Below are 72,089 nucleotides of genomic sequence, written 5' to 3'. Positions count from 1 at the left end.
ATCCCTCGCGCAGCATTGAATCCGCGAGCGCGCACAGAGTTGGGCTCATCCAGCCGCGGGTGCGCTGATGCGGTTATTTTACTGATTTAAAATACATCAAACAAACACATCGAATTCATAGTTCAGTCTTTTGAAATTGTAGGTTTTGCTTCTCAAGTACTTTACTACAGAGCAAACAGGAAAGCTGCCCATCTCGCTCATTAGGCCTAACAGCAAGTGGCGTAGCGTCTGGGCATGCAAGGTATGCACGTGCATATGGGCCCGGGCGGATTGGGGGCCCGCTATTACGGGCTTAACCCCAAAGTATACTTCAGGCGTCCGCGCACTGTCCGCATCATGGACATTCATCATCCTTCGGGTTTGCGGACGTCCGCACTCCCCGTCCGCGTGCAGCCCAATTTTCGTGATGGCATGGACAGTGTGTGTACTGTACAACAGCCCATGCGAGAGTGAATTGAGTGCTTAAAAACAAAAGTCCACTAGGTAGTGCGCAGTGCACACGCCGAACGCGTCTTTCTGTAGCCAAATACTTTCAAAGGCTCGCACGCACGTCTGTGCGCGAGACAGAATCCGTGTACATGTTCAGAAAAATGAAGTATATTATTAATGTTGTCAATAACTTGCTATAGCCTATCTATTTTAAATGTACTGAAAATAATTAAGAATCTGAATAAATGGACCATAAAATAGTCCATGCCAGTGGCGGCTGGTGCAAAAAATATTTGGGGGGGCGCAAAAAAAAAAAAAAAAAAAAAAAAATGTAGAAATGCAGGAATGAATAGGCTAATTGTTAAATATCCATTTAACAAGTGATATAATAATGTATCTATCTAAAACATGGAAAATTCAGTATTTAAAGCATGCCATAGGGCTGAGATCTAAAAAAAAAAAATCTGTATTTAATTAAAAAAAATAATAATTATTTAAGATCCTGCCCAATATTGTCCTAGAAACAATGTTCATATTGAAGGCTATAAAAACAAACATGAATGTAACTATATGCTATAAATTATGTGCAAAAAAGGGGTCAAATCACATTAGGCCTAGGCTACATTCTAAAATTGTACCTTTGCAATCTAAAAACAAAATGTTTTTTGAAGCAGAAATTAAATACACTAAGCTAAAAATGAAAATAAATAAAAACAAAAGAACAGACTAATAATAATTATTATTTTGATTACCCTAGAATAGTCACTTTACACAGTTACTGCTATTGTACAAATACACTTAGTTGTAGGTTCGAAAATCTACATATGACATAATTATGTTCGCCAACAAAATCAATTTTTCAACAAATATTTTGAGCAAAATGTAGGCTATTTTACTCAGATTGAACTCTGTTCGGCGCGCGGTGGCGCTCGTTCACGGAAGTTTGTGCTTGCTGAAGGCTCGTCCACGCCTGACTGCAAAATGGAAATATTCTCGACTTTCTAACTTTTACAGATGGAGAATATGTCTGTGAAATGTAAATTATGCACTGAGGAAATTATTAAATGTCACTTCAGCTTAAAAAAAAAATATTAAGAGGTATGTTTGTTTCCACCCATCGCTGCACAAGTTAAGGTTACGTATGATGACGAAAGCACGTTAGTGCGAGCCCTCCCGGAACTCATAGAGATTGCATTGCAGTGCCTGCAGTTTGAAAAAAAAGTTATTTGAATGGAAGTCTATGGGAGCAGTCAGGGCAAATCTCCTCCAGACTGAAATGCCCAAAAAGAGGCGGTACTCCACAGAGCGTGACTCGACGCTGATTGGACTATATCCAGAGGCAGAACAAACAGCCTAGCAGTGACAGCTAGCGTAACTCTGTGGTTGAATGTGATTGAAAAATCCATCCCTTTCTCACTTTGGTGGTGAGTCGCCCTATTGCCCTAATGAAGAAACCGCCCCTGGTCCATGCCATGTCTTAGCGATGATATTTGACCGGTATTCTTTTCTGCCGTTTTTCAAGTGGGTTTCTGAAACGTATGCATGCAGTAATGTAAGTAGCACAGAATTTTAAATGAGTCATAATGGTTTTCTGAAAAAAAAAAAAAAAAAAAAAAAAAAAACGACTACATCTGCACATTTCAAGATGTGAATAAAAGTAACTCGTACTCGTTGGGGTGGATACTCTTTATTCAACGAAATAAAATGCACATAAAACGTGGCGGAAACATATTTAGAGAATAAACTTTTAGTAAATTTATTAGGAAAACGTGCATTAAAAAAGTCTGTGACAGAATAATTAATTCATAACTTAATAACATAAATCGTAGGACTGATCGCATCTGAAATGATGATCATTCTTAAATTCCAAAGCCAGAGTCGAATCGGTCAAATTCAAATTTAGACTGTGTTGAAAAGCCGTTTTTTGACATTTTTTAAATGCAAAGTCAAAATGATGGAGGACAGCATATATTAGTGTCATTCCTAGAATTTTTTTTTTTTTTTCTTAAAACAAGTTTTGTCTGCATGTTAGTGATAATATCTTATTCATATTAAAGTCCTGGGACTCATTCACATAAGACACACATCCCCTCCACCCTCCGCGAAACCGAGGGGGGCCCGTGAAATTTTTTTGCATACGGGCCGAGGGCTAACTTGCTACGCCACTGCTAACAGCAAACTGATTCTTCCATTCTTCTTACCTTTACTGCTGATGCTGCGACTCTTCTTGTTTGCATGTGTTCCTTCATTTTATCTTCCACATTTAGTTTTTCTCCTTTAATAACAAATTTGACCATTTTGAGGCTTAAATTTACTAAATTAATGGCTACTGTTTGAATTCTTCCTAAGCGCGCACTTGTGTTTCGTTAACTGAGTGATTGCGTCATTAGCCTACATTGCCTGATGTCTGAAAATAATAAATGCTCACCAAAATTATTTTATATGACAAATAAAGCATTATAGCTCATTTATATATATATATTTTTTAATTCACTTTAAATTAAATTTTAAAACAAAAATAAATTGTATGCTTTTTATTATTATTATTATTATTATTGTGGTCGGCATATCGCGGGCCGCATTTACATTTGTGCCGGGCCGCAGGTTGAACCACTGCTCCACACCCATTCAAACGCTTACTGCTCGTGAAGTGTTGCGTCGCACCACTCGCACCCAATTACATCAAAATATATGCTCACTGGATGTCATGGCAACTGAATCATGGAGGAAAACTTTAAATATCTCGCCTTCGCTTTAATTTCGGACCATCTCCAAAAAGACATAAAATACTAAGCAAATGATTTTGACATGCATTTATCAAAGTAGGAAATCCAGATTTTTAATCCCTTACACACAATTACTGCTGTTGAAATACGAAATGGAGGCGGGTCCGGATTGAATTCCCTCCGGGTCCGGATCCGGACCGGAGTCCGGACTTTGAAAAGTGCTGGTCTATTGTTTTGTAGGCTCAGTAGCTGAATGTCGGCAGATCAAAACTTCAGAAAGACCATCAGGAGCATGTACCGGTTCCTGAAGGCGCTTCACCATGCACAGGTGCTTCAGGTCGCAGACAGTCAAAATCGGCAGCCAGCTTGACTAGTGCAAATGGCAAACCAGATAGCGATGGGAGTCCAGCCAGCACTCCCTAGCTTTAATACGGAGCAGCTGATCTTTGGAAATGCCAGAAATTGGCTGCATACAGGGGTGGACATCTTAAAGGATCATTATGAGGAAGCCTTGCAGAAGGCCAGGGCGGAATTATTGGAGACTTCACGGGTCCGTTGGGAAGAGGCGTGGCAGGTGGCAATTAGATGGGCCCGCCACAACTTAAAGACCGTTCGGGAGGCCACAATCGAGTGGGCCACAGCCGCAGTTACGAGGATGATGACTGGGGAGGGTCCAAGCAGGGAAGCAGGGAATTAGACAAAAGGAGGGGGCACAGGACATAGGGGATGCTCCAGATTCCCCCGAGCCGCCATGGTGCATCGAAAAACTCCAAGCCAACAGGGGACCCCGGGGCCTACAGAGGGCCAAGCAGAGCCCAAGACTCGGGATGCAAGCTTTCCATGGTCTCAGGGACCTGAGGGGGACCTGCTCTTGTTGGGAGCGGAAGAGTTGGTGGAGCAAGCTGGTCCTAGTTCAGCCACAGTACTTGAAAATCCTTTAATGACCCCAAAACAGGTCCCTAAAGCCTCAGTGGTGCAGACTTCTCCCACAGCCCCAAGGGAGCCCGTCACTGGCCTCCAGAAAGAGGTGCAGACGGTGGCCCAAAGTCTACAAAGGAGGCATGAGCACAGGGGTGATAAATATAAGAACTGGGACCTGATACCAATTAGGCCAATTTCGGTCTAGGGAAGTTCCAATTTGAGTCGAGTACTGAGCATTGCCAATGATAGGGTCGAGGTAGACTCTTATCCGGGTGCGAATTTGGCCCAGGCTTATCATATCATCAAACACAAAACACCGGTGTCGCCGGGGACCCAGCATGTGATCCTATCATTCAGCCTTAATAACAGGGAACAGGGGAAACCCCACTGTCTTGGGAAAGAGTGTGGAACGATTACAGGGGGCAGCGTGCCAGACTTTTCCCAATGCGATTATTCATTTCCCCTTGATTAACTATGATAAGACCCTGTCAGGTAAAGTAGTGGAGAATATCAAAACACTCAATAACATCTTTGAAAAGACTGCCCGCAGTATTATTGGGTAATTTCCACAAAAGAATGAAAAGGGCAGTTTTCTTTGGGCCTACATCAGATTCGTCTCAAGTCCATCCATTTTGTGCAAGGTCGGATTGGGTTCCCCCTCCCCAAGCCTTGCCAGGAGAAGTCTTTGATTTTTTCAATCTGAATTTTGAGAGTGTTCATGAGGTTGTCAAACGGGCACAGGATCCACTTCTTAATTTGTCAGCAAATGAGATTAAGGCCTTAGGCGAATTATCGCACAGGCGGGATATTGTTATCAAGCCGGCTGACAAGGGCAGCGCGGTAGTAATTATGGACAGACTGGAGTACGTACTGGAGGGCTTAAGGCAGTTAGGGGATGTTAATTTTTATTCAAAGCTACAAGCCCCTATTTTTAAAGATACAATTACCCAGATACAGCGGATAGTGCTGGATTTAGTTCAAGAAGGTTTTATTTGCCAGCGACAGACCAGGTATATGGTGGGGGAATTCAATCTTAGGCCAAGAAGATTTTATTTGCTGCCTAAAGTCCATAAGCCCCGGGACAAATGGCCGACCCAGTTTATGCCCCCAGGCCGCACCATAGTCTCCGATTGTGGGAGCGAAAGCTATCGGGTAGCAGAGTTTATTGATTTTTATTTAACCCCCTTGTCCACTAGTATGGCACCATGGCCTGCGGAATTTCCAGGTCTTCCTGCAGGTGCTGAATTCGCATCACGCCTCCATAAAAGTTAAATCAGTCATTGACAAACAAACCATCGATTTTTTTTTTTTGGACACTACAGTTTACAAAGGACCCAATTTTCACAATACAGGACAGTTTGATTTCAAGGTTTTTTTTCAAGGAAACGGATACGCACCTTTTGAGGAATTGTCCTGGCACAACTGGTCAGGTTCAGGAGGATTTGCTCGCAAGGAGGACAGTTTAAGAGGCGAAGTGAGTCCTGTTCAGGGCTCTTCGACAAAGAGACTATTCTAGGTCACTGTTGAGGGCTATTTATAAGGAGCACTGTGAGTCTAGTGTGAATATAGTGGCCCAGTCCTCCCAGTCTGAAACTGTTCAAGTCCCTGTAATATTCACATTTTGAATATTGGCCTGGCAGGATGGATCAGGGGCAATTTCACGCAGACTCTGGCAAACACCATGGCAGGGGGTGATTTTTCACTTTTGGCCGCATATAAGCGCAACACCAACTTGAGGGACTTGCTAGTCCATAGCCAGCTCCCTGGAGCCAGGGAAACTTGTCGGCGGGTCAGTAAGCCTTGTTGTTATCAAGGCTTTTGGAGGGCGGGAGGCCTTTTTTCTGCCCAGCATCTCCTTAAATACTGAGAATTGCATTTATATCATCAGATGCATTAAATGTGGCAGACAATATGTGGGCGAGAAAAAAAATAAATTATGACATGTCTCCACCAGCATCTGTCCCTGATCCAGTCTGTGCAATCATCATGCAAAGGACGGCCCCCGGTGGGACATTTCAGAAGGCATGGAGTTCAGTGCCTGTGAATCTATGGTCTGGAACATGATCTTAAATGGATGAAGGGACAGAGACTTTTTAGGGAGCATCTATGGATTAAGAAATTAAATACCAGTTTTCCAAACGGTTTGAATGAACGAGTAGATCTTTGTAGGGGGTAGAGTTTTTTTGTTATTTGATGGATGGTTAAGAATTATTCAGAGAATTATGTTGTGTTCAATAACATGTGTTAAAAAAATAAAAGATGTACATTAAGCAGTAAAAGATGAAACAATAAAAAAAAATAAAAAAATGATAAAATCAAAAATGAAAAATAAAAAAACAAAATAATAAAAAAATAGCAAATAATGGGGTGATGATGAATGTATATCCATAACTCATTCCCCATTCTGAATGCTCCTTTAGAGGAAAAAGTTATTTCTAAACAAGGAAAGGTTTCAATAAGCTGGAAACGGGCAAGTTCTGAACAATAGATAATAAATAATAATCAATTCCTCACAAATTAGGTAGATGGAAATAGGTCAAATTAGGTAAATGGAAATAGCTGTTGTAATTTTTCAACTCCTAACCCTAACCCTAACTCTAACCCAGTAGAGCATTACAGTAATCTAGCCTCGAGGTCATGAACGCATAAACTAACTGTGGCAGGGGGGCGTGGTTCAGCGAAGTCTGCAACAGGAGAGAGCATCGGGAGACGCATGGTGAGTGAGTGGGTTAAATGCAAATCACAAACACCTGTTTCTCATTCCAGTAATTGGCGCGGAGACAGGATAAAACGCCAGGAGAAGCAGGAGTGTGTGAGAGAGAGAGGGACTACTGACTGAGAACCTTTTTGACTGATCTGGAGATCGTTACTGGAGTGAAGCCCTTCTACAGATGTGGATTATTTGTTGTGTGTTGCACAGACTTTTTGTTGGAGACTTGTTATATGAAATAAAAGCTCAGTCAGTAGTCAAAGACCCTGACCCCGACGCTGTCCTCTTCCTTCCTTACGAACTGGAACTGAATCTTATTACACTGGTGCCGAAACCCGGGAAGGAAGACGGGCTGCTGCCACCATGCAATCATCGTCCTCCACGCCGTTTGCGGATGTCATCGCCTCCCTCGCGGTCCTGCATCAGGAACAACATCACGCCCTGCTGGATTTAAGAACCGACCAAGAGCGTCGGTTCCAAGCTATCATCCAGACCCAGCAGGAGGACCGCGAGAGGTTCCGGAGCTGGATTGACCGGGAGGTTCGCACGGAGTCCATCGCGCAGCCGGCTGTGCCCACTCACCTGCCCTTAAATAAAATGGGTCCGCAGGACGACCCCGAAGCCTTCCTGGACCTGTTCATCAAATCGGCCGAGGCGTACGGATGGCCTCGGGACCAATGGTCCATGAGGTTGGTCCCGCTGCTTTCGGGGGAGTCGCAGGTGGCGGCACAGCAGCTGCCAGTGCAGAACCTCCTGGTGTTTGACGACCTTCGGCAGGCCATCATCCAGCGGGTCGGTTGGACCCCATAGCAACATCGCCAGCGTTTCCGCTCCCTGGAGTTCGGCGAGTCCGGCCGGCCCTTCGTGATGGCCCAACAGCTCCGGGACTCGTGCCGCAAATGGCTATTGGCTGAGGGAAGCGACGTGGACCAGGTCGTCGATCGTGTGGTGCTGGAGCAGTTCATCACTCGGCTCCCGAAAAGAATGGCCGAGTGGGTCCAGTGCCACTGCCCCACGTCGCTGGACTCAGCCATCCATCTGGTGGAGGACCACATGGTGGCGTGCCAAGGGGTCAGCAAACCCCTACCATCTATCTCTCTCTCCCTCTCTTCCCCTCTCTCTCTCTAGACCTGTCCCTCTCCCCAGGTCTTGTCCGCCCGGCCCGCCTCGTGTTCCGCCCGGGGGCAGGGCGGAACTGAACAGGGACAGTTTGCCGGACCTAGAGCCCCGGCCAGGGGGGGCGGGACTGACTGCTGCCAGGCCGGACCCCACTCCTGTTTCTCCCCTCTCTCCGCACCAACCATTTAACCCACTCTCTGCCACGAGAGCGGCGGGCAGGTCTGGGCCGGCCTGTTGGCGTTGCGGGGACCTGGAGCATTTTGTGGACAGGTGTCCTGTCATGGAGGTGGGGATGATGATCCGGGTCCTGGATGACCCGCAGGCTGCCCCTGGTCAAGCTGGCTGGTACCAAATACCTGTGAGTATCAAGGGGGGTACCTATCAGGCTTTGGTGGACTCAGGATGTAACCAAACCTCTGTTCATCAAAGTCTGATTTCATCTGGGGCATTGGATACAAGCCGCATGGTTAGGGTGCGGTGTGTGCACGGGGATGTGGTGAAATATCCTATAGTGCCAGTCGTTATTCAATTTAGGGGTCAAAAGCATAGTGTTGAGGTGGCAGTTAATCCACACCTCTGGCATCTGATAATTCGGGGAACGAATTGGCCAGCATTTAACAAATTATTAGGTTGTTTGTGCTCGGATGCCTCTTGGGGGGAAAAGACACTGGATAAGGATGTGCGAGTGCAGGTGGGAGAGACTGACTGGGGACCAGTGAGTACAGCTTCAGAGGAACAGAGCGAAATCGGAAGACTTATTCTTCTGGACCGCAATGATTTTCCTCTGGAGCAGTCTCAGGACGACATGCTAAAACATGCCTTTGAAAAGGTCAGTACCATCGACGGTCAGCCTCTCCAGCCTGGACGTCCGCTTTCTTATCCATATTTGGAATCATAAAAGATAGGTTGTATCGAGTGACCCAAGACACTCAGACAAAGGAAGATACAACCCAGTTGTTAGTTCCAAAGAGCTGCAGGGAAATGCTTTTCCAAGCGGCTCATTCTAATCCAATGGCTGGGCATTTAGGACAAACAGCAACACTAAATCGCCTCATTGCCCGGCCAAAAGAATCGGGTCTTCACGAGAACGTGCGCAGGTGGTGCGCGTCTTGTCGTGAATGTCAGTTGGTAAATCCACCGGCCACTCCAAAAGCGCCCTCTCCCATTAATGCAGGTCCCCTTCGAAAGAATTGATATGGACCTCATCGGGCCATTAGAGCGATCAGCGAGAGGGCATTGCTTTGCATTAGTCATTGTGGATTATGCAACGCAATACCCCGAAGCAGTGGCTCTCCGCAACATTTCTGCTAAGAGTGTTGCGGACGCACTGTTTAGTCTAATCTCCTGAGTGGGGATTCCGAAAGAAATCCTCACTGATCAAGGCACGGCGTTTATGTCACGCACGTTACGTGAACTTTACGAGTTATTGGGCGTTAAATCGATTCCCTGTTATTCGCTGTGCGAGAGGTCCCGAGAGCCTCCACAGGGTTTTCCCCCTTCGAGCTTCTCTTCAGACGCCACCCCTGCGGGGTGCTGGACGTCCTAAGAGAGACTTAGGAGGACGGACCATCTCAGGCCAAAAATGAAATTCAGTTTGTGCTGGATTTGAGAACAAAACTCCACACTTTGGGGCGGCTATCCATGGAGAATTTGTTACAAGCCCAGCACAAACAGAGCCAGCTGTATGACAGGGGGACTAATTTGCGCAAATTTTCACCAGGAGATAAAGTTCTTGTATTGCTCCCCACTTCAAGTTCAAAATTACTTGCAAAGTGGCAAGGACCATTTGAGGTTACACAGCAAATTGGCGAGCTCGATTATGAGGTGAAGGAGGATATTATAGAAGGTTTGTACCTAATTATTCTGACCTCACCAGCCCGTTGACTGATCTAATTAAAAAGGAGGCACCAGATACGGTCCAGTGGATGGTGCTGTGCCAGTAGGCCTTTACCCAGGTGAAGGCTAGTCTATATGGCGGGCCATTGCTTCACTCTCCTGATTTTTCTCTCCCTTTCAGACTGACGCGTCGGACAAGGGGCTGGGTGCTGTCCTGTCCCAGGAGATAGAGGGGAAGGAACGGCCGGTGCTGTACATTAGCCGTAAGCTCTCTAAGAGAGAATCTAAGTACAGCACCGTGGAGAAAGAGTGTCTTGCCATCAGGTGGGCCATCCTCGCCCTCCGCTATTATCTCCTGGGACGGGAATTCAACCTCTGTTCGGACCACGCTCCCCTGCAGTGGCTCCACCGCATGAAGGATACCAACGCGCGGATCACTCGTTGGTATCTGGCTTTACAGCCTTTTAAGTTCAAGGTGGTCCACAGGCCAGGTGTTCAGATGGCTGTGGCCGATTTCCTCTCCAGAAATGGGGGGGGGGGGCTGCAGGCCGGATGGCTCCCCGGCCTGAGTCGGGGGGTGGGGGTATGTGGCGAGGGGGGCTTGGTTCAGCGAAGTCTGCAACAGGAGAGAGCGTTGGGAGACGCACGGTGAGTGAGTGGGTTAAATGCAAATCACAAACACCTGTTTCTCATTCCAGTAATTGGCGCGGAGACAGGATAAAACGCCAGAAGAAGCAGGAGTGTGTGAGAGAGAGAGGGACTACTGACTGAGAACCTTTTGGACTGATCTGGAGATCGTTACTGGAGTGAAGCCCTTCTACGGATGTGTATTATTTGTTGTGCGTTGCACAGACTTTTTGTTGGAGACTTGTTATATGAAATAAAAGCTCAGTCAGTAGTCAAAGCCGACCCTGTCCTCTTCCTTCCCTATGAACTGGAACTGAACCTTAATACACTAACTGTTCTGCATTTTTCATTGAGAGCATATGTCGTAGTTTAGATATATTTTTAAGATGGAAGAATGCGGTTTTACAGATGCTAGTAACATGGCCTTCAAATGAAAGATTGGTATCAAAGAGCACACCCAGGTTCCTAACTGACGACGAAGACTCTACAGAGCAGCCATCAAGTGTTAGTATTCTAGGTTATTATGTGAAGAAGTTTTTGGTCCAAAAATTAGAATCTCTGTTTTTTCTGAATTTAGTAGTAGGAAATTACTGGTCTTCCAATTTTTTATATCCGCTATGCATTCTGTTCATTTTGTGAATTGGTAAGTTGTCAGGGCACGAAGAAATATAGAGCTGAGTATCATCAGCGTAACAGTGAAAACTAACGCCATGCTTCCTAATGATATCTCCCAAGGGTAGCATGTACAGAGTGAAAAGCAATGGTCCTAGTACTGAGCCTTGCGGTACTCCATATTGAACTTGTGATTGATATTGTTTACTACAAACTGATAACGGTCAGATAAGTATGATTTGAACCATGAGAATGCAATTCCACTAATGCCAACATCATTTTCGAGTATTTAAAATAATATTGTGATCAATAGTGTCAAATGCGGTACTAAAATCCAGTAGCACTAATAGAGAGATACAATCATGATCTGATGATAAGAGCAAATCATTAGTAACTCTAATGAGAGCAGTCTCAGTACTATGGTATGGTCTAAATCCTGACTGGAAATCCTCACAGATACTATTTCTTTCTAAAAAGGAACACAGTTGTAATGATACTGCCTTTTCTAGTATTTTTGACAGAAAAGTGAGATTGAGATCAGCCTGTAATTGACTAATTCTCTAGGATCAAGTTGTGTTTTTTTAACCCTCTGGAGTCTGAGGCTGATTTGGGGCCTGGAGAAGTTTTGACATGCCCTGACATTTGTGCTTTTTTCATTTATTCATAAACACATTAATGACACAAGTGTCATTACACTGTATTCAACACAAACTAGGCTACCATAATATGTGAGGAACATGTATGTACATGTTTGTGTTTTTGAAGGAATAACGTTTATGCGTGGTTATTGAAAAAACAAAAAACTTAAGTCACTGAAATAAGGCCAAAAAAAGTACATTAAATCTGTGTTCATAAGACTTTTGGGTATTGGAGGTTGTAGACTAGAGTTTTTGCTTCAGAATTATGCAAAAATTATGCTGCCTACTCCTTCATATAAAACAATATATTGATTTAGTTTTTGTAAGTCGCTTTTTGTCAAGAAACACAGTATGCGTGGAGGCGTGAATCATCATGAATAATGGGCCATTTACACCTGAGAAGACAAAAGAATCAAATAATAATGACCTGAAATGACTTGCATATTAATGAGGCCTTTCAGTCAGGTAGGGTGTGAAAAAACCCTCTGTAATCATGTCTCAGCTCAATTTAAAATAATGGTATTCTATTATAGTCTTTAAAATATAAAGTATTTCTGTGATGCAAAGTGTCTGAACAATTATGTTACCTCTATGGCATTTCATATAGGCTTTTAGCTTAAAGCATGCACATTTGGAGAAATATTGATGGATTCTTATATGTTTATGTCAAATTTCTATACAGAGGAGTAATATTTATTCTATATTTATTCTATATATCATCACTATGAGTGCTGGATACTGTGTTTTCAATTCATACTTGCAGCCGGAGGGCGCTCTGTGGTCCTTTAGACCACAAATCCATATAAAGAAGAAGAACCAGGAACTAACTGCATGTCTTCTAGAGTTCGCTAACCATGGCTTTAACATCCAGATAAACACTTTTCAAGACAATAAATACACGATTGAGACGATGTATGCATGTATTGCTTCTGAATTTGCCTCTGAATAACGCTCGTTCTGTGGGCGTGGCCGCATATCAGATTGGACTTTGTTCAGAGGGAGACGAGAGATCACGCATCATGTTAGTTTTCTTTATTTTACAAAAAGCACAACATTTGAGTGTACACAAATGAAAGAAGATATTCAACAGATTAAAATGGTGTATAACTCTTAATTTTATGTGCAACATTGACGGAGTATTTTGAGTCTCTTTCACACTGGTAAGAAAAAAAACGCGGTGGTATCGCCGGCGATACCTCAGACCTCAGAGTGTTAATAAAAGGTTTAATAATAGCCAGCTTAAAAGTTTTTGGTATGTATCCTAGTGATAAAGATGAATTAACGATATTAAGAAGAGGATCTATGACCTCTGGAAGCATCTCTTTCAATAGCTTAGTCGGTATAGGGTCTAACATACATGTTGTTGATTTTGATGATTTAACAAGTTTAGACAATTCTTCCTCTCCAAAAGCAGTAAATAACTAATTTTTTTTTTCCTCAGGGACACTAAAATGCACCGTCTGACACAATACTGTAGTAGACGGTTGCATGGTTATAATTTTTTCTCTAATATTATCAATCTTGCAAGTAAAGAAGTTCATAAAGTCATTACTGCTGTGCTCTTTGGAAACATCAGAAGTTGAAGCTTTATTTCTTGTTAATTTAGCCACTGTATCAAATAAATACCTAGGGTTGTGCTTATTTTCTTCTAAAAGTTTTGAAAAATAGGCAGATCTAGCAGTTTTTAAGGCCTTTCTGTACTCAGTCATTCTCTCTCTCCACGAAATGCAAACAACTTCTAGTTTTGTTTTCTTTCAGCTGCACTCCATTTTTCTGGCTGCTACCTTTAGGGCCCAAGTGTGCTCATTGTACCATGGCGTTGGATTAATTTCTTTAATCTTTTTTTAAATGCAAAGGAGCAACTGAATCTAATGTGCTGGAAAAGACAGAGGCAATAGTTTCTGTTGCAACATTGAGGTCTTCTAAGCTGTCTGGTATGCAGAGGCGATGAAACTGACCAGGAAGATTATTTATAAAGCGATCTTTAGTGGTAGAAGTGATGGTTCTACCATATTTATAGCAAGGAGGCAGTTTTGCAGCCTTGACTAAATGTAGTATACATGAGACTAGATAATGATCTGAGATGTCATTGCTCTGCTGCAGAATTTCAATGGCATCAACATGTGACAATATTAGAACTAAAGTAAGATTACGACAATGAGTGGGTCCTGACACGTGTTGTCTAACACCAATAGAGTTTAGAATGTCTGTAAATGCCAATCCCAATGAGTGTCGATAATCATAATCTTGAGTGCTAGACTCATTTAAAGTAATGTAATCGTCCGGTTTTAACCAAGTTTCTGTCAAACATAGCACATCTACATTATTGTCGATTTAGATTCAAAGATTACAAGCTAGCGACGTCAGATTAATGTGGTAGGCAATATTATATATAAGGTAATGATAATATAAGCAACAATGAATAAAAGAAATTCAAAACAAAGCTATACGGAGTTACAGACGCAAACCACTCTGAGCTGCGAGGCAGTTCTGAAATTCTGAACTCACACCAAAACTCCCTTTATAATCAACGAACCTCTAATTTACATTGTTTGCACTGTTATTTATGATGAACGCATTTGTTAGTGAGCAGAATTCGAGTTTCAATGATGAGATCACTGCTTACATATACTCAACATGACTGTGATCAGCTACAATGCTCATTCAATGTTGCAACCTTTCATGCCACTATAAATACGATGCAATAGATCTAAATGTAATGTTATAATCATGTTTTTGATATATATTATTATGTAATAATTTCACAGTTTATCCCTAAATTAAAACAAAATAAAGAAATAACATAAAGACAGTATATTTTAAATACTTTTTTATGGCATGTTTTTATGAATTAAGGACAGTATCACTGATACTAAAGCTGTGTTCATGCACTGTCCGCATGACGTAATGTTTGTCTTCCGGAGGGCTCACGGAGTGAGCAGAAGAGTCCACTAGGTGGCAAGATGCACAGTACTGAGCACAGTGTGCAGTCGAAGAAGTGTGTGGAAAGAGCAATTCAAAAACAAGAGTGAACTTAGAAGCTTATCCTTCTCCATCGATTTTGATTTTTGTTTTCTTGGTGTAACTTGAACTATGTTGCAATGGTGGATGCACTATTTTTCTTCTCTGATCCTGCCCAGCGAAGTCCCGTTGATGGCACGACTCATGAATTCAATTGTACTGCACGTGTCTAACTCGGTCATCCATAGTTGAGTATACTTTGAAAGATGCGCGGACATGACCATCTGGCCACGGAAAGTGAAGTTTCCCCCAATTTAAAACAGGAATTTTAGCCATTCAACATTTTAGTGTAGCTGAAAGATATCTTTTTTTTTTTTTTACATTTATTAGTCTCCAAAAATATAACAACTTTTAATTTAAGTGAAAGATTAATCAAGTCAAGTCACCTTTATTTATATAGCGCTTTTTACAATGCAGATTGTTTCAAAGCATCTTTACAGTGATAACTGGTATATAATTTTGGCTGCACAGCAGCTCTTAAAGATAATGGTGTCAGTATCCATCTTAAGTAAATTCAGTATTGATTCATTCCGATGTAAGAAACAATAGTTATTAATTTAGTTAATCTATATCAGCACTGGAGTAAACAGTGATGTCATCATCCAGCTCAGTTCAGTTCACAGTGGTGTCAATGCAGGAAGATCAAAACATTGAATATCAAATGTCAAGTGTCCCCAACTAAGCAAGCCAAAGGCGACAGCGGCAAGGAACCCAAACTCCAACAGGTGACATCAGGTGGCAAACAGGTGTTAAAAATGGCGAAAAAAAACCTTGGGAGAAACCAGGCTTAGTCGGGGGGCCAGTTCTCCTTTGGTGAACAGTGCTTTGTTATGATTTAGGCAGCTATCATAAGTACAATGGGATTGCAACAGTCAAAGTATTTATTTCAGTTCCATCCAGTTGAGGATCATATTCATCACGGTGGTACAGGTTTGGGTACATAAGTGTTAAGCAGAGCAAGGACATTTAAAACATCCAGCCAGACAGAGTTTAATAGACAAAGATGTTGGTCGGCATCCCAGTTCGATAACGGTGAATCCAAGAGCAAATGTGAGCAGGATTCTATAAAGTACTGATTAAAATTTGAGCCAAACTGAGGAGAAAAGGGCAGAGACAATGTTATAGCTTCAGTAGCGGAATGAGAAAGGCTAGGAAGGGACATAAACAATATCGGCTTATGGTCTGAGAGCATAAAATCAGATATAACAATATCAATGAAACCAAGATTGAAATCTAAATGTACTCATAGACATTTACATTCTGAAACAACTTGTAGTCTCTCTGCTGAGATAAAAATATTCTGCTTTACATCAACACTATATCCTTTGGAGAAAAAAAAAAAAAAAACATACAAGCCATTTGACACAACATTGGTTAAGCCAGGCAGTATCCTTTACCATAACATCGGTCAACTTGTTTGTGACCTCTCCCACAGTTTTACTATGTGTGAAAATAACTGTCATGAGCATACATTAAGATGTTACATTGTTCACACACAGCAGGAAGGTCATTAATATACAAGCTAAAAAGAAATGGGCCCAATATTGAGCCTGTTTTTTTTTCTGTTTGTTTGTTTTGTGTGCTGACTCAACAAAATAATGATTAAAAGCCTGTGCCACATCAGCCGCGCTCTGTAAATTATATCAGTAATCTTTAGTTCATCTGGCCTCGTCTTAGTATGTGTTACAGGTTGGCTATGCAGGAACTCACACGAAGGAGAAGATAACTCTCAAATAGTCTTTACTACATAATCTAACAGGGAAATACAGATGAAGGCAGGAACACAACGCTAATAACAAACGAGGCTCGACTCTGAACTAAGGAAAGACAGGAACTTATATACACAGATAATTAACTCAAATGACAGACAGCTATGATGATGAGTGCAGTGTCCATGGTGACTGATTGTGGCGGGAAAACAGAACAAAGGAGCACATGTGACAGAATGAAAACCAAAACACACAGAACATGACAGTGACTGTAACAGTATTATTTTGACCAGTGAGGTCTCCATATGTTATCTGAGTTACCGTGAGAAAACATCAGGTTTAAGCCTATACATTCTAGATCATTCGGATTTTGCCATTGAATCTCATTACAACAGATAGTAGGCTATCTCTCACATAAATCATAACTCCAAAAAATAATAATCTGTATGTGTATACTTGTCCGAGTGGAATATGAATGTCTCAGTTCAGTTTGTGTATATGTGCGAATGCCTAATAGCTGCACATGTGGCTCTCTTTTTTTCCTTTTTTTTATTAATAGCATGTAAACAAATGTACAGAAATCTACACTTATGAATTAAGTATTTAGAAACTTAAAAAAGATTGTTCACATTACTTTATTAACAACCTTTTCAAAGTACACCAAACTTAATTTGTTTGTATTCAAGGGGTTTAACACATGTAATTATACATGACATTTTACTGCACAATTGGGTCCAAAACAACTTTGATTATTATATATATGTATATATATATATTCAATATATACTATATGTATGCTCATGACAGTTATTATAAAATAACTGTCATGAGCATACATTAAGATGTTACATTGTTCACACACAGCAGGAAGGTCATTAATATACAAGCTAAAAAGAAATGGTCCCAATATTGAGCCTGTTTTTTTTTTGTTTGTTTGTTTTGTGTGCTGACTCAACAAAATAATGATTAAAAGCCTGTGCCACATCAGCCGGGCTCTGTAAATGATATCATTGGCATATATATTGAATATATGTATTCAATATATATATATATATATACATTAGTGGTGGGCCGTTATCGGCGTTAACGTGCTGCGTTAACGTGAGACTCTTATCGGGCGATAAAAAAAAATATCGCCGTTAATCTATTCTCAAAGTTGGGCTGGGAGCTGGGTCTATTCTACGCAAGCTATGATGACTTTTCACCTTGATATTTTAGCGCGGATGTATACCTAGCCGAATTGACCCTTCGCAAAGACCCGCCCCCCTTAGTTACTGTTGCTTTGTCCAACAAGCCGTGGCTCTGTCACGCCACACACAGTGATAAATGCATCACGGAGCAAAGAGGACACTGACAACACGTCGACAGACAAGACAGAGCAGGTTACTTATGATATTAAACAAAGTCCCAGCTTTAAAACTGTGTAGTTCAAACAATAAAAACCGTTCTGTTGCTCTTTAATGTGTCGTGACCAGGGCTTGACATTAACACCTGCCAACCCGCCAAATGCGGGTAGATTTCAGCTGTGGCAGGGTAAGACAGCCACTCCCACTAGCCACTTTGGCGGGTTGAATATAATTTCAGTTTACAGCCAAATGATCGTCGAAGATCGTCGTAGCACAAAATTACAATCCAATCACACAATTCGTTATTTACGTGCAGTTAGTGAAGGAGGGATAGACGGAATTGCGCTGAATGACACACAACAGAAGCGCTCGCTCTCTCTGTCACGAGCGCGATCAGTTCTCCTCGCGCCTGAATAGTCAAATACACGTGCACACAGATGTCTAAATGTCCATCATGTGGACTGGAGTATCTCGCGTGAATACAGTCGGTTATGGCTTAAGTGGGTGTAAACAGGTGAGTAATAACTGAATATGCGTCAGTTACGTCCATGCATTCAGCTGCCCAATTAAATAGGTCATTAATGTTAATCAAACAACAAAAGATGTTAAATGAATGTAGGCTATATGTTAAACCTACTGTATCTGAAAAAAGATTTATTTTTAATTTACTATTGTTTTTGTAACAATTTTGTGCTTCTTTGTTCTTTTATATAGTCTAACACAAATAACTTATCTCATATTAGCCCATACTCATATTGTCCACATCTTGCCCGCCTGTACATACCAGCTGATATATAATGTAGTCTTGATTTGGGTGGTCAATCTGCATTTAAAAGTTTGAAAGGGTTTTAAATCTTCTAAATCAAGTAAAATTACTCAAAATAAAGTAATTTAAGCATAACAAAGTCAACTTTTAATCATATAAAATGTAATTTACCAACATCAAAATTGTGGCCAGTGAAAATGCTGAGAGGCTAGTAACTTTGGAAAACCACTAGCCACAGTGGCTGGTGAGCAAAAAAGTTAATGTCAAACCCTGGTCGTGACAGATTGCTGTAGCCCCTCAGCTCAAGAGGCTCGTAAACCGATCATCTCTAACTAGTCCACAGCATCAAATAAACATGAATGAACATGAGAATCAACACTCTAAAAAATGCTGGGTTAAAAACAACCCAAGTTGGGTTGAAAATGGACAAACTCAGCAACTGGGTTGTTTTAACCCAACTGTTGGGTTAAATGTTTGCCCAACCTGCTGGGTAGTTTTACTTAACTCAACTATTGTTTAAAAATTACAGTATTGCTTACTTAAAATGAACCCAAAATATCTTGAAAATTAACATTTATTAATATGTTTAATAAATGAACATTTTAATTTCATTTTAGATTCATTTTAAGTCAGCCATATAGTCATTTTCAAACAATTGTCAGGTTAAATAAAACTACCCAGCAGCTTGGGCAAACATTTAACCCAACAGTTGGGTTAAAACAACCCAATCGCTGGGTTTGTCCATTTTCAACCCAACTTGGGTTGTTTTTAACCCAGCATTTTTTAGAGTGAATGTTGTTTTAAATGTGGAAAGATGTCAATATACACAATTTTTCAGTTTAACTCCACTGAGGTTAATCTTCTAACTCCTGACTGCTTTGTCGTACAAAATAGCGGATTACTTTTAGTCATTATTTGGGTAGCATACATATTCTGAATGTCTTCGGCAGAATTCAAATGAGCCATTTTAATCTAGATTAAAAAAATTAATCTATGCCCACCACTAATATATATATATATATATATATATATATATATTCAGTGGTTTCAATATCGATTTCACAAAATTGACAATAGTTTTCTCCAATATCAAATTTTGATTTGAGGAATTCTTTAGATGGGTATATGTCATTTATTATTTTGAAATGAAGTTCTTTCATTTTAGGGAGACCTGGAAAGGTAAGGTAATTCATTCTCATTTCCTTCACCTCTTTAGGGTTAAAATCTTTGAAAACATAATATCGTTTAATTTTATTTGGATGAAGTTTATCAATGAAAACACTTCTTATATGTTTGTTGTTGCATTTATGATCCCTAATAAACAATTCACCCAGACAAGGAGATGGGAGAGTGAATGTCACAGAATAATGTGAAAGAAACCCTTTTACCAATAATACCATGGTTTTTGGTATGGCATTTACAACATTGTAAAACTACCTAGGATGACATACAAACCCATGTTTTAAACAAAAATCATTGTAAGTGAGAACATTACCTTAGTCATCCATCATGTCCAATATGGAAGAAATGTTATATTGGAACCAGTTTTCATAAAATAAAGATTTGTTATGGAGCAAAATAAAATGATTGTTCCAAAAAAAAAAAAAAAAAAAAAAAGTTTTGTGTGGACTAAAGTTGTGAGAAAATGCTAATTTCCAACACAGGAGAACTTGTTGATGGAAAGTAGACAGTTTAAGAGGTCATTTAGACAAATCAAAGTCACGTCTGATTAAAAATTCCAAACCACCTACTTTCCCAAATATTGAAGAAGAGACAGGAAACCATAAGCAGTTGGTATTACAAAGAAATGATCTTAACCATTGAGTTATTAAAACGCTATTCATTATTTCAATGACAATGTCAGTGACATTTAATCCCCCTTCCTCGTAACTGTGAACTAAATCATTTTTGTTAATATAGTGATGCTTATTTTTCCAAATAAAGTTAAATAATGCAATATTACATTCTTTTAGTAAGTGATGTGGGATAGCTAAGGAGGAGGCTGGATAAACAAACCTGGAGAGTAATATTAATAAAATAAAAAAATGACAAGGTCAATAAAACTCTTCCAAAAATTGAGATCTCTCTTTGTATCCAGTTATTGAGAATAGTTTTTGCTTTTGAAAGATTTTTAACAAAATTTTCGTGGACACTTTGATTACCATCTCTAGTAATAGTTATCCCTAAGTATTTTACAGATTTTTTTATTGGTATGTTACATAAAGTGTCTAGTTCACTGCCATGAATTGCAAGTAACTCTCACTTGTTTAAGTTTAAGTGTAGGCCTGAAGTTTTGGAAAAGAGATTAACTAGTTGAATGGCTTTATCAATTTGAAATTGGTCCTTTAAAAAGATCACTGTATCATCAGCTAATTGACTAATATCAATTTGTCTTCCAAATACACTGAGTCTATCAATGTTGCTGTTTTTATCTATCAGGATAGCGTGCATTTCTACTGTTAAGATAAATAGAAAAGGGGAAATGGGACATCCTTGTCTTATTCCTCGTGAAATGTTGAATCTCTGGGATGTTTCAAATGAAAGGGATATAGAACTATTGATGTCTTTATATAACGTTTTTATAAAAGAAATAGACTTGGCTGCCAAAGAACCACATTTTTTGAGGGAGCTAAATATGAAATTGTTCGATTGTGTCGAATGCCTTTCTAAAATCTAAAAAGAGAAGGAGAATATAGCCATCATCCTCAATACATTCACAATAATCTAAAATATCTAAGATCAATCTTATGTTATTATGTATTGATCTGCCTTTTATAAAACCAGACTGTGATTCACTAATTATTTGATTTATTTTTTTCTTGAGAAAATATATAAGCTAGAATTTTATAATCACAGTTGAGTTAAGTGATGGGGCGAAGGTTATCTATATGTCGTGCATCTTTACCTGGTTTGGGGATAATAATAATTAGACCTTGTTTCATAGTCGAAGATAGTGAATTATTTTGGATACATTCAAGAAAGGCTCGAAACAATAGTTCTCTCAAATCTTCCCTAAAGAATTTACAAAATTCGGAGGTAAGGCCATCAGGGCCTGGATATTTCCCTGAAGATAATTTATCTAATGCTTTATCCAGTTCCTCTATTTTGATGTCAGCCTCACATAATTCTTTAAATTCCTGGTCTAACTGCGGTATGCTAGTGTGTATATTATCAAAAAGAATATTACAGTCTGATACAGAGAAGGATGAGCTATATAAAGAACTATAGAATTGAAAAATCTCTGAGGAAATAATTTTAGGGAAAGTATTTATAACTCCATTCACATAAAGAGAATTTATGGCATTTTTCTCCTGTCGCCTTTTTTCAAGTCTGCAAAAATAATTATTACTTTTTTCCCCTTTCTCTATCCATCTTGCTCTAGATCTAACATATGCTCCTTTAGCTTTTGAATATATATATCATCAATTTTGGATTGCAAGGATAGAATTTGTAATTTAGTTTCATTGTCCATTTCACTTTTATTACATAAATAGTTTAATTCTCTTGTTATTTCTAACTCCAATTGAGTTCTGGCCTTACTTAAATTGTTACTGAATTGTATAGAAAATTCCCGAATCTTGTGTTTTAAATATTCCCATTTACCTGTACTTATGAGAATAGGTCCTTATTCGATATTACATCATTAATTCAGGATTTAATTTGCGAGCAAAATTTTTTGTTTTAATAAATCAGCATTGAATTTCCAATAACCCTTGTTATGCGATTCTCTTTTGCCGAGTAGAATGATATAGAGATGCAACAGTGATCAGTTAAAGGTGCTGCGGATATTGAAATATCCTTGGTAAAGCCGGTTAGGTTAGATGAGGTCAACCAATAATCAATTCTCTAAGTCCCATTAGTTTTGAACCAGGAAAATTGTTTAAGATTTGGATTCGCAGTTCTCCAAGCATCCACTACATTATTATTCAAGCAAAAATTAAGAAGGTTATGATTAGGGTGAGAGGTATTAAATTTGGGCAGAAAGCGATCTAACGCTTCATCCATAACCATGTTGAAATCTCCTCCTATAATCAGATTATCAGTTGGGTAAACCAGTTTTAACTCAAATAGAGAATTAGAAATTTCAGTGAATAATTTGTTGTTTAGAGGAAAACTGTGGTAACCATACACATTGAATAAAATGAACAAAACATCATTAATGTTGATAACAACTGAAGCCCCATGGCCATTTGAATCGGTTTCTACCTTAATAATTTTGCCAGGCAGGTTGTGGAACAGTATTGCCACTCCTGCAGAATGTGTAGAAGCATGGCTGAAGATGATATTGTCCCCCCATTCACTCATCCAGAACTTCACGTCATCAAGGCTGGAATGCGCTTCTTGCAAAAATATACAGTATGAGTTTTTGTTTTTGCAAAAAAGAAAAAGCTTTTCTTTTGATTGAGTTACGGAGACCCCTTGCATTTAAAGAAATACAGGAAAAAGACGATCTCACTGAGAACATTTAACTGATAGAAACAAACAAATAAAATAAATGTGAAATAAGAAGATAAACAGTCAAATGGAAAATATGTAATCGTACTCTAATGAACACAAAACAATGTCTCTCTCAAACAGAGCACTGTAACGATATCTCGCTCAACAGCACAAACATAACAAAACATCCCGCTTACACCTCTTACCAACACAAAAGGAAGATGAGTGCATTCGAGGTTGTTGAGATCAACCGTCCTTGAAAGTCCGGGTGCCCTCTGTAGCCATAGGGACCACGGTAGTAGGCCCTCTTCCCTGCGGCTCTAGCCTCACTGATCCTCGGCCATAGTGCAGCGCGGGCTTCGTGATCTTCCTTAGATAAATCTTCGGTAAACTTTATTCCCCTGAGTTTACAGACATCCGAGACTTTGGAGGAACGCCAGAACTTGTCTCTGTGTTTCCGCATGCAGAACTGAGTGATCACCTGCCTGGATTTATCCTTCATTTTGGGGCCAACGCAGTGGACTGTATCCACGATGTCTTCAAGTTTGTGCTGCAGGTGAGGTCCAATTTCAGCTAACAGGGAAACGACTTCTCTTCGGATATCTTCACCTGCGGTTTCTTTCATTCCGATTACTCTGAGGTTCCATCATCTTTTGTAGCGTTTGAGCTCCGACGTGTGGCTTATCAAGTCTGCGTGCGATGCGACAACGGAGGCGAGTTGTTTTTCGAACAAGTTTATTTTAGTTTTACAGTCCTTTATTTCCACCGTGTTGAATTCCACAGCTTTTGTCAGGCTGATGATCATTAGACTGTTCTCAGTGATCTTAAGCCCCGGGTATACTTCACTTTCCGCGCCCGGACACGTCACGCACGCAGTTGCGTCCGCGCGTCTTTCAAAGTATACTATAACCAAGGATGTGCACGGATGACAGAGTTCGACACATGCGCAGTGCAATTTTTTTCTATACTATTACCAGACAACCGGACATTCGCTGGGCAGGATTGGAGAAGAAAAATTGTGCAGCCACCATTGCAACATAGTTCAGAAGATACACCAAGAGAACAGGTATCAAAAACGATGGAGAAGGTATGCTTATGCGTTTACTCGTCTTGTTTTTGAATAGTTCTTTACACACTCTTCTTCGACGACTGCACATTGTGCTCAGTACTGTGTGTATTGCCACCTAGTGGACTCTTCTTTCCTGCTTGTGCATGCGCTGTTGCACGCGCACCGTCCGTGCGGTCTCAAAATTTGGGCTGCACGCGGACGGGGTGTGCGGCCGGCTGCGAGCCCTCAGTCATGCGGACGGTGCACGAACGCAGACAGCTGAAGTATACCCGGGCTTTATGCTCAATGCTGCTCAGCTTCCCATCTTGTAGATCAAATCTGGCAACTATAGTTTCCAGAAGAGCGGCATTGGAAATCTCAGGGTTTTCGTCACCCTTCTGTTTCTTAGCCTGGACTTTAGTTGGAGTGTTCTGCAAGGAGGAAGATTCTTTTTGTTTCTATTTATGATCGACGTGGTCGGCTTCCATGACGTATTCATGTTCGGCAAGAGCACCCAAAGTTTTTAGAGGCATCCCTTTTTGTCCTGGAATGACTAATTTCGGGTGATTGGAAGCTTTTTTTGTTGACAAAGTCCAATACTCGCTGATACACAACAATTAGGATGATTAAAAGCTGAATGTTGACATAAAAATCAAGATTTGCTGGAGAGCAAAGAAATATGCTTGGCCCGCCATCTTGTTCCCTCGGCTCACATCTCTCTCTTCAACAAGCTGGCGCGCATGTGACGTCAGCATCCATCACTGAAATGCATAACATTTATAAATTAAACTTGAACAACATTATTTCTGTCCAAGCAGGTTTAACAAGTATACAAATTCAGAAACACTTTACAAATATTGCATTGCACACTTAATACCCGTTTAACGAACAGCATCAACCATCCGCATTTTATTATATGAACAAACACATACTTAAACAATATTTATGAAAATAATGATTGTGACTTACCTAATGCAATAAAACAGTTCAAACATCCATTTAGAAAAATAAATGAAGATGGGTAAGATTATTAATAGCCGCACATGTGGCTCACATCTCTCTTCAACGAGCTGCTGGCGCGCATGTGACGTCAGCACCCATCGACACGTTTCTTTTACTTATTTTCGTCCGTCACGAAAACAAAATAATAATTATAAAAATAATAAAAAATAAAATACAAATATGCCTGAACATTTTATGCATTAGGAAAGAGGAAAAAAAATACATAAAAATACATAGGAACAACCTCAATTAACTGGGTGGATTACATATGTGTACGTGGTGGGCGTGGCTTCCCACATAACGTCACGCGTAGAACTGGCGCAGCGCAGCTCAGCCTTTAGTCTGTCGCTAGGATACCGTGGACGCTCCCAGTTCCCGAGTTACTGAATTGGATATTTGTTTATTTTTGAGTTATTGAGCGGATGAGTTATTATGGCAAAATCACCGAATGAAACGGTAGGAATTCGTGTCACGTGTCAACACTGCTCTAGAAACCATTGCAGCAGTAATAATGTTAACAGACCGAATGTGTTTTAGGACTAGCAGCAGTTTGTTCCTGTAGTCAGAGTCCAAGAGTCTCGATATCCAGGTCATTTCAATCTTCTCAGCTTAGTTTTTATAGTAAAACTCGCACATCACAGTAAAAACTAACAGGTCTCAGTCACCAACACGTTTGTAACTCACTGCTTCAAACGGCAAAAGCTTTTAAAACTTCCAAACTTAAAACCGCTTGCTTTCTCAAGATAAGACAATTAACATGACAATTAATAAGAGACAACTAATATGACAACTAATTTGCTCAGACATAGCGGGAAAATGGCAGAGATTCATTTGTAATATATTTAGATATGAATTTAGCATTTACAAGACGATGATACATATAATTCATCATATAATTAGGGCAAATAAATGTAATTAGTTGCTCATTTAGTTTCAGCTCAAGACAGAAAATCAAGCAGCCTTATGTTCTTTAATTATTTTTTTTTTTTAAATGGTCGAGCGAGAACAATACGGTCTCATCATTATTTCCCTGTTAATTGTGTGACAGGTAACGATGGCAGCGCCGCCTTCCTCTGGACGCTGGACCTGCAACGATCAAACCCTGAGCCTGGAGTTCATCAGGTCATCTGTCACTGCTCGGGTTCACGAGTCTGCGTTTCTTTTATTTCATTGAGGAAAAAAGTCGCACAAGCAAAATCAGTAATTCAGATTTTATTTGTTTACAGCTTTGAAGCTCAAGAAGAGAAGAAAAAGCAGAAAAATCCAAAATCATCTGCATACCAAGAGCGAATCAGACAGTATCTGGAGAAGTGGCAAAAGTACTGTTTACTGACATCAGCCCGTATGGCAGACATCAGGAAATAATTATGGCTTAATAATTTGATTCTCCTGGTCAGTATGCAGGACTTTGATTTGTTATTCTGAGCCACTGATTTACTCTGTTTCATGTTTTCAAAGGAACACTGCGACACCCGCTCAACTGGACGCCTTCAAGAACTCAATAAAACGCTCACAAAAGGCACATGTCACAATTCAGGATGTTAAATGTAGGTCCATGTACTGATACACAATGAAAAACTGCTAAGATGATTTGATTTAATGTGTGATGTGTTGCAGTGGCAGCGGTCTGTCTGCTGCAGGAGAACGAGGGCTATCCCATACCTCCACGCTTCTTAACGCTGCTCAAGTACGTTCTTAGGTTTATTTTAATCTATTTAAGGATTATATTTTCATATTCTTTATTCTTAATATTTACTGATTTCCTCTTCTTTATTTTGTCTATTATATTCACTTCTTAGTTACACTTAAATGAAATTCAAACCTCTTTTGTTAAAATATCTGCAGGAGCAAAGAGATGGATGTGTTTCTTGCCAATCTCCTGCTCTACTTCTCCTGCTTCTTTGAGAAGAAAACTCTGGAGAAAAAACCAAAGTCTCTCATGGGGTGAGTAGGCATGTGACGGTATCAAATTTTCATGTTGCGATTAATTGCTGAAGCTTTTATCACGGTATACGGTATTATCACGATATTGAAATAAGTTGCAAAAAAGTGTTGTCAAAGAAGGAATTCTTTTTTTGTTAATGTTGGTTAAAAAAAACAACTGATCATTGTTAGTTTTAGATCGGGTCCATTGAATAATAGTTACAACTTTTGATTTTAGTAAAGTTATTAAACGTTAACTAAGAATAATAAATGCTTTATAAGTATTTTTCATTTTCAGTTTGGTAATAATGAATTAACATGTTAACTAATGAAGCCGTATGTCACTAAAGGTGATGATACACGGGGCAACTTTTTGAGCAATGTTGCTTGAGCACTTTCCCATTGAGAATGGGCAACAAGTTTCTATCTGGATACTTTAGATCGGTTGTGGGCAATTTTTTAGATCCTCCAATCAGAATGCTAGCAGCCGATCACGTGACCGGGTTGGACATTTCAGAAAATTTCAAACAAGATGGCGGGCTCTCAGCGGCAGTGGAGCGAGGAAAAGGCGCGTCTACTTGTTTCTTTTTATGCTGGTAAGTTGTCATATGTCAACCCAAAACAGAGAATTTATCTCATTTAATGCTTAAAATATCAACAGATGTCTAATTTAATGTGTCCAGGCTGTAATTTAGGCTGTTTTTAGTTAACGTAATGCCGTTAGCTAATCACCGCACCATAGACTTTCTATGGGATTTAGTTAACCTGAGGTGATTTTGCTACATAGTTACGTGACTTGTCTGTAATTCACTTGTAACAGTGGTTTTCAAACTGGGTAACTTAACGTTACGTGAGGTGTCAGAAGGGGTACACGAACAAAATGCTGATTTTTGCCGTTCATTTAATTCTACTCTACCTTAAAATAACATTAAAACTGAACATGCATTTCTAGCAGGTAAAATACATATTTAATCAAATTACCACATCTTTCGCGATCAAAACTGACTGCATCCACACAAGCAGCATCCATATGATAGGTTGCGTGCAGTCTACAGATCGCGCAAAATTACCTTTGTAAAAGTGGGTATTTAACAAATATAAACAGACTGTGCATAGAGATCGATTTAAGATTCAAACTCTCTTCGATACAATACATACCTTATGTGAGTTTTTGTTTTTAATGGTGATCGTACAAGCAAGAATGCAATGTATCCCGAATATTCACACGATTGCAAATGTGACATTGATTTTATACAAATTGCAACAAATTAAAGGGTAATATTAAGCATTGTTAATTTTAAACGCAGTATTGTCAGTATTTTTGCAGCGCACAGCAGTGTTTCGTGAACGAAGCTGCGGCTTTGAATCGTGAATCATGAGAGTAAATGATTCACTGATTCATTCATAAATAAAGCCAGTTGCTTCGTTACTGAATGAATGAATGAATGGCTCACTCAAAAAGACAGTGACTTGCCGACACCTACTGGTGGTTTTAATTTAATATTTTGTTTTACCATCATTGCATATTTCTCTCTGAAATAAATAATGCTTTAAATAAAAAAATCAATAAAGGTAAAAAAATGCACTGGAAAAATTGATTTAAGACATTGCATTCTCTTGTCAGCTTACTGCTCCATTTGTGTTGAAGTAGCTGCAGTACTCTTCTCTCACTTCTTTTGCTTGCAAAGATGAATTTCTGTCTGAGGAAGCTGCAATAGCTGCTTTTGTTATTATTACAGCCTTGGAAGGCTCCAGTGCAATTGCTTGGTGAAAAACTCTAAATCTGTTTGCCAAGATTCCAAAAACATTCTCAATGCAACGACGTGCACAAGAGAGCCTGTAGTTAAAGATTCTCTTGCTGTTATCCAGTTGTGTCCTTGGGTATGGCTTCAAACCAAAGGCCTCATCTGCCACGACAACATAAGGGACAGGGCTTACACACTTGGCCCAAACTCCCCCGTCACTAACTCTGCCATTTGTCCCTACATTGATGTAAATAAATTTCAGGTCTGCATCTACTAGAGCCATGAGAACTATTGAGTTGAAACCTTTGTAATTATAGTAATGAGATCTTGAATTTGGTGGAGGATAGATGTTGACATGCTTGCCATCTAAAGCACCGATGCAATGTGGGAAGTTCCACCTTTCCTCAAATCTTCTGTGGATGGTACTTTGAGGTAATTCTGTTGCAACGCCTTGTAAAGAGCATCACAGCTCTCGACTACAATCCTGGAAATACTGTGCCTACTAACCCGGAATATATATTCCAGAGAGGAGAAGGTCTGTCCTGTGGCCAAGTACCTCAATGTAATTGCCAATCTCTCCCCAGCAGGTATTGCCTCCCTCATCATTGTGTCCTGCCTTCTTATTGATGGTTCCTCCAGGCTCAAAAGATTGCTGAATGTGTTTTGCCCCATTCTTAACCAGTTTCTGTAGCCAGGGGGATCTTCGTCAGCCAGCTCTCTCTCTTCTGGCCCATGTCCTTTTTTTCTTTTTTGCTGAGATGAATTAAATGAAAAGGTTACCTATTATTTTGATAACATGTTATGACAGTTTTTATATATATAAATGTTATATATATTTTATATATATATATATATATATAAATAAATGTGTGTGTGTATATGTATATATATATATATATATATATATATATATATATATATATATATATATATAATTTAATTTCCATAACATAATGTCATTTAGCCTCTAGTTATATAGGCTACTAGCATTTTGAAAGCTGACACATAAAAAAGATGGAATCTATGCATATAATAAGAGTTAATTTATGTAATAATTATAGCAAATTATATTTTAACCAGAGTATATATAGTTTTGTGCTATATGTTATACTTACTAAATTAAAATAATTGTTGAAGCCAAAATAACAGTGACAGCTTCAAAGGTTTCAGCGTCCATCTTTGTGTTGTCCGTCTCCGTGGCAATAGATTTGCTCCTCTCTGATTGGTTGCTGCCAACTGTCCGTTGCCCTAATTAGTTGCCCTGTGTCTCATCAGGTTGCCGGTTGATGGCAACATTGCTCAAAAAGTTGCCCCGTGTATCATCACCTTAAGTGTTACTGAACAATAACAAATAATCTGAACATTTCTAATCATTAGGGCATGTTGTAGTCCAGATTAAAATATAAAAATGTTTAAGTTTGAAAATAAATAATCTATCAAGTGAAGTATTAAGTATTTCGTGCTGTGATGAACAACATTGAGATTAGAAAAAAACTGAATGTATGTAGCGCAAGCTGCTTTGTTTACGGGGTTTCCGGGGTAACCGCTCATTTCTGCTGTTCCATCAGCGCCCTCTGCTGTCAGAGAGTGAACTTTCATTCAGCGCGTCTCCTTCACTCGTTCAGTCATGTGCTTCTCGTGCACGCTGGGCTTGTTTACATCTGAGCGCGTGTCCCTTTGACGCAGAATACAGCGGTGTTGTGCATTTTATGTGGTTGATGGGGAAAGTATTCTTAAAATGCATTATAAAAATGTAAATAATTCGTAATAAATAATTATTCACAGTATTTTGAAGTGCCCACGATAACAATATTTTGCATATTCATTATCGTGATATATCATATTACCGAATATCAGCACATGTCTAGGGGTGAGTTTGAGTCACCTGAAAAAGCATGACATTACGATAGGAACACAATAAAGGTGTGTACGCAGCCTAACGCTGTTCTGTTACAGAGAGGACAGCGACACCGAGCGGAGGATGGCGGCGGACACGTGTGATCTGGCACAGAAGCAGCTCGCCCTCTCGTACTCCAGCCTGCTGCTGGGAGAAGCTCCCTCTCAACAGCATCTCGTGGCTTGTGACAGGTCAGGACAGACACATGATGTGTGAGTCAGCCTCAGTGAACCATGTGATGAATGAAGGCCTGATTTTTGCCAACAGGTTCAAGGTGTCGTCCACTCACAGTGACATTCAGCTAGATGAGGTTTGTGCTATTCAACTAATATACAGCATGTGATTCCTGAAGATGTTAAAGCAAAACTTTTATGTTCTTTGTAGGGGAATTTTACAGTTAAAGACTCAAAAGACCAGATATGATGAATGAAGAAACGGAGTCAAAGTTTTAAAGAAATAATAAATTGAAGTAAATTTTAATGAAGAATAGTTTGAGTTCTTGGCTGCTCTGTGCACATTCACGTTTCCACAGCAATTATAATCCACTAATAAGTCCACTAACTACGTCAATACTTAGGTAAAAATTATTCTGCTTGGCTAAGAAAAAATAGACAAGATTAGGAATCTTCCACACATGGACAGATAGTCAGAAGCATATCTCCATTTGTCAGGATGCTGATGAGGGGACCCTGGATTTAGGTACTGGAGGTCCTGTTGGTCATGACATGACGTCTTCAGGTCTCCGGCCAAATGCCATCTGTCCACTGATACCAATACAGGACCTACACACAGAACACTAGTATATAGAAACACATGATTCACAGCTTCTTCAAGGCTGAAGTTGGCCCAGGCTCCAACTATAAACAGGAAAGTTTCTCAAAACATACTGATAAGTTGTACTTTTCTCTCAGTAAAAGGTACAGACAATATTTAAAATTATTTTCTAGTGTTTGAAAAAGAAAATAAATGCTTTACCATAAGTTGAAGTCATTCAAATATAATATTTAGCAAGATAAATGTTAATAACTCTAAAGATATGTATTTAAGCAGCAGTGGATTCCAGAATAACCCTAACACTAACCCAACTTGAATATCAGTAGTTTCCCAGCATGACGTCAGTGTGTTTTCTGTGTCTCAGTGTCTCTACAGTTTTTACAGCTATGCTGTATGGGTGACCTTTGAGAGGCGGGACCTGAAGGTCATCCAGCAGGAGATTGGTCGCTTGTTCCGCTCAGACAGCTTTAACCCCGCCCTGAATGAACCAGGTGATCAGTCTGAGTCTACGGAGCCTGATCGAACAGCACTGAACAACAGGTGGGAAAGCGCCACAGTCCTCTTGGTGCAAACTGGAAGAAAACTTGGTATAATTAAAATTGAATGATGTTTGACTAGTAATCTGAAATTGCTCAGTAAGTTTATATAATTTAAAATGATATATTTTTAATTAAAATATTGTATTATTTTCATTATATATTTATTTTTATATATGTTATTTAATTATTTTATATTATATGATTTTATATCTTTCTTTTTAATAAATTTTAAAGAAGTCTGAAAAACACAAGCATTAATTTCTGAAAATAAAAATAAAAATAGTAATATTTGAGTCTTTTAATCGCCAAAGCCTAGTACAAGCCAGACTTTAAAGATGTGTGATACACATTTATACTAAATGTTATTTATTATGCATATGAATGAAGAGGTTTTAGGGGTTTGTGAGGTGTTGGAAGTAACTTTATCAACTTCTGTGTGTAAGCAACTGCAAGTGAACATCTGTATCTGTCACTCTCTGTTTCCTGACCTTTAACCCAGGAAGTCAGAGCGGCGTCCGGCTCTGAACAAGATTCTAACCCAGTGTTCGCCTCTGATGGTCTCTCTGCTGCCCACTCCACAAGAAAACGCCCCGCACCTGTTTGGGGGCTTCAGACGTGGTAAACGGCCCCCGACTGAAGGCTGTGATTCAGAGGCTCTGATGGAGGAGCTGAAACAGCAGCTTAAGTCTCTCAGGTAATAATAAAAAGCATATTATGTGTCTGTTTCGCTTTGTTTCTAATAGTCTCTGTTGCCTGATTGTATTTACTTTCTTTTGCCTTTAGCTTTGGCATTCTTGGAAAGCCTTTGAGCCAATTCAGCTCGAAGACACTGAAGCCTCAGGAAGGCCAGAGTGAAGATGAGGAAGATGAGGGTGATGAGGGTAATGACGGCGAGGTGGTGGACCCTGACCCACAAGTACACATCAGGAGTAGGAAAACCTCTGTCACGGGCCAAAGATCACTGACCACAGCTACAGACGGACACATCCGCTCTAGGCGCGATGACTTAGCCTCCAGAGCAACCACTGAGGCATTGTCCTCAGACACCGAATAAACACAAAGTTCTGTCGTGATGGCGCAGGCTGATACAGTTGGTCTTTAACTCGATCTGTTTGCAATCACATCATTTTCTATAGGGCACAGCTGATTGGTTCCTGCTGTATCAGTAGCCAGTTAGCTTGCTGCTCAACATTCAAATACTTGCCTATCGTTTGCTGTAGCAGTTGATGTACCCTTTCAGAAACCCTCCACCTTCCCCAGCTCCAGCTCCAGCTCTGCTACAGGTAATTCATGTATGCTATAATGTACAGCAGCAGCATGGGATACACTGGATGATTTTTGGCTGTCCAGACGAAAGATTGACATCGTGAAACAATCGTGGTGATTTCTGTGACCGTGGCTCTTAATCGGTGGTCCTATATCGTACAGTGAGAGAGGTTCAAAGACGGACGTTTTCCCGGTCTTGAGACCAAAGATAGCCTATGATAGTGTGTGTTTGTTTCTAACACCTACATCTACTGACCAGCCAATGAAAACGCAACATGAAATCAAAGCGACATGGTGCTAAATCTTAACACTGCTTACCTCAAGCTCTTTTCCCTTCTTCTTTAGCCGCTTCCTTTTTATTTTCAGCACAAATAAAAACTACAACTGCCAAAGTGTGATTCGACATGGTGTTTTGTTTACCACTAGCGCATGCTAATCACTTTTTATTCTTCTATAGAAACTTGCATCGTAGTCTACGAGTCAACAGGTGTCATCATCGCACGTCTACATGCATGTCGTACCCAAGTTTAGTGGATCCATGTCTCACAGTGTGATAAAGTAACAATCTTATAGGATTGCTGCCCACAGCAGTGTCAAGTGTGTACTAGGAAAGTTCCATACTTGTTTAGCAGCAGCAGCAGAGCAAACACATTAACATTGTCATATTTGTTACCAAGTCAAACTCTCAGAGAGTTGTCATGACAGAAATGCAATACTTCAGTCAAAGTGCCTTTTGTGTTTTTATATCTTTTTCACTCAGATATTCAGCAAAATAGAGAAGAAAAGACTAGTGCAATGTCCAATTCATGCAGAGTTTAAGAAATCAAAAGCAGGATTATTTATTGTCTGACACTGTTTACTACGCCAAGCTCTCTCGCATTTGTTCATTAGGGCGGGACATTGCATTGAGAATTCACTTAGACTGATCTGGTTCCAGCAGGTAGCTTCACAGTTAACGGCTCATTATAGTGCCGTCATTACAGTTGAACGTACATGCCTAAAGAAATGCATTTGTTTTTAAATCCTTTATGAATTTGGCACATAATGTGTGCTATAATGGGAAATCCAAATAAACAACACTGTCCAATAGCGACACCGCAGGTAAAGTTACAGCAGGAGTCGCATCTCTCTTGCCTCCCCTGAGCCCACTGAGTTTTAAAGGGAACCATGGTGTTAAAACTTGTATAGCTTAAAGCGGAACTCAGTAAGATTTGTGAAGCTCCCCCTACAGGTTCCTTCAGTGAATCACACTGTCGTAAATACTCCAAGCGCAGCTCTGGACTACAATGACTACAACGCTCACCAGCGCAGTAGTTTTGCAAATACAGTACAAGAAAGAGGAGGTGGGTAATTTGCAAATACAGTACACTCGATGGAGGTGGGTAATTTTCGAAATTGTCTTATAAAGTCATAATATTTACATTGTTTTTGAATTACCGTAAAGCATTTTGTCAGTCTCGCGTGAACGTGAACATGAGGCGAGATTGTGTCGGGTCGGCGCAGCTCAATTTGCAAGTGCTGTTTTCTGGCGCAGACATTTTGTTTGTGCGTTCTATAATTCTAATATATGTATTAATTTTATTGTCATCTTGCACATGAATCTGCTTTTTTATAGCATTTTCTATGCTATAATTTCTATAGTAAAATACATATGTGATATCTTGTTATATAATTAGCATTATAAAAGCAATATAATTCTTATACCCTGTTAATAAAACAGTCAAGAGTTCAGGGTAAATGTGATGGTGTTACGAGCCCCTGCTCTTTCTTTTGTTTGTTTTCTTTTCCCTTTCTGAGCATAGTTGCCAATTGGATGGGGGCGGAGCCTGATTATCTCCAACACCTGTGGCTGCTGGTGGCACTCCACTTGGGCCTACCTCAAGAAACCTGTTGTTGGTGGTTTTGGAGTTTGTTTTTGTACAGGATGGTGAGATCTGTTTGTTTAGTTGTATTAGAATAGTGGGAAAGCATAGGTAAGTAAGCTGACCCGGAAGATTTTTTTGTGTTTGTTGTTTTACCTCGGGAGTGAGGAAAGTTTGTAGCTTAGATTAGTTAGCTCACCGGTCCTGATTTGAGTTTTGTTGTTTTGTTTTTGTTTTCTTTGTTTGTTATAGTTTTGATACTTTTACTGCCAATAAATTTGATCTTTTTTTTGCCCTGGCCATTGCGAATCTTGTTTATAATTTCTTTTGAACGGCTTCTTATGTTGGTCCCTAATCTGGGTCGTAACAGATGGTAAGTTAATCTTGCTTTCTGGAATACCTGCCGGATGAATAAAACTGAAACTGGTGTCAGATTAATTAACGACAGGGAAACTAATGAGCAGGAACACATGGAAACAGAGGACTGAACCAAAACACTGAAACTAAACAAAACACAAGCATAAACATGACAAAGACTTTATGAGGAAGGAATTTTGAGGAATGTTAGGACGATATTAACCCTCTGATTGCCAACATTCTTTTGGGGGAAAAGGTGAGTTTCAACGGAGAACAATAAGCAGTTTGCTGGGAGTAAGATGTAGGGAGACCTGAATAAGTACTCAAACTTCACTGGATGATGACTGCTCAAAACATCTCCAGACACACTTACAACGAATGCAAAAAACAACCTAACCTAGCTGTGAGACATGTAGTGGAGCAAAAGTATAATATTTTCCTCTGCGATATAATGGAGTAAATGTATAAAGTTGCATTAAATAAATACTTTAAATTAGGCTCCAGTTCTCACTAAATAATTATTAACAAGGACTTTTGCATCAATAAACTGTTATTAATAAACAGATCACGAGACAGTATTTTTAAGAAATCCTTAATGACTAGAAAAATAGCAGGTGCATTTGAAGTGTTTTAACTAATCATCTTGTAATGAATGTCATTTCAATTTTACTCTCTGAGTATGAATTATCATATGTAGTAAAAGACAACAATACTCAAGCACTGTAAAAGGTTTTTACCACAAACTCAACTGACTGTCTCCTCTCCTGTATGATTTCTTCAGACCTTAGAACTGTACATGATTTATGAGCTTACAACTTTTGACCTCCTAACTGAAATCCTTTCCACAAATTGATCATAGAAATAACAACAGTATAAATCAAAATGAATAACATGGTTTTCTCTTAGTTTTCTCTAAATTTGATTGAAAGACGATTTGGTCTTAAAGGATTAGTCCACTTTTAAATAAACTTTTCCTGATAATTTACTCACCCCCATGTCATCCAAGATGTTCATGTCTTTCTTGGAGACAAAAAATGAAGGTTTTTGAGGAAAACATTCCAGGATTTTTCTCCTTATAGTTGACTTCAATGGCCTCCAAACGGTTGAAGATCAAAATTACAGTTTCAGTGCAGCTTCAAAGACCTTTAAACGATACCAGACGAGGAATAAGGGTCTTATCTAGAGAAACCATCACTAATTTTTGAAAAAAATACAACTGTATATGCTTTATAAACACAAAATATCACCTTGAACGTACTTCCGCTTACCACATTCTTCAAAACGCTTACACTGTATGTCCTACGCCTTCCCTGTTATATTTACAGAAAAAAACAAAACTGGCGCCATGTTCGTTCCGTAAGTAGACAAAACTTTTCTTCAAGCATGATACAGAGATGAGAGATGGTTACAACTACACAGGTGAAAAAAGTGCACTAAAATACACTTTATTTCAGTACAATTAGTACACTACCATGTACTTAAAGTGCTCTATTTTAGTGTGGCTCATATTGTCACAGAGTCAGTTCCCTCTCACAACACATTGTCACCGGATCTCCACGCTCCACCCACTCGTTCCCAATCACCAGAGTACTGATCAGCACCTGCAGCACTATAAGAACACTTACTCCCTGCACTTCAGTGTCTGTTTTTACATACCTCTCCGCCGATGTTACCGTGGTTTCACACCTTCGTCTGGTCCTGTGTTCTCTCATCGAATCTGAACTGAATCTGAAAGAACTCTGTTAATGTTCAGCTAAGTGACTTTACTCAACATGCTCATATCAACCAATTATTCACCTGTGTTGTTCCTGTGTTCGTGCCTCTGTCTATCAATAAACAGCCTGTTGTATACTTACCCTCTTGTTCCCGTTTGTGTCTGACACATATAGGCCAATATCACTTTTAAATACGGATGCAAAAATTATTGCTAACCCTTTGGGAATGAGACTTGAGAAGGTCCTGCCTTTGTTGGTACATTCAGACCAGAATGGCTTTGTTGAGAACTGTCAAGGGTTCCACAATGTTAGGAGGGTGCATGCCGGGGTTGAATGTCTGGTACATGCCGGGGATGACACCCCTGATACGGCCATCCTGTCGCTCGATGCCAAAAAGTTGACTTGAAAGGCCATATTTGATGGAGGAGCTTGCGTGGTTTGGTTTGGGTGACAATTTCTGTAGATGGATGGAACTTCTATTAGTTGATTCTACTGCAAAGGTACTCACTAACAACCATGTCTCGCAGTACTAGCCACTCCGCATTTTCACTGGGCACAATTTTGCTGTTGGGAAATTAAATTTTATATGACAAAAGTTGACTTTGGTATGCTAAAACTGCTTGATTTTGAGTCATTTTACTTGAGTAGCTAGATTTAAAACCCTTTCAAACTTCCAAATGCAGATTGACCACCAAAATCAAGACTAGGCCTGCATGGCATATCAGCTGGTATGTACGGGTGTGGGTAATATGACCATAATATGATAAATTTAGTTATTTATTTAATTTTTGTTGAGCTAAAAAGAACAAAGAAGCAAATTACAAATACAATAGTAAATTAAATAGCCTTTTTTTCAGATACAGTAGGTTTAACATTTATTTATCATCTTTTGTTGTTTGATTAACATTAATGATAGACAGGTATTTATTTGGGCTGCTGAATGCATGGACGTAATATACTGACACATATCCAGTTTTTACCAGCCTGTTTATGTCCACTTAAGCCATAACCAACTGTATTCATGCGAGATACTGCACATGATGGACATCTGTGTGTGTGTATTTGACTAGATCTGATCGATCGCGTGCGCGACCGAGAGTGCTTCTGTTGTGTGTCATTCAGCACGATTCCGTCTATCCCGCCTTCGCTAACTGCAAGTTAATAGATAACAAATTGTGATCGTATTGTAATTTTGTGCTACTTTCAGTTTGGCTACCTTTGATTATTATGTAGGCTGAAATTATATTCAGAAATCTACCCACATTTGGCGGGTTGACGGGTGTTAATGTCAAGCCCTGCTCGCAACCATTGAAATTAAGTCGCGGATCCCGACAAGGCTCACCGCTTTCGCCTCTACTCTGATACCGTTGTATTTTTGTCAGAGCTTAAAAATCTATACCTTCCTGTTTAAAGCTTATTGGCCTGTTTGGTGATTTTTCTGGTTTTAAGGTAAATAAGGATAAGTCATCAATTATAGTTATAGTTAGTAATTACAGTAATTGAGTGCCTTATAAGGAGTACAATTCAATATGATACTTAACCAGGAGCCGATGCAAGTGTTGTAGTATTATTGTAGTACCGGAGAAATATGTTCAGTCACAGGAGTTCTGGAAATAATTTGTGCAGCTCTTATTCATATGTGACAGGATTTATTTGTCGGGACCAACATTCCTTGGGCTGAGCTTCCTGCTGGGTAGCCGTAGATTTCTTGTGGACACCCAGACCATGGGTCGGGATGTTTTTGTCGATCCACTTCAATACTTTGTCCCATACCCCTTCACTCCTCCTGATCCAGTCATCATCTGCTGGGACGTCTGATGGCTCTCCAGACCAGGGGAATAGTGGTGGTTGATATCCCATGACCCAGAACTCACCCAGTGGAGGAATGTGTTAGGGAGTTTTGGGTGTAATCAGTTGACAGAAGAAACTTACTCCACCTGTGTTGTTCTCGACTGCAGTATGAATGAAGATAATGTCCAATCTCTTGATTGAGTCTCTCAACCTGACCGTTAGCTTGAGGATGGCATCTGGACATGAGACTGACATTGATGTCAAGATGTTTACAGAAAGCCCTCCACACCCTGGATGTAAATTGGGTTCCTCTGTTAGAGACTATGTCCTCCAGGAGACTGTAGGGGCCTCATATATAAAATGTTGCGCAGAAACTGTCCTAAATTTGATCTTACGTTCATTTCTCAGATGTGTGTGCATGTGTGTGATTCATAGAATGAACGTACACACAGAAAATGAGTGTACGCCTCTCTTTCAGATGTGAAATCTATAAATCATAAATGATCTTGAACTTGTGCACAGCTGAATGGTTTCAGTTCTTCACATTGTAAACGACACCTAATTAATGTCATTTACGTATAAAAGATCACCAGTCATCGTCCAAATCCTTTAATTTAGAATGGCGAGCTGCAAGAATAACTTAGATTTCCAAAAACCTTCAGTAATCTGACAAGGAAAAGTGCGTACGTCTGCTCAGACCCTGACGTGGCGCTAAGCACTTTTCCTTGTCAAAGACCATTTTTATAAATATAAGCATTGGCGTGGATTTAATTTGGTATCTGTGTGATGTGTGAATGATTTCCAGTATTTTGACGCAAAGTAGATTAGTGTAAGAGGTAGCACATTTGAGCTTTGAAAGTTGATTTCTTAAAATGCTGGCCCAAAACTCCATAAAGTTTGAGAACAAAGGACCAGGTGGACACAGAAGAGTTGGGTGTAGGACCCGCCCTAAACATCTGACTGGTGGAAACTCTCGAAAGGGTGGAGCTAACAGACCTGTTTAAAAACCAATGTCACACATTTTAGTATTGCTTTTTGCCTTGGCTTTCGGTGACCCGTGTGGACCGACCATCGTCCTGCCTGCACGTTAGACCTCTTCAAGAACTCATCAAAACTCATCAACTCTGCCGGACGAGCCTTCGTTGAACTTCGCCTAAGAAATCCTCTCAAAAGTCTTTTGCTTCCAGCAAATCATCGAGATGCAAGGAGAAATTTACACAGCAAAGCATAACCCGGCAACTGACCGGAGAAGATTCCTTCCTGCAAAGCCAGTAACCCACTCACCATCGAACGCTGTGCCTCAAAACTCTTGACCGACCTCCAGCCAAGCAGCGCCGCAAAGATTCCTGCAGCTACGTCATCAAGGGAACGCGCGCTTACAGGAGCATCCCACATTCAAGTAACAGTCTCCTCAATTTCGCTGAGCTGGTGCAACTTTTATTAAGCAAACGAACTAAGGTTGAATTGCTAGTATATTCATTCTTTCAGGTTGTGGTCAAAGAACGGTTGTTTAAAGCAAGACAATTGGGACTCCATTCACCTTCCATTAACAATCTCACAATTTCCCTGTAACTGTATTAATGTGTGTGTGTGTGTGTGTTTTCATTAAATTAGTTTGTATTTATTAGAGTAGTTCAATAAAGTCTTGTTTGGTTTTACACATATATCAGTGTCTTGTGCTGTGTGCTTACAAATTACCCCCTTAAAATTTAGATTTTGCTACCTTGCTTATATCAGTAATCATAACTTTATATTATTACCATTGGCCACGGGATAATATTTTGTCCAGAATTGGTAAACTACCCTAACCTCAACTTTTCGGTGGACAAATAGTTGATAAAGTGTTTAATATTAATTCTGAATCATTTACAGTTTAATTCGGTTCTTATTCACTGTTATTTAATTACCTTTGAGTTATAATTGATCCGATTGGCCCTTACAAAGCCACACATTGCTGAGCTCTGGGGCAGGAGCGGGTTCTGGAGCGGACTCATGGGCTTGAGCGGGTTCTGGAGCAGACTTATGGGCTTGAGCGGGTCCTGGAGTGGACTCATGGGCTTGAGCGGGTCCTGGAGTGGACTCATGGGCTTGAGCGGGTCCTGGAGTGGACTCATGGGCTTGAGCGGGTCCTGGAGTGGACTCATGGGCTTGAGCGGGTCCTGGAGTGGACTCATGGGCTTGAGCGGGTTCTGGAGCGGACTCATGGGCTTGAGCGGGTTCTGGAGCGGACTCATGGGCTTGAGCGGGTTCTGGAGCGGACTCATGGGCTTGAGCGGGTCCTGGAGTGGACTCATGGGCTTGAGCGGGTCCTGGAGTGGACTCATGGGCTTGAGCGGGTCCTGGAGTGGACTCATGGGCTTGAGTGGACTCTGGAGCGGACTCATGGGCTTGAGCGGGTCCTGGAGTGGACTCATGGGCTTGAGCGGACTCTGGAGCGGACTCATGGGCTTGAGCAGGTCCTGGAGTGGACTCATGGGCTTGAGCGGGTCCTGGAGTGGACTCATGGGCTTGAGCGGGTCCTGGAGTGGACTCATGGGCTTGAGCGGGTTCTGGAGTGGACTCATGGGCTTGAGCAGGTCCTGGAGTGGACTCATGGGCTTGAGCGGGTCCTGGAGTGGACTCATGGGCTTGAGCGGGTTCTGGAGCGGACTCATGGGCTTGAGCGGGTTCTGGAGCGGACTCATGGGCTTGAGCGGGTTCTGGAGCGGACTCATGGGCTTGAGCGGGTTCTGGAGCGGACTCATGGGCTTGAGCGGGTCCTGGAGTGGACTCATGGGCTTGAGCGGGTCCTGGAGTGGACTCATGGGCTTGAGCGGTCCTGGAGTGGACTCATGGGCTTGAGTGGACTCTGGAGCGGACTCATGGGCTTGAGCGGGTCCTGGAGTGGACTCATGGGCTTGAGCGGGTTCTGGAGCGGACTCATGGGCTTGAGTGGACTCTGGAGCGGACTCATGGGCTTGAGCAGGTCCTGGAGTGGACTCATGGGCTTGAGCGGGTCCTGGAGTGGACTCATGGGCTTGAGCGGGTTCTGGAGTGGACTCATGGGCTTGAGTGGACTCTGGAGTGGACTCATGGGCTTGAGCGGGTTCTGGAGCGGACTCATGGGCTTGAGTGGACTCTGGAGTGGACTCATGGGCTTGAGCGGGTTCTGGAGCGGACTCATGGGCTTGAGCGGGTTCTGGAGTGGACTCATGGGCTTGAGTGGACTCTGGAGTGGACTCATGGGCTTGAGCGGGTTCTGGAGTGGACTCATGGGCTTGAGCGGGTTCTGGAGCGGACTCATGGGCTTGAGTGGACTCTGGAGTGGACTCATGGGCTTGAGCGGGTTCTGGAGCGGACTCATGGGCTTGAGTGGACTCTGGAGTGGACTCATGGGCTTGAGTGGGTTCTGGAGCGGACTCATGGGCTTGAGTGGGTTCTGGAGTGGACTCATGGGCTTGAGCGGGTTCTGGAGCGGACTCATGGGCTTGAGTGGACTCTGGAGTGGACTCATGGGCTTGAGCGGGTTCTGGAGTGGACTCATGGGCTTGAGCGGGTTCTGGAGTGGACTCATGGGCTTGAGCGGGTTCTGGAGTGGACTCATGGGCTTGAGCGGGTTCTGGAGTGGACTCATGGGCTTGAGCGGGTCCTGGAGTGGACTCATGGGCTTGAGCGGGTCCTGGAGTGGACTCATGGGCTTGAGCGGGTCCTGGAGTGGACTCATGGGCTTGAGCGGGTCCTGGAGTGGACTCATGGGCTTGAGCGGGTTCTGGAGTGGACTCATGGGCTTGAGCGGGTCCTGGAGTGGACTCATGGGCTTGAGCGGGTCCTGGAGTGGACTCATGGGCTTGAGCGGGTCCTGGAGTGGACTCATGGGCTTGAGCGGTCCTGGAGTGGACTCATGGGCTTGAGTGGACTCTGGAGCGGACTCATGGGCTTGAGCGGGTCCTGGAGTGGACTCATGGGCTTGAGCGGGTTCTGGAGCGGACTCATGGGCTTGAGTGGACTCTGGAGCGGACTCATGGGCTTGAGCAGGTCCTGGAGTGGACTCATGGGCTTGAGCGGGTCCTGGAGTGGACTCATGGGCTTGAGCGGGTTCTGGAGTGGACTCATGGGCTTGAGTGGACTCTGGAGTGGACTCATGGGCTTGAGCGGGTTCTGGAGCGGACTCATGGGCTTGAGTGGACTCTGGAGTGGACTCATGGGCTTGAGCGGGTTCTGGAGCGGACTCATGGGCTTGAGCGGGTTCTGGAGTGGACTCATGGGCTTGAGTGGACTCTGGAGTGGACTCATGGGCTTGAGCGGGTTCTGGAGTGGACTCATGGGCTTGAGCGGGTTCTGGAGCGGACTCATGGGCTTGAGTGGACTCTGGAGTGGACTCATGGGCTTGAGCGGGTTCTGGAGCGGACTCATGGGCTTGAGTGGACTCTGGAGTGGACTCATGGGCTTGAGTGGGTTCTGGAGCGGACTCATGGGCTTGAGTGGGTTCTGGAGTGGACTCATGGGCTTGAGCGGGTTCTGGAGCGGACTCATGGGCTTGAGTGGACTCTGGAGTGGACTCATGGGCTTGAGCGGGTTCTGGAGTGGACTCATGGGCTTGAGCGGGTTCTGGAGTGGACTCATGGGCTTGAGCGGGTTCTGGAGTGGACTCATGGGCTTGAGCGGGTTCTGGAGTGGACTCATGGGCTTGAGCGGGTCCTGGAGTGGACTCATGGGCTTGAGCGGGTCCTGGAGTGGACTCATGGGCTTGAGCGGGTCCTGGAGTGGACTCATGGGCTTGAGCGGGTCCTGGAGTGGACTCATGGGCTTGAGCGGGTTCTGGAGTGGACTCATGGGCTTGAGCGGGTCCTGGAGTGGACTCATGGGCTTGAGCGGGTCCTGGAGTGGACTCATGGGCTTGAGCGGGTCCTGGAGTGGACTCATGGGCTGAAGAGCAGTGTGTGGCCCAAACGCACAAAATAGGCATCGCTGTAACCGGGAGTGCAGTCGACAGTGGGACCACCTCTGAGACCCCCAGACTTGACCTCACTGCAGGACGGGAAGGTACTGAAAACACAGGACTGTGTTTATATCAGTACTTGATGCCACATTGCTCTGGCTGAAATGCCGAGGGTTCACATACCACCACTACCAATAGAATTACAAAGATTTCTTCTTTATTTTTACATTTTTTGCACACACTCATCATCACTATTTTTGTGTATATGCAGAGATGTACATGCGGATAAAAGACTTTATTATTAGGAAAAGATGCAGGTGAACTGTTTCAATAACAAAACAAAAACTTCCTTTCTCCAAATTTTAACATAATATAAAATGTGTAAGGCTCACATGTTCAGACTGGTAGATGTCTAATAGCTGTTTGACTGAAAGACTTTGAATGCTTTAGACAGACTTTGGGCTTCAGTCTGACGTGTTGGCGTACTGACCACTGAAATCAGCAGGAATGTATACTTATTGGGTTGATTTTTGTGGGGGGGAAAAAAAGTAAGAATCAGTAAGCTTAAAGTTATGCAGAGCTTAGTGGCATCCAAATGGAGTTATCATTTAGAATAACCTCTGATAGTAATAAATAAATGAATAACGGAATAACCCTGATCATTAAATTAGCTAATAATATTCTAACAAAGAGACAAAAAACACAATTTAGGCCAGACTGAAAGGTGCCATGTGAAATGCATTATGTTTAAATGCCATAAATGAAAGCTAAAGTAACCAAGAATGAATTAACATCTCTGCAGATTCATATTCCCCATTCCTGTCCCCTCGTGGAAAACAAAGGTAAAGTTCTGATATCATTCAAGAGCAGATTCAAATCTTATTGGTTTCTCTACACTTCAAACCATTGCTTAAATAGTTTCACATCTAGTTTTATTCAAAATGTACTCTACTATTGAAATACTTTGGGATGAAAAAGAACTGAAAAGCTAATTGATCCATCAGGTCAGCCCAGAATAGCATGTTCTGCTCACTTTGATCAAGCGAGCCACTCTTTACTACATAGACAAGCATCATGAGTGTTGTGCATGTGAAATGTAAGTATGTAAAACGTCTTCTGATGCCGCAAAGGACCTGGGAATGTTGGTCATGGAACGCCGGAACACAGCATGCATGGCTTTTAGCTGGGAATGTGCCATTCGAATTCCCTTTGGACCCACGAACGAAACATGAATGGACATGAACTTTGGGTTATCGTCGCTCTCCTCGAGTGAAGCATGCATGCGAGCTGGAACTGCTTCTGCTTTAGAGGAGGACTCGATCTGGATGCAGCTCGGACACATTTCTAAAGGCACACCGACTGTTGACATTCACGGCCAAAGGGGGAATTACTCGTTTCATGACTCTTTTAGCGAGTAAGCTCATGCTTGTCTTGACGCCCATGGCTCATTCGGAGCTTTTAGTGCCTGCTAGTTTTGAGCGAGGAAGAACAAATAGTGAACGAATGCCAATGTCGATAAAACGTCCTCATCTTTTGGTGACAGAACAATTACATGGAGATGTTGCTGTACAGTTGTTCGATTTCCATCTTGAAATACTCCTTCAACTCCGGTCTCTTGGCTTTTAAAGTGGGGGTCAGCAATCCGTTTTGTATGGAGAACAATTCTTTGTGAATGTAGATGTCTTTAACCTGGGAGGAAAACAGAGGATCATGAGCTATTAGGTTCGGTGTTTCACTTGCACTGTCACTGTACATGAAGGCACTTCATTGTTGTGACCATTTCAAATGTGAAGCGTGACGTTCTGCACAACCTTTAGCCTGTAATAACTACTGCACTGGCTCAACGGGGGACTGCCGGACTGACCGTTTGGGGCGAGTGTCCCATTCTTACTAATAGGATTACTGATGGATCCACTCTTTAAACTCATCGCCGCAACAGGATGTGTTCGCTTAAATTATTACAGTCAAAGCAGAAATAGAAAATAAATAGAATCATTACAAAACACATTATTATGAATATAATAAAATAATGGCTTTGAAAACAGACACCATTTTCATTTGAGTTTTTTTTGAGGGAATAGCTAAATCAAAATTTTATTTAGATTTACATTAGATGTACAATTAGTCCGATTAGACTGTGCATGAATTTGAAAGTGAAAATTTGAAAATGGTCCTGATATTTGCAGTGTTTCCAAGCCATATAAAGACCCGTTTACACCAAGAAGGATAACTGTAAAGATAACGATACAGATATAGTTCTAAAAATCGTTCTAAATATAAAATAATAGCAGTGTCCACACCACAGCTATAACGATAATGATATAGAGAAACGATATCGTTGGGATCACCTTCCTTTTTTCCAGCTATTTAACGCTAAAACATTGACAGCCAATCAGAATCCATTCTTTAAAACAGCCACGGAATAAATGGCGAGAAGTAATATTGAAATATGCCAGGCTAGCAAACGGTGTAAAACAAAATTACTTCCTTTGAAGTTGCAGTGAAAAAGACTAGGTGTTGTGTTTATCCCACTATATTGACTTCATCAGCTGAATTCATAAATTCAGATTATTCTATTCCAGTGGTGTCAAACAGACGGCCCGCGGGATGATCTGAACTATAATAATAAAAAAAATAGAGATGCACTAGTCCACTGGTCCTAAATCCAAACATTTTTTTTTTTAGGTTTATTTTAGTCCGTCTGCTATAGTTGTTTTGTGCAGGTGTCTTATGTAGCATAATTTCACAAAGCTAAAGTCAGACCATACTGTTTTTGCTGTTAATCTTAAAATTATACAATAATTTAAATTAAAAACAACTGCTCATGCTCATGTGCATAACATCTTTGTTGGGATTGTGATAAAAATTCAGTGTTCGCCTCTAATATCAAAAAGCTACACAAATTTTTTGAACAAATAAACAACAAATAAATTTGCTTTTTTTAAAAAAAATCTGTAACCAGTATCAGAATCGACCAATTTGCTTCTAAAAAAATTGGAATTGGCCAAGAAAAATCAAAATAGGTGCATCACAACAGTTTTTCGCTGTAAAAACAAATACAGTTTTAAGGAGCAGTGTACTACTTTTCTTGCAAATTAATTTGTTGTTTATATGGTTAATATTAATGCAACTATCAGCGCACTAACATTTATTTTTAAGTTGTTAAGTTGATGTCATTCTGCCGGCCAATCGCTGCATTGCTGGTCACCTCGCCAACGAACACAAGAACGCACAGTAATCTCAGACAACTGCGTTTCGAATGCATTTGAAGAACCACAGTTAGCCAGAGACGAAGAACGAGGCAGAAATGACACGCTTCACCTTCAAATATGATTAAATATAAAATGCTAAGCTAATTGAACTAGCTAATTCAACCTAGTCCTAAAACATGTTACCAAAAAAACATAAAAGCATTTTACTACTGTAGTTGTTGGCTACAAAATGTCGGTTTTGGAACGTACCTGTTCAAATGAATGGAGGCCACTAGCTTTTCCCAAACGCACCATGTCATCCAGGATGGCTTTCTTCAAGTCCTTTAGATGTGACAGAAGAGACAAAGGTCAGCAACTTGGTGAAAAGCAGCAAATCTGTAGGAGATCAGGGTTCAGGTGAGCCTTACTTTATTTTCACACAGCTCGTCGAAGCATCCTTCAAAGCCTTTCTTCTGAGCCCATGAGGGAAAGACCTCGGGATCCGGGACGATGATTCCCACCAGGCACGACTGCACACAATCGGTCAGCGTTATCATCGAGCAGCACTGCTAACTCTCTTGACATTCTAGACAACGGTTAGTGACTGACCTGCAGGCTGTCGCCGTGGACGTAGAGCTGAGACACGGGTTCACTGCGGATGTAGATGTTTTCTATCTTCTCTGGGGAAATATATTCACCTTGAGCTAACTTAAAGATGTGCTTCTTCCTGTCGATGATCTTCAGTGTGCCGTTCTGATGGTAAAACAATGGACAGATGAATGGAAGGAGTGTCATTTATTCAGTTAGGTGGTAGAAATCTGTCTGAGCAGCTCAACGGCCTCTTTGTTGAACAGCCACAGGGTCACATTTAACACCAGTGAAGAAGAGCAGGGCTGGCCATGCAGTGGTAATGCATTTTCACACCAATCCTGAATTGATTCAACGCTCTATATAGTTTAAATAAGCCTATTCAATGCAGGTGTTCAAGAGTAACGGCGAGGAAATGCACACGGTCTGAAATCAAGCAATATCTATCAGATTTAGATGGATAGACCTGTACACTGAACAAAATGGTAACAGCTAAATTAACTGGCTTTATTCAAGTCAAAAAGGGTCACATGTAATGAGTTAAATCAGAAATAACTAAGTCTTTCCAGACCATTGCCTAATTTTTCCAGCAATCCATGTTTTCACTGTTATACAGTAGGGGGCGCAGTTACACATCTTATGAAAGAGTAGAGTATGCACATGTTGTAGTCTTTGTAAACACACACACACACAAACACACAAACAAACAAACAAATAAAATGTTTTTCAGCATTTTGTTCAAAATGTTTTTTTGTTTTGTTTTTTATGAAACTTGCCCACATTCAACTGCTGAATAAAAAGAATGCATGAAGCTAGAATAAAATGTTTGTTGTTTAAAATCAGAGGCTCTGTTCTTTCTTTTGAAGAATTGCATATTCAGATATTCATACAGCAAAATATTCTGAGTGCACAAAGAAACTTTGTGTAAATTATCAAAATTTTTAAAATGGCAAGTTTAAAAAAAAACGCAGTCAGGGAAAGAGTTAAAGTTACGACTGCAGGTTAGTGTACAGAAGCATGACAGTCCTGATCATCGTGGCTTTTTGAGTTTCTCTTGCATATAAAGAAGAAGGCCGACGTACCGGCAGCCATTTCCCAATGTCTCCAGTGTGAAGCCATCCGTCCGCGTCCAGCGTCTCAGCGGTCCTCACAGGGTCTTTCAGATAACCCTTGAAGACGTTTGGGCCTTTCACACAAACCTGAAGCAAAAACAAAGAGAAAAATGATGGGTGATGTTTTATTTTGTGCTTTAATAATGCCATGTTCTATGTTTGGTGAGAGACAGAGATGGCAGATATGGAGCTTCGCTCACATAAAGGCAAATGCATTGTGGCTTGAGATGACGCTGTTCAACAGGGACAGAATCACTTCCTGTCTCAAGCTACTTTCCAGACAAGCGTTTCGTGAACAGCACTATTCCACAACGCCATGTAATAAAATCTTTTATTTATTAAAAAATAAAACAAAGAAACAAAGCTTTGAAGCAGTGCAGTTTTTGCAAAAAAAAAAAAAAAAATATATATATATATATATATATAGAGAGAGAGAGAGAGAGAGAGAGAGAGGGGGAGATTTAGAGACATTAGATTTTTTTTTTTTTTTTTTTTTTTTTTTACATTTATACTTGGATATTTTGACATTTAGTTAAATATAATAACCCCAGGAAAATGTCACAATATTTATAGTTCAGAAATTCATACTATTTGAACGAGATGATTGTACACACGTGTATTCAAGGTGTAAGGAACGTTTGAACATACATTTCACACCAGCTTACGCCTCATGAGATTTTAGAGAATTTGTTGTGAAAATGATTGATTTTTATATTACATAAACATGAATACTAAGCGCACATTTCTGCCGACCAAGTATATTTGTATATGCATGAAGTAGCTTTTTTCTCTTTGCTCATTTTTCATCTGCACTTTTATCAGCCAGCGTGTGTCAAACTAAGAGATACACAGATAGTGAACGTAACAAACCTCGCCCTCTCCTTTAGCAGCAAAGTAGTTCTTCTCAGCCACATCCACCAGTTTAATGAGGTTACACGGCAGCGGAGCTCCTACATGACCTGCAGACAGAGACAAACTTCAATAACTTCATCAGGAGTAGCCAAAGTGTGCTTCAACCTTGCCCAACATTCATGTCATGTTCTCCATAAGCATTACATGCAGACCTGTAGCTGCCAGTGTGTGTTTGATGATTCTACAATGACTGAGAAACACAGAAGACAGTCTGTAACAGACGTCATGCTAAGTGTTATACAATAAGAAGCCACACGAGGGAGATCTTGCCACGCATGAGGAGCAGCTTCACAATGGATCTAGAGACGTCATATTTCCCACAGTCCACGTCACGTCAGTATTAGAGGATTTCATCTTGATCATTAAATGGGTTACTGGGCAGTTTTTTTCTATTACTGAGTCCCTACTAAAGAGCTATTCTGAGTGAACCTCTGCAGTGACGGACGCTTTTCACATTTCTTCATAGTGGAAACTTCTGTCCACATCTTCCCTACACCCCATGATGCTTTGTGCGAATTATGGGAGCTACTGGTAACTTCTGTAAACAATCAGGTTCGCTCTATGAATGTAATAATAAGCATTTTCAAACACTGAGTACAACATTATTCTAATTATGACATTATTCTACTCACCCTTCATTGAACATTAAAAGAACATTTAAAAGTGTAAAAGCATTAACAAATTAATAACAGACTATGAATGACCCCTGATTATTTCTGCAGCAATATAACGGACGTATTAAATATCATTGTAGTAATATATGTCTGTATTATGTAACATACATTGCCTTGATCAAAAATGTTCATTAACTGGAACATTGAGTAATAATATTTTAAAGTTATGTCATTTTGACAGACAATAAATATTATAATGACCTGCTTACAGGGATTAGAAGAGGACAGGGGAGAGCATTACATTTAAAGCGTCCGTGTGAAAACAAACCAGGAAAGTCACTTGAGGATTTGGGGAGAAAAATGAGAGATCCTCAGTGAATTATTAATGGTTTATATGGTAAATTAAATCATAAGAGCCGACCACAGATGATCACTGTGAAACTCGTCGTCAGGGTCATTAATCGTGAAGTGTTAGAAGAGCTAACGTGTTTCTTGTCTTTCTGAAATGATACTTAGGACTAACTTAAATACTTTTATTCATTACAGCCAAATGTATTAGTTTTTCTTAAATTATATTTGTCAAAGACAATGTTTATTGTGATGCTTTTTTTAAATAAGGTTATCTCTGCGGTCAGTAAAGCGAGCCTCTGGTGTCAAGCCAAAATACTATTAAAAAAAAAAAGTTTCTTTTCTTTATTTGTTTGTTTGTTTTTTTCTGTGGGGAGTGTTATTCACTTTTAGAGAAACTGAAGAAAAATGTTTAAACCCTGATTGTCAGCCCAGCGTGAACAGATGTGGAGTCTCACCGGACGTCCAGTCTCCAGGGGTGGTGAAGGTGCATCCGGCGGTGCACTCCGTCTGACCGTACGCCTCGTACACCTGCAGGCAGAGCGAGCCGTGATCAGCTGAGACACACAGCAGGAGAACTACGCTACGGACGGCGCTCTCGCCTCACCTGACAGCCCAGCGCCGCTCTCAGGAAGCCCAGGACGGACGGGGACGCGGGAGCCGCTCCGGTGATGATCATCCGCAGCCTCCCTCCCAGACTGGCCTGTAAGGAGACACACATCATCCAGTCAAACAGCAGCGCCGCTTGGGCTTCGTGTCCCACTGGCTCTGCGTCACACACCTGGATCTTATGGAAGAAGATCTTGTCCCATATGCTGTCGCTGCGGATAACGCCACGGCTCACCTCCGCTCCTTTTCTTTTGGCCGCGAAGTTCAGCAGCCAGCGCTTCACGGAGTTGTTGGCCTGACTGAAGATCTGAACGACAACAGAGACGGTTCAAGAGGTGTATGAGGAATACAGTTGTGGCTGAAGAACGTTTTTATATTGTAATAAATGATAACAGCTGAACTGAGTTCTGTTTATCACTGTGAAGCTGTTTTGAAACAATCTGGGTTGTATAAAGTGCTGCAGAAATAAAGCTGACTTGACTTGATCTGCATAAAATTAAGGACAAAATATTACAGTCCTGACATGTAAACTCAGAAGAATTTATGCTTCTCATGATCTTAAAAGCACTTCTACTTCAGATTAACTTGTATTTTAAAAACGGATAGCATTTACATTTATTAACAGACAAGTTTATCTAAAGCAATTCCTCAATGAGCCAAAAATATTCATAACATACAATGTCAGTTTTATTAGACAACTAGATCATGAAGCAAGCTAGAGAATTGCAGAGAAGAAACAGAACTGACAAGAACAGAAATATACATTTTAAGAAAAATAGCAAGGAAGTGATGTTTTTATAACAGAAATACAATGATAAAAGTCTTATAAGTTTGCTGTATGTGATTCTCTCTCTCTTTCACACACACACACACACACACACACACATTTAAAACACACTATGAAGGTGTAGACAGGGTCAAGCCCAGCAGCTTTAAGCTTTGATTGGATAACTGCACTAACCAGCGGACCAATGGCATCGCAGCATCTCAAATGTTAGTTTGGTGGTTCTGAAACAGTCAAAGTCTGTCATCAGAATGATTTGGTTTAATTCCTCCAGAAGCGTCTCACACGATTGTGTTCCCGAACACCAGCATCCGAACGCAAGATCACATGACAGCGTTTACTGTGTTTCGTCTGACGCTCTGAGACCAACTCATTTATGATGGAGGAGAAAAAGAGCCTGATTGAAGAAACTTACATTTTTATTACTGATATTTTATGCCAATTTCCCAGGAAGTGACGATTTTGTTCTCTTGAACACATTAGATGGAAACGCTGCTTTATTTTCAGATGTTTTATGTCATATCAGAATTTTGCACACAAGTTAAATTCACAAGAAAACAGAGCTAATGCGTTTTTTTACAAATCCCCTGGGGGATGACGCGGACCTGTTTGCTGGTCAACAATCATCTAATCTAAAGGAACTGGTTTTATTCAAGTCAAAAATATTATTTAACGTCACTCAACCACACAAAAAAACATCACTTTTATATGTTAAATCAAGTAGAAATTACAGGTTAACACTTTTTACAGTGCAGATCGTGTCCAGATTATACGGTTGCTCTTCAAGAAATCAAGAACAGATGGGATAAGGCACACAGCGTTTGATGGGAGCGACGTCTCACCTTGTCATACATGCGGTTCAGGAGACGCGGCACCACTGGAAATATCGTGGGCCTGAGAGCCTTCATGTCGTCAGGAAGAAGACGGATATCGCCTTGGAAAAAGCCAATCCTCCCGCCATGGCAGATCACCACAGACTGGAATGAAGGGAACACGAGACAAAACATATTCAGAAATCTCGGATGAGAGCTAAACTCGAACTGAATCGAGCTGAATAAAGACTCTGACAAGCCCTCATGCAGTGGTTATGTTGGTCTGACTGTAGAGTTCACCAGGACAAAAACACTGTGTGATGATTGAGCTTCAGACACACTTCAGACTTTGTCTTTAGCTCTCTAACTGGCTGTTACATTTCCATAAGTGAAGCAGAAAGAAAACAGCTGTGGTTTCAGATCGCTCCAGCTGTTTTAAGGCCTGGAGTACGTCAACTGCGCGGCTCCTTTAAGAGATTCAGATCAGTGGGTCATATTAGGCCGAGGCTATGAGGTGCCTGGGAAAGAGGAAGTGCACACTTGTGTGCGCGTAGGTGTGGTTCTGTGCCCTCGTTAGTGCTCGCGGTTGGCTCACTGCCAGACTGTAATCTGATACAGCAGAGCTGAGGGGCGAACAGAGATCTGTGTGTGTTTCTCTCAGTGGACGTGAGCTCTGTATGATCAGAGTTATAAAGCGCCACAGAAAACTCATTTCTCATGCGGGTCTCACCTCAATCAGCCTCTCGAACATGTGAGCGAGAGGCAGGAAGGAAATGAGCACGTCGTCTTGGTTTGGAAAGATGACTTTCTGCAGACAGACAAACACAGAGAGGCTGCGGTTAGTCAGATCGTCGTCTGTCAACACTCACACACGTTCACAGAAATCACTCACATCTGTCACTTTCAAAAAGCCAGCGAAGTCGGCGACAACATTCCCGTGGGTCAGCATCACTCCCTTAGGATCTCCTAAAGGACAAATACACGAGAGTTACGTCAGCTTCAGACTGTCTCAGAGCAGCTTCACAGAAATAAACAGGAAATATACATGTTGTGAATTAAAGGCAACAGTGTCAATCGTTTTTATGAATATTTAGAACAGGTTGAGTGGATATGGGTAGATTAATTACAGATGGAATTACAGACATTGAAATGCAGGTATTTTTAACTATTAGTACAATGTAAAAGCATGTATGTACACAGTAAGAGCATCGTATCAAATGATTTAAATGTTAGAACACAGTATATACAGACATTAGTTTGTTTTAGTTTTAGTCATTTTAGTACACCAAGTTAAACTAAATGAAAACGAGAAGTGTTTCCTTTATTTCATTTGAAGTTTATTTATTTCAAGTGCCAATGTTTTTAGCTTTAGTTAACTATGATCTGAAGGGATGTGGTGAACAGTGTTTGTCTTAACTTCAGTAACTATCAAACACAACTCTGACTGTCTTCATCTTCAACACTAGATGTTATAAAGGGTCACATCTGCATTCAGACAGAAAATAAGAGATCCTTCCTGGTTTACGCCCTTCAGCTCTTCTGAACAAATGCTTTGAATTCTTGAGATAAGAATAAGAGCGGCCAGAAAACAGGAAGGGAGGACTTTACGCTTGACCCCGATGATTTACTCTGCGCACAGACGAGAGGCGTTTTGCTAACTGTGCCGCTCATATTCGGCTCTTACCACAGTCCATTTCACTTGACTGATATTTTATTACAGGCATTTTCATGTAGAAATAATACTGAAAATACCAAACCGAGCTCCAGGATTCAGTCAGTGGATTCTGAGATGAGCAGGAGATGAAGGCCAAACGCCGGCTGACCGCTCATGAACCTCACGCTGCATCTGGGCAATAATTTAACTTTTAATTTTGCATTTTTAATCCAATTTTGTGTAAAAATCTTTTAGTATCTGAATGTCTGATCGAATAATCAGTCAAGTGGGAGATGTTCAAATCGTAACCTGCAGTTCTTTCACACTGTGAAGCGTGTAGGGTCCAGTCAGGCACATTGCATTATGGGATACAGTGTACTGCATCTGCTCGGCATGTTCAGCAGCAAAGTGGCATGACAGCGTGATAATGATACGATCAGATTTTCCATTAACTTCAACTCATCAGAATAATTTAACCAATTTTAACAAAACATTTACGCAAGATTCAACAAGACCAGTTTAAAAAAAATAAAAAATACATTGAAAAGGACTTGTAGAAGCAGGTGGAGATTTTCGAGTTACTTCACCTTCAAAGCACGGCGGTGTGACAGAAGAGAATGTGTTGTGTTCACTAACCTGTGGTTCCGCTGGTGAAGCAGACGATGGACAGGTCATCTGGTGCCGGCGGCTACGAGAACAGATCACACTGTTACTGAGACATCGAGCTGTGCCTCAACAAGATGAAATTACAGTCAGTGAAGAGAACAGATCTAAACACTGAAGACAGGTCCGGCCTAAAGACCTCAGCATATACATATAATACAGAAATATAAAGTAGTAGGGTTAAAACGTACTCCTCACACCCCGGGTTTAAATTGTTCGATCTACTGCCGTCGGGCAGGTGTTCCAGGTCCATCAAAACAAGGACAGTACCAACTGATCCCGCTTTACTACATACAATCATACACACAGCCTCAGGGCTTTTTAGTGCAATATTTAAATGTTGTTTATTTTTGTATTATATGTTTAATATTTGTCATATGTAATATTGTTGGTGTTGTATAATTTTTTCAGCACCAAGGGAAGCACTTCCTAATTTCGTTGTACGTGAGTATAATGACAATAAAGGGTTCGATTCAAGACACACTAGCAACTTTACACTTGCATTTATGTGTTATGCATTTAACATTTTTCATTTCATTTCAAGATGTGATTTAAAAAGACCAAGTGTAGTACCACTTCTAATCTCACGGGGCAGACTGTTCCAGAGACAACAGAGAAGAGCACAACCTCCTTCAGACTTCAGGCGAGATTTAGGGAGAGTTAGCAATAAATAAAATGAAATGAAAATGAAACATGAGGAAAACTAATATCTGAACGGTGGACAGGTGCTGTGGGGTGCCAGAAGTCACCTGACTCTTAAATTACATGACAATAAGCATTAACGGAGGTGACACTTAAAAGAAATGTTTTCATAATGACTACTTGCTTTCATACTATGTTTTTATATGCAGTTTAACATTTTGTAGGAAATTTTGTAACAAATCCACTGCTTGAAGTTTCAGTTTGAGCTGTTAGACTGTGTTCAGACCGCAGGCAAATCAGATTTCATCTTTTCAGGCAGACTGTCTGCTCTGTTAATTTTAGCTGGTCGAATACGATTTGTGTGTCCAGACATAAGCAGCCTGGGTTGTTTTGGTAATGATGTAGGTGTTTCCCACGACGAGGCTTTCAGAACGGAGGTGCATCATCTGTCGAGTCGCGGAGCAGAACAAGAAAACTCTGTCCAGAGTTTCAAAACCCCCCAGTGGATAAAATCTGACATGCAAAAAAATCTGAGTTTTGCTGCAGTCTGAACATAGCCTTAATGTGTGCTCCTTGTTTTCATGTGCTTCCTTTCCATTTCTGGAGTTTGTCATGGAGACTAATTATGTTGCGCACCTGATTCTTGCTGAGTTGTTCATTCCCCTTTATAAAGTGTTACAGCTGCAGTTGATAAATGTATATATATATATTTTCAACGTAACCTACACTGTAAAACATGGCATCTGTTTTAAAACATCTGTTTCGACCTGATTTAATTGATGGTATAAAGACTTGAATAAAATTAGGGAGATTTTACCATTTTCAGGTTACCATGTTTCAGCGTATCAAATGTCAGCTATGACAAGTGTGATCTGTTTTGTCATCCAAAAACTGGCAGTGAAATACACACTCACCACTGGTTTCCTGTGGTGATCTCGACCCAGAGCCTGAAAACAACAACAAGACTTTATCCAACAACATCCTGTGTTACTTTTTCAAGCAACGGCATCAATACAGTTTGCCCACATTGTTCATTATATTCATGGTAGCATAATATTCTGCACACATTCACAGGAAACAGACATCCTCTGTGGTTCTTTAGTGAGCAGAGGTCGGTCACGGCTGGCTCGAATGCTGCTCTATGCCTCTAATGTAAAGAGTCCATGCAGCAAGCTGAAGCCTGCCCCAACGAAACTGCTTCTGGAATGTTCCTTTCTCAGACAGATCATCCTGATATACTACCAAGGAAGTCTGCAGGACTGAAAACAACCCGCAAATATGTTGGAGAATGTTACTTTTAAAAGTACTATATTGTGATATTGTGACACATTATATTTTACTCCCTAAAAGTAACTGATTGCATTACTTGGTTACTTTTTAGACATTACTTAGTTACTTAGTTACAAATGTGATGTTTATCTAAAGTCATTTTTTCTTGGTTGACCTGGATCATTGAAGGTTAGCAGCAAAGACATTTGTTAATAAGTGAGATTAAATACATAAAGTATATCTTTGCTAGTTAGCATAATTAATTATTGCAGGTTTGCGTAATATTCAGAGTTTGTATTTCACTGTTTTATCCATTTTGAGGAATACAGAGTGCATCAACTCCTGATTCCTCTCATCATGGAGACAGTCAATACATAGGAAAACAAAGTACCTTGTGGTACTTATTTGAAAAAGTAACTCAGATATTTTGTTGTAAATTTAAAAGTAATGCATTACTTTACTAGTTAATCAGTAATCTGATTACATAACTCAAGTACTTGTACTACGTTACCCCAACACTGCTAATTTCTTACCAGTTACTAAAGAAAATACGATAAAACTCAACCTTCAAAATGATCATAAGAGTGGTCAGTAAGCAGTCATTCAGTCATTATTCACTGAAAATCTTGCCATCTGTCTGGTCTCTCTGTGGCGTGTTCCTGAAGGAATCGCTCTTCTGAGTCCGACTGTACGACGTCATCAGTCCTCATTCAAGATATTCTCCAAATATTCAGAATCTTCATTTTGGTTGAACGATCCTTTTGCCAATAAATCAATCTAAACTAGTGGATCTCAATCCTTTTGATTACAAGGAAGATTGTGAAAGACAATATTCTGAAGGCCACCCAAGAAAATTTTCTTACTTCTGCTATAATGACAAAGCAGCTATTTTTTCCTTTTTCTTCTTCTTCTTTTTAATAGAAACTAGGAGAGGCAGTATTTTAAAATAATTAAATAAAGTAATGATAAATGATTAAAATAATGACATTTTCCTAATCCCAACAACTGAATGTTCATCATGGTTTATGTTACAATGACTTCTGTAAGACTTTTTAATTATTTTAACTCACGCATAGCAATTCCAACACAAGTGTGTTATTTACACTTTTAAAACACTGTTAAAACTCTTAAATAATAATGTAGTTCAATGCTTATTAAAACAAGAAATATGATTTCAGCTCACATGGAGAGAAGCACTGGTCTAAACTGGTGTGGAAGCGTGAGCAGATGTCTCACCTCCACATCTTTAAGGGCCTGGATGTGAACGCCACACTTCTGGCCTTCTTCCACCAGCTGAGCATCAAACGCATCCATGAGGATTATCATCTTCAGACCGGGCGTCTCTTTTCTCTGAACGTTTTCCAGAAGGACTGTGGCTTTCTCTGGTTTATCACAGATTACTGTGGAGATTTCAGCTGAAAAACAAAATGTTCACAGTCAAAGAGACGTAAGTACAAAGAAAGGTTTCTCTTAAAAAGAAAGGTGCTTTATTGGCATTGATGGTTCCATGAAGAAACTTTAACATCTTTCCATGATGTATGTAAAATAGCGCAATCATCAAAATAAAACAGCATATAAATCAAAACTGCCAAAAGAAACTGAATGAAATGTCGACCCAGGACGAGCTACAGGACTGTGAAGCTTTGAGGTGTTGATGGACTCGATCTACTCCAGCTGTGTTTTGATCATCAGTTCTGAATCCAGTCCAGATGAAGTCTTTGACAAAAACACGATTTTCTCAGCATTTTGCTCTAAATGTTTTTTACTAAACTTACCCACATTCAAATGTTGATTTAAAAAAAATGCATTATTATTCTTTATTTTGATATGTTGCATTTTCAGATATTCAAATAACAAAATATTCTGGGGGCCATGAAACTTTTGTGGAAATAATCACAATAAAATAATCTGGCGCGGGCTGGGAACTTTTTTCAAAAGCGCTGGCGGGGAAAGAGTTGAGAACTGAAAGGTTTGTTAGAGCAGTAATGGGTTAAGGGTGGGGCGCTGTTACGGGAGCAGAGTATGCCAGACAGATGGGCCCTGGACACTAGGGGGCCCAAATCACGACTTTGGATTTGTGTGTGTGTGTGTGTGTGTGTGTGTGTGTGATTTTTTCTTACGTACATGAACACGTTAACTAATAATATTGTAGTAAAATAAAATTAAAATCTGTGAATTACCAAAAGTAAGAAGTGAACATGAGCACTTCAAAATACAGCGCACAATGTGTTAACCGCACGAGAAAGAAAACGACGGATGAAACGAAGCACCAGAAGCACAAAAACCAAAATGTAAAAAAATAAACTAGGGATGAATACATTAAAAGGATGGAAGTTTCCCTTACGAATCAGAATAAACGAAATACTGGAGATGATTGCTGGTTGCGGATGTGTCGAAAGACCTCATTCAAGAAGTCTGTAGTGTACGCGGTCTTATGGGAGCAAAACCGCTAATGAAAAACTTAACTTTATTCTTCAGAGAAACCTTGAATCATTATTCTCGAATTTGTTTGTGTGGACTCTATATTTGTTTGCTGAGGGCTCTATGTTCTTGCCCCAGCGTGAGTTTTCGAGGCGAGCATTATTTTATAATGTTGTTTAGGCTATCCTTGGCGTCGCGTCATGCAGCCGCACAGACAGATATATATCGCGTTTGTTTCGTTTTTCAAAATATTCACTAACTTGTTAACTTTATCATGAATTGTATGATATATTCCAAAATGTGTGGAAGTGAATGTGTTGTGTCGTTTAAACAGCTTTATAAAGATCATGTCAGTTGATATAACGCACAATGAGTTTGCACCGCAATTCAGAGGATCTGTTGGATTTACATCACATAAATTCATCCATTTTTCCCAAAATACAAAAAATAGGAGGCTGCTGAACTGGGAGAAGAATAGAGTAAACTTTATTGTTTCATACACATAATGTGTATCTGATATGAATAAAACACTTTTAATGCAATTATTATTGCATCTTCCAAAGGCATCAGTGTATGGAATTTGAATTTTTTTAAAAACTAAAAATGTCTTCTTCTTTTTTACAGTATTTCTTTTAAATGTCTGAAACCTCAAATAAACATTATGTGTTTGAGAACACTGGATATTTGTGGAACCACTAAGATTTTTAATGTTTTTAAAAGAAGTTTCGTCTGCTCACCAAGGCTACATTTATTTAATTAAAAACACAGCAAAAACAGTAATATTGTGAAATATTATTACAATTTAAAATAACTGTGTACTATTTAAATATATTTGACAAAGTAATTTATTCCTGTGATCAAAGCTGAATTTTCAGCATCATTACTCCAGTCTTCAGTGTCACATGATCCTTCAGAAATCATTCTAATATGCTGATTTGCTGCTCAAGAAACATTTAATGTGTACAATTGTACAAAATATTTGTGTACAATATTTTTTTTCAGGATTATTTGATGAATAGAAAGTTCAAAAGAACAGTGTTTATCTGAAATCTAATCTTTTGTAACATTATAAATGTCTTTACTGTCACTTTTGATTGATTTCATGCATCCTTGCTGAATAAAAGTATTAATTTCTTTAATTTCTTTTCAAAAAAATAAAAATAAAAATTCTTCCTGACCCCAAACTTTTGAACGGTAGTGTATAATGCTACAGAAGCTTTGTATTTCAGATAAATGCTGTTCTTTTGAACTTTCTATTCATCAAGGAACCCTGAAAAAAAAAGTTCACAACTGTTTTCAACATTGAAAATAATCATAAATGTTTCTTGAGCAGCAAATCATCATATCAGAATGATTTCTGAAGGATCATGTGACACTGAAGACTGGAGTAATGATGCTGAAAATTCAGCTTTGATCACAGGAATAAATTACTTTGTGAAATATATTTAAATAGTACACAGTTATTTTAAATTGTAATAATATTTAACAATATTACTGTTTTTTACTGTAATTTTAATTCAATAAATGTAGCCTTGGTGAGCAGACGAAACTTCTTTTAAAAACATTAAAAATCTTAGTGGTTCCAAACTTTTGGACTGTACTGTATGAAAGCACTGACAGCAGGTTTGAATATCAGCGACACACCGGTGTGTCACACACGTAAATCAGTCCTGGTTTGAGGATGGAGGGGGGATGAACTGAAACTGGGTGGGCAATTATTTCAATTGAAATAATATAAATGCTAACTAATAAATTATTTCAATTTCTCATTAAACATCAAAAGAAAAACACATTCTTCTGGAAGAAGGGGGACCAAAATTCTGTCCTGCATACCCCCCTTAAAACTCTTGATGGGTGTATGAATGAGTGAACGTCACCTGTGTTGATGATGTAGCGGATGGCGTCGGGTCCCAGAGTGTCGTAGAGCGGCACCACCACCATTGAGTACGTGTAGCACGCCAGCTCAGAAATGATCCACTGAAAGTCAAGAAGACCGAGGGGTTCATGAGTCTCCCACTGTTAACTGGCTTTGGCAGGTTGATGTTTTGGGATGTTTTACCTCAGGCCTGTTCTGTGCAAACACCCCGATGAACTGATCCGTATTGGGCTGACATCCCTGAGACAACAAACCAGAGCCCAAGAGCTCCGCCCTGCTGGACACCTGCAGGAGACACGGACGACAGGTCAGATCCGCGCGGGGTCAGCGGCGCTCGCACCTCACTTCTCTACTCACCTCTTTGTAAGACAGCCACGTGTAGGGTTGATTGGGCAGTCTGGAGCCGAGAAACGGTCCGTCACCTGCTCAAAAACATCAGACGTCAGATCCGTTCTGAAGATCATCTCAAACACGCTGCTGACATCTCACAAACTTAACCACATTAGTCAGCAGCAACTAACCATGAACAATTATTGTTGTTTAATCACACAGTTTAAGAGTTTATTATTCACATAAACTCTGCACTCGTGTTTTAGACTCTTACATCATGTTCTTGCTGAATCTGTGCAATAAATGTGTCCTTGAAGGAGTCGAGTATTTTAGCATATTAAAATCTGAACTGCTTGTGTTATGTCACTGGTATGACCCATTTCAGATTATGATTTAAAACTAGTCTGAGCATTAGAAATGTATCTTCATATTTATAAGTGAAAATTCATATTACAAGCAGACCGTTTTCTGCTGGGTCAGACGATGTTCTGCTGAACTCACAAGCGGCTGTACTGAAGGATGAGGCACCGTGTGATTTCACATGATTTGCATAAATCAGGATCACATGTGTGGAGCGTCGGACTGAAATGACCCTCACCGGTGATGTGCAGACCTCGCTGAAACACCTCGTACATGGTCTTGGCGTCCTCGTGGTAGTAAGAGAGCAGCTCGGACCTGCTGCCCATCATGGACCTTCGAGCGCCGTCTTCCATCTGGAAAAGATGCGGGACAGAATGACTGAAAGAGGAGGACACTCGGAGATGTCTTTTGTCAATCCCATTTCAATAACTTTATGAATGAAGTATTGTTGAGTTGGTCGTCTGGTTCTTGTGTGCATCTGTGTTTGCATTTATATTTGCATTGGCCTGGACTCTGGAGGATGATGGTGTGATCGCGTTCAGTGAAGATGTTCTCATCCGGCACTATACGATTAATTAATCCAAACATCAGTCTGCAATGTGACTCAAGAGCTTCATAGCTGGCCAAGAAATATTCTTATGCTGATCATCTCCTGAGCTGGACTTGAAGAGAGTGTATTTACACACTGATCGTCTTCATGTTTCAGGACGATTCACATCATTTGCTTATGCAAAACAGAGACTAAAATGCAGGAACAAAAAATCTGATTTGAACACACGGGATTCAGGCAGAAAACTGATCATCACAGGACAACAACCAACAAGTGCTTGTTTGATCATTTATCATGTATAATGCTTAATAAACACAAACCAAAACACTTCTTCTGTGTCTAGATTCCATTCATGAGGGTATCATGGGATGCTTTAGAACACTAGTGAAGGAGGAACGTCATGATGTTCACTAACTAGTGCTGGTCATGATGTTCACTAACTAGTGCTGGTCATGATGTTCACTAACTAGTGCTGGTCATGATGTTCACTAACTAGTGCTGGTCATGATGTTCACTAACTAGTGCTGGTCATGATGTTCACTAACTAGTGCTGGTCATGATGTTCACTAACTAGTGCTGGTCATGATGTTCACTAACTAGTGCTGGTCATGATGTTCACTAACTAGTGCTGGTCATGATGTTCACTAACTAGTGTTGGTCATGATGTTCACTAACTAGTGCTGGTCATGATGTTCACTAACTAGTGCTGGTCATGATGTTCACTAACTAGTGCTGGTCATGATGTTCACTAACTAGTGTTGGTCATGATGTTCACTAACTAGTGCTGGTCATGATGTTCACTAACTAGTGCTGGTCATGATGTTCACTAACTAGTGCTGGTCATGATGTTCACTAACTAGTGTTGGTCATGATGTTCACTAACTAGTGCTGGTCATGATGTTCACTAACTAGTGTTGGTCATGATGTTCACTAACTAGTGCTGGTCATGATGTTCACTAACTAGTGCTGGTCATGATGTTCACTAACTAGTGCTGGTCATGATGTTCACTAACTAGTGTTGGTCATGATGTTCACTAACTAGTGCTGGTCATGATGTTCACTAACTAGTGCTGGTCATGATGTTCACTAACTAGTGTTCAAGCGTTTCAATCTCAAACATGATATCTGAAGGCCCGTCAAGATAATTATGATGTTTACAGAAACTAGGCAATATATTCATGAATAAATAAAATAATGATAAATAATTTAAATAATTACATTCTAAAATCCCAATAACTGAAAGTTCTTCATGGTTGATAAATTACCAATGAATTTACATTGACTTTTCTTCATTTTTTAAACAGTGTTATTTTAGTATAATTGAGATTTTTTTTCTCAATTTTCCATTTTAAAGTTTTAGTAATTTTGCTGTGTTTAGTCATTTTTATTAGTTATTGTAAGTTATTATAAGTTTAAATAAATCTTAAGTTTTTTTAATATTTTATTTTATTTCAGTTAATGTTTATTTTATTTCACAAAACAAGAATGCTTCTTTATGATCTCAGTTTTAGTTAACTGTAATAACCCTGTTTTTGAAGAACAAATAGCAATATATAATTTTTAAATGTTTGTATTAAATAAATTAGATTAAATTTCATTTAAATCTTGTCTTGTGTTATGGAGTGTGTGGAGTTCATCAGATCGAGAGGTTTTTAAGGAAAGGTGTGTTTACCTGCACTTCCTGTGACTGGTGCCGGAGGTCGCAGGGTGGGACGATGGACCGCGGGCGTGTGGTGATCCAGTAGGCCAGCACCGCGGTGAGAGCGCCCAGACCCAGCAGTGTGGAGGTGGGCAGAGAGCGGATGAACTGACCCAGATCCTCCAGCTCCGGCAGCTGAAGCCCCAGCAGCAGATCCCGAGACTGCATCTTCTCCATAAGAGTGGAGCTGAGCTCTGACACACACACACACACACACACACACTCAGTTTTACTGTATGATCGCGTGTGTGTAAAGATAACACTGAAAGTCACAGTGTCTCGACAGCAGCACACACATTCAGAAGCGCTCGGGCTTCTTCTGACGGCTTACATATTAACATCAGTCTGCTGTCTGAGCCAGAGCGACACTGAACACAAACGGAGGGAATCGACAGAGCCTGTGCTCACTAAGGTCCTCTCCACTGAGAGTCAGTCCAGCGGTTCATCTGAACTCTGTGTTCCTCAAAAGTCAACAAACACAGTGTCATAGTCTGACCGCAGAATCACCTGCTGTAGACGTTTTGAATTATGAATCATTTACTGCCATTCTGTGAACATTAAGTAATCATGTAATCAATAAGTGAGTAACTGTAGTCTGAATATGAGTATTTTAAAAGGTAATATAATGTAATTTTTGGACTCTGATTGTGTAATCCAGATGACAAGTGATCAGTCACTACTCTCTATAATTCAGCAAGATCAACTGAGAGAAACACGATGAATCTGATGCTGTCGGATCTCTCTTGTGCATCTGTGTGGAGCTGAAGACGGTTTCCCAGCTTTATAACTCTGCAAATACATCTTATTCTACTAGCACAAACCCTAACCTAACCGTCTACTGATTCTCTAATGAGAGTTCATTGATGTAGTTGCAAATTACTGAGTTAGTTAACATTGCAAAGTTACTTATAGTTAGAAGAACGGTGAAAGAACTGCAGCGTGACCCTTTCTTTCCTCTCTGAACAGTCTGACGGTCGCACGTGTGGCTGATCCTGGAGTTTTGCTGTATTTGCTGGCCTCATTTGTTGAACTCTTCCAAAAATGGAAGTTGATCAACAGGAATTAGATTTCTTCAGCGGTTTCCCCTGTGAGCGAGTCTTGCGAAATGAAGGACATAAGCATCATTAGGCACATGAATGTTTGAGAGCGTCACGTCGGCCGTAACTCACCGGTGTGGAGCAGCAGCGTCTGCCCCGTCCAGCAGCGGACGCCGGATATTGACGCATCAGATGTAGTTTAAAGTTCACTGTCTCTCGTCCTGGTCAGTTTACACAGACAGCTTACTACAAGACAAACTGACTGATGTGTGAAATAATGTTGTTCTCGCTCACAATAACACAACGAACGGATCCGCAGGTGCTAAAAGTGTCACAGAACTCAATGAGTGCCGATCCGGAGCTGCCGTTTACCATTCTTACTACAGTAATGACAAGTTTAGAAGAACATACTTAAGGACAAAGTCTGTGTAATGTTTTCAGACCATTAAATGCAAGTTTTGTACATTTAAATGAAAGTGTATTATAGTTTAAAATTATATTAAATGCAGTTAGCTGAGCTTTAGAGTGATTTTTGACCCAAATACGTCTTTTATATTTAATCTCACAATTACTTCTATTGTCTTTGAAATCTGATTAAAGTGTGGCGTCAAATTACATTTACGGTCACCTTAAATATACTAATGTAATTTTACTGTAGGTCATGTAATTAAACATATTTGTAGTTACACAGTTATAATGATGAAGTTACAATTTAGGACATTTAAAATGTATTAAGTGTAAATGTAATATTGAATAACAAACTACAGTTACAGTCATGATCAAGTGCTTCACATGAGCTTTAGTTTGTTTGAACCGGTTACCTTAATTGATCAAATTACCCATTTGTAGTAACACTGAAGTGTTTTACTTTTCAGTAATGGTTCACAGAATTTATTTCTCATTTGCTGAGGAATCTTAGAAGAAACTGGACCCTAACCTGATCTGGAAACTCATCTGAACCTGATGTTTAAACAGCAGAAGAGAAAGAGTGAAACTATCAAGACTATAAATGACTAATGCATATGCTTGGCTAATAATTCATATTGATTTTACGGTTGTTTATGGAAACAAAACTGCTGAATTGTTTCTGTAAGTATTGATTGTTTGTGAAGTCTGTTTACTTCCTGTCCAGACTGCATTTAACAGCTTGCATTTTGTCTACGCTCTCATAAATAACTCTGTATAAGAAACGAACCACTGTAATACTGCAGTTATTTTGTCAGACTACTTATCTTACATTTGCTTACAAATAGTCTACAAAAGCGAGGGGTTTCATGTGCAGATGCTCACGACCCGCAGACATCTTCATCGTCACTCATCCTCAGAATGACTAAAGGCTCTTGGGAAATGACAGATATTCCCGGGCATAATCTGATGCAACTATGCATCACTTTCCAGGCGTTCCTGATGCACACGATTTCATTTATAGGCCGTAGATTATCAAGGGATTATCGCCACTAAATATAGACTGTGTGCAGGATATGAAATATAATATATTCTTATTCTGACCAAACATTATTCATTATCAAACACTACTAAAAGATCAGCAGTTCATACACATTCAAAGATGCATACTTTTGAAAACATATGGCTTCATGCCATTTCCAATCCGATGATCTGGTTATAAAGTCTGTAAGTGACATCAGTCCACGTCACTCCGACCAGAATACAGAACCGGTGTGGTGTCGTCTTACACATGAAACAGAGCAGAACCGGTAGACTGGAATGATTTGAATGCAAAAAGTAAGACAGATTAGTCCTTAGTAACTGCTAGTTGGTCAGTCTAGTTGTTAAGACAGTCTTAACTCAGCGGCTCTGTTTATGTAAGTGGCCGCAGCACCGGTCGAGAGCATTCGTTAAGCGGGCATTAGTTACCGTCTCTAAGCTGCTGATAATAACGTGAGGCTGAACGTCTGAGGAAACACCATCAACCTTATGAGAGTCAAAGATGAAGCACTGGAGCTCTTCCTCTCGTCTTTAGAGTCCATTATGTTCCTTAACACACTTAAAAAGTTCACTTTGTAATTATGTCAAATTACAATTTCTGGTCTCACTTTATATTAGGCGTCTTTAACTGTGCTTACATTAACAGTTATTGAGGGGGATACGGGTGAGGAATGGACAGGTTAGCTGTATGGGTTGGTTTAGGGTGTAATTACAGTGTAATTATATGGAATTACTGAAATTAAAATGCAGGTATTTTTAACTATTAGTACAATGTATAAACATGTTTGTACACAGTGAGAGCATCCTATCAAATGATTCATTTAAATGTTAGAACAGTAGATAAAGACTCTTCACATACAGTGGGATTATGTTTTAATATCTTTTGTTGTGTTTTAAAGTTCACTTTTTTTGACATGTTGACTAACAAACTAAAACATGTGAAGCACTTGATTATAATTTTAAATGTAGTGTGTTATTCAATATTACATTTAAAGTTTACATATTTTAAATGTTCTAAATGAGAACATTATTGTTACAAATGTGTAATTACAAATATGTTTAAATGCATGACATTCGTTTCAGTAGAATTAAAGTATAGTTTAAGCTTAGTTTAAGTACATTCAGTACATTCTGCAGAAAACTTATTTCATACACAACACGTCGTTATGAAATCACATATAAAGATGTACCTTAACATAAACGCATTCTAATTTACTTGCAGCTCACATGGAATAAAGTGTCCAAAAACATTACATTTATTTCACACTAAAGTATTTTCTTTTAAAGTTTGTTACGTAATCTTTGTTAAAGTGTTCGTCTAAATCAGTCGCAGTGAGAGGATTCAATGAATCATTTACACTGGAGCTGAAACATCCAGAATGCGAGAATAATTACAATAAACAGGATGATTAATTGAGTTATTTATAAAAGTGATTGGGTGGTAAATTGACTAAGAGTGTAAAAATGTCATCCACAATATCACCTGACTGGAGTCTCCGATTATTTCATGAAACACTGATCACAGATCAGCTTCTGTACTCTCACGACTGTTCACGAGTCTGGCCATTCAAAGCCTTTATAGCTTCTGAAGAGGGATGATTGGCTGCTGTCCATCCCCAGGGGGCGGAGTCTGAAGAGTAAGGCTCCGCCTCCACCCACACCCCCACGAAGGCATCACTATCACAGGAGATTACAGCCTATTAGTCCACAAAACAGATGGACGAGAGTAACCCTTGCTTTCCATTGGCTATTTAAAGTCTGTCCACTTTTCCCTGGCCTGAAGTTACTGAAGTCGTTTCCGCTCATGTAGGTCACGTCTTCTGCACTGTTGAAAGAGCTAATCTGCATCTGTTACCTTAGAGATCTATTTCTTTAACTTTTAAAAGGGACGAGAAAATGCTTTCTTTCTTTGCTCATGTCAAAGGGTGTGCGTCCAATCAGACTCTGCTGGAATCTGGTCATATTAGGCAGAAGTCGATTGTGCGACATACATTCATCCTCGAAAACCGTGACCAAAACTGCACAAGGTCAGAGACACACAACATGAAGGACTCCTGAAACCCGCTTTACACTCAATGCAACACAATTCTGCAGTGAACACTTTACAGTAAGGTTTTATAGGGACTCTCCATAGATATAATGATTTATACTGTCTATTCTCTCTCCTGCACTAACCCTGTCCATCACAGAGCCCTTTCTACATGTTTACATTTTCAAAAAACATCACTTAGTGTGATTTATAAGCTTGTTTCCTCGTGGGGATCAAAAATGTGCTCACAAGGACGAGGATTTCGGATATTGCCATATTTTGTCTGCATAATGTCGTAGGGTTTACCTGAAACATCACTGAATCTGAAACAATCTGTACTCTATAAAGCTCCATAGAATAAAGCTGACTTGACTTGTGTGTGTGTGTGTGTGCAGGTTGATCATCTCCCACAGAGACACACACGCACACAGAGGCAGGGAAAGCGAAGTGCATTATTCTGCTCTGAACCTCTGCAGCCACCGTATCACACCACCCTCAGCAGACGCGTCTCCCTCCCTCCCTCTACCCTTGACTACATGATACGCAGGCTTAGCTTACAGCTCACAAATACACTGACTGACACATAAATAACGCATTATAAAGCAGGATTCCCACTCAAAGATCACGAGCACCTACAGAGCAAACGCACAGAATCACATCTAGATGATGAAACGGTAAAACAATGTGACAGAGCGCAGCTGTTACCAGACCTGACCTGTAACCTCAGCTTGATTGGGTTATATTTATTTTTCTACTTGAACAAAGCCAGATGAAGGACATTGTGAACCTAATGTTCATTAATACTGCATTATATATTTGACTGTAACGACGGATGAGAACACACTTGAACTGAACTGATCTGAACAAAGACTCTATTGTGTTTTTTACAGCTTGGTTACAATTTTTTGGAGGTAAAAACTCAAAATTAAAACATTTCCTTCTGAACTGAATGTCTTTAAACACTGGCAGTTTAGTCGGACCAACTGAAGCTTTTCAATGAAGCGAGTCAACAAACAGCGAATCTGTGCTGTGTAAAGCGCTGGCGACTGGAGAAACGCACAGGAACTTGTAGTGTGTATCCAGCAGTCTGTAAAGGTGCAGACGATGACCAACACAAGAGCAGCGGTTCAGCGCCACACATGATTTGACCAACTAACCCAGCGGGCATGTGCTGCAGACGCCTGTATTTGCTCAGCACATTATTCTGCTCAGTAAGCGACATCTGAATCATTCTCACAATCATGAAATCAGTCTTCCTCATTCAGCACACCATGAAACCCAGAGAGACACTTCCGAGATCTGTTGTGGTGTAAACCAGCAGACACACATGACTGATGCCAAAAGAGCAGCTCAGCATTTCTGTGGTGTTTTTATAAACGGGCAGAGACCTGAGGCCGGCGGAAAGCAGAAGCTGCGGATGAGGCCTGTGTTGAGCAACTGTGTGATTCCCAAGCCTGGCCATGAAGTCAGCTCACCGTTTTGACACTGAATACCTCATTTCCATTAAATTCAGCCAAAGTTTCCCTTTAAAGTCAGCCAAAATTCAGCAGAAAGTGTGAGTAAGCCTAAATCTTTAAATTATGGAGGACGGGGTAAAAGATTAGGTTCGCCTCAGTCTCTCGTGCATAATTCATAAGCAGCACATGGCAGTTGGGAGGCTCGGGTTAGACCGGGCACTATTCGTTAACACATGGCTATGAAAGATGCATGACGTGAAGGCCATGAGATCCCTTTAAAATCCCAAACTGGCTGTCTGAATAAAATCACCGTGCAGTGAATTTTGAACTGAAACTCAAAAAATCGCGCAATTATTGTGAGAAGATGGTACAGTAGCTCGAGCTTCTGCTCACACAGCGCATGCATGTGTCGTCAGGAGGAAGAGATGTTTCTACAGAAGCCTGACCGCAGAGCTCGTAGTAACAGCAGCGCGTCGGTCAGCTGGGTGGAGTGAAGCGCACTGACGCTTCAGCACCTCTTCGATGGACAGCTCCCGCCAATCAGGTGGCGCGCTCTCGCCGTGACGTCACTGGCCCCTGCGTAATAAAATGAAGCACGACACCGGCAAACTAGCCGCTTTAAAAGACGTCCTATAAAATGCGGCCCGTACACGAACATAACAGATATGTGCGACCAAATGTGTCTCCTGTGTCTACATGTCACTGCATCACTGCATAAAGTATTCTCACATATTAACGCGTCGCACAAGATTTTATGCCGCATAACAGAAAACATCGCGATCAGCAACTTGCGTGCTGCAGCCTGTACGCGTTCATTCACGCAGCTCGGCAGCAATGTTAAGAGAATAGCGATGTGAGCGCCTGTGCGGTGCTGCAGAGGCCCTGAAGCTTCGAGACACTGAATGATGTGAATGACTGAGGCTTTGATAATGTCCAGCTCCTTCAGCCACGACTGCGGCAACATGATCTACGATATTCCGCTCGCGATGCTCCACGCGAACGCGTTCACCTGCAGAATAAATAAGCAAGAGGGAAAACTCACCTAGTACAACCCAGACAGACCCAGCAACTAAAGCGAAGGCGAGCATGTCTCAGTCATTGAGAGAGTTGCTCCCGACGCGCTGCTGCATGGAGAGAGAGATTAGAGGAGAGATGCTGCCGCTGCTCCACAGGCCCGAGAGAAAGAGAGAATGAACGACAGACAGGTCCGACTGTGGCTCACCTCTGTCTCCTCCCTCAGCGCGCGGAGGAGGAGGAGGAGGATGATGATGCACCTATAGGGCTGCACATGCATGAGGAGATGCTGCTGCTGCTGCTGCTGCTGCTGGATGATTCCTGTAACATCATGTGTGAATTTATACACAATTCAGTCAGGCTGCTCCTATTTTTATCATCAGGAGCTGTTTAGCTCATCTCACTTTTATAGAAATACTCCCATTCCTGTGCCACCGAATCTACCGCGGCCAATAAATCACATTTTTAGTTATGATTTTCTTTGTCATATGAGAAATTATATGGCGTGTTTATTGTTGATTAACATCTGATTTTTTTTTTTTTTTTTTTTTTCCTTTTTTTTTTTTGTGTGTGGATGAAGTGATATAGTACTCCAATCAGTCTATCTTTTGCTCCATCAGCCATTCACCGGTTCCCAAAGGAATCACGTGACACTCGTGCTCCGCCTCCGCCTGTTTAACCTTGAACGGCTCTCCTTCTCCATCCAGAGCTCCAGAGACGGCAGATCACGTGATCGAACGCTTATTCGACGCGTTCAAAAATCAAAGTTTCCAGACACACCTATCAAATGCACTTGCTGAATGTTGAAATACAGATTTATCACATAACAGTGATATCTTTGTGTTGAGACACTTTTTCCACATTTGTTGGTGAACAGCAAGAGTGAATGACTAAAAACACAGAGGAATATGAAAGTCAGAGATTTGTTGCAGAGAAGG

General features: G+C 40.5%; 2 protein-coding genes across 4 annotated transcripts; one reads left to right on the top strand and one right to left on the bottom strand.

The window, feature by feature from the left end:
* The first annotated feature begins 26,001 nt into the window (after window positions 1-26,001).
* Window positions 26,002-33,139, top strand: LOC137012202 (protein phosphatase 1 regulatory subunit 36). Its single transcript, XM_067375343.1, has 10 exons — window positions 26,002-26,069; window positions 26,174-26,266; window positions 26,406-26,494; window positions 26,565-26,634; window positions 26,793-26,891; window positions 30,572-30,703; window positions 30,780-30,822; window positions 31,651-31,826; window positions 32,325-32,519; window positions 32,609-33,139. Exons 1-10 carry the CDS (start codon window positions 26,002-26,004, stop codon window positions 32,877-32,879), a joined length of 1,236 nt encoding a protein of 411 aa, XP_067231444.1. The 3' UTR covers window positions 32,880-33,139.
* A 10,588-nt stretch (window positions 33,140-43,727) lies between these two features.
* acsl6 (acyl-CoA synthetase long chain family member 6) lies at window positions 43,728-71,307 on the bottom strand. 3 transcript variants are annotated; one of them, XM_067375514.1, is made up of 21 exons: window positions 71,180-71,307; window positions 64,142-64,362; window positions 62,158-62,272; window positions 61,587-61,651; window positions 61,413-61,514; window positions 61,231-61,330; window positions 58,169-58,347; window positions 56,578-56,610; window positions 54,995-55,046; window positions 53,597-53,670; window positions 53,435-53,512; window positions 52,735-52,869; window positions 51,281-51,415; window positions 51,107-51,202; window positions 50,958-51,030; window positions 49,496-49,584; window positions 48,596-48,712; window positions 47,535-47,678; window positions 47,354-47,455; window positions 47,196-47,267; window positions 43,728-45,423 (listed from the first exon to the last, which is right to left on the bottom strand). In XM_067375514.1, the coding sequence occupies exons 1-21, from the start codon at window positions 71,223-71,225 to the stop codon at window positions 45,283-45,285; spliced, it is 2,169 nt and encodes a 722-aa protein (XP_067231615.1). In that variant the 5' UTR covers window positions 71,226-71,307; the 3' UTR covers window positions 43,728-45,282. The 3 variants fall into 3 exon arrangements, with proteins under 3 accessions (XP_067231615.1, XP_067231617.1, XP_067231616.1); XM_067375516.1 differs by lacking the exon at window positions 71,180-71,307 and adding an exon at window positions 65,075-65,085; XM_067375515.1 differs by lacking the exon at window positions 71,180-71,307 and adding an exon at window positions 64,500-64,580.
* Window positions 71,308-72,089: the final 782 nt, after the last annotated feature.

Source organism: Chanodichthys erythropterus, chromosome 22 (genome assembly GCF_024489055.1).
Source record: "Chanodichthys erythropterus isolate Z2021 chromosome 22, ASM2448905v1, whole genome shotgun sequence".
Classification (NCBI taxonomy): Eukaryota; Metazoa; Chordata; class Actinopteri; order Cypriniformes; family Xenocyprididae; genus Chanodichthys; species Chanodichthys erythropterus.
Note: the sequence above shows the minus strand (reverse complement) of the source record. Positions and strands in the feature narration are given on the sequence as shown.

Bases quoted from the DNA above. Each gene is read 5' to 3' on its own strand.
- acsl6 (XM_067375514.1), bottom strand. From the start codon at position 71,225: ATGCTCGCCTTCGCTTTAGTTGCTGGGTCTGTCTGGGTTGTACTAG. The intron at 61,652-62,157 runs GTGAGGGTCATT...GTTTTTGAGCAG, and splicing joins GCGAGGTCTGCACATCACCG to GTGACGGACCGTTTCTCGGC. The intron at 52,870-53,434 runs GTGAGACCCGCA...CCTTCATTCCAG, and splicing joins TGTTCGAGAGGCTGATTGAG to TCTGTGGTGATCTGCCATGG.
- LOC137012202 (XM_067375343.1), top strand. From the start codon at position 26,002: ATGGCAGCGCCGCCTTCCTCTGGACGCTGGACCTGCAACGATCAAACC. The intron at 26,070-26,173 runs GTCATCTGTCAC...ATTTGTTTACAG, and splicing joins CTGAGCCTGGAGTTCATCAG to CTTTGAAGCTCAAGAAGAGA. The intron at 30,704-30,779 runs GTCAGGACAGAC...TTTTGCCAACAG, and splicing joins CATCTCGTGGCTTGTGACAG to GTTCAAGGTGTCGTCCACTC.